Raw genomic sequence first — 72,089 nt, 5'->3', positions numbered from 1 at the left:
GTCTGCAGTACCAATATGTATGAGTTTAGTGAGGAAAAACAAAGGGAAATGTGGATGCATTGATGTTTCCCTCTGGCTTTTTCTCCCATTTTCTTTGAAAATAATATCTTTCAGTACCAGAGCTGTGAACTGCGAAGGGGTCAAAAGGACTGGGGGAGTATCAGCCATGACAGCAAAGGATAAAGAAATAAAAATGAACCGCAGTGATTGAAAAAGTAATCGAATTTATTTAATTTTAAACCACTCAGCCCTGATGCTGTAACATGAAAGGCCCAACAGAAAAACAGAAGCAAGAGCAATGTGCAGAGCACAGCGCGAGGAATTAGCCAAGGCATTGGGCCATGTTAGAGGGAGGAGTCTGTGTAAATCTGGATTTGGTGTTCCTGCCTAGGCTGTGGTCCCTTGGATTCACCACTGATAGCTGCTGGGAGTGGAGGAGACTTGTGCTCTGTTCCTCTGGAACACCTGTCATGAGCCATTTGGATATCTCATACAGGACACTATGCTATGGACATAAAAGTTTATTTTATGATCTCATTCAAAGATCTAACAAGACAAGAGTTCAAAATGCAAATCTTGCATAAACGTGTCTAGCAGTGACTCCACACAGAGCTGTTGTTGTGATGATCCCTGTTTGCTTTAAGCAGCAACACATAATGAATTCAGACATAGAAAAATGACTGTATTAATGCACTAGGAACAAATTTAGATACTTCATGTGAAATTAGTGGAAAATGGAGATGTATTCCCATCATACTGCCTTTATCAAATTCCTTTGTAAATAACCTCTATTTTTTTTTTTTTAGATTCAGGTGATGTTGAACATGATCCAATTTAACTACATTGTTTTTTCTCTTTTGTGATAGAAGCCTGGAGATTTGATAGTATTTTCCTCTCACTCTAAAATAGTGTCATAATTTTGTATGATTGTGTACTGTAAATTGGTCTATATTCCTCAGAAATGGCTGCAGATACTCAGCACTTGGTAAGTCTGATAAATAGGATATGAAAGCACTGGATGATTCCTGGAGGTAAGGAATGTGTTTGTTTTATGGGACAGTGATGTCTGTCAGCTCCAGCCTGTTGCAAGACTCTAATTCTGTGTTGCTACTTTCAAGCTCAGGTGAAAGTTTTCTGTACTTTGAAGTTGATTAATACCTAATTTTCATAGACTGTGAATTCATAGTAATTTCATTTTGTAATAGGCTTCATGCAAGTTGAAGGAGACTGATTTCTTTTTTAAATTTGTTTTCCTTTGCATTTGTGCAAAATGCAAAGAATTCTGAAAAGCAGAGATAATCACTATGCATTTGTATGTTAATGCTACCAGGTAATCATCTTGAAAGACTGGATATGATTAACACCTTGAATCATAAACTGGGGAAAATGCACACTTGACAGGGAGGGACACGTCTGATACAATGTGAAAACATCTGGCCAGGAAATTGTTTTCCAAACACTGAAAATTATAAGTAATTATCAAGTGTTTTGCCTGACTAGACTCATAACTCTCTTTTAGTGACACTTGAACTGATATTATGCTGCATTTCTCAGCAGTCTGATTTTTGGATAATCACCCTAGATCTGTGTTTTGCACTCTTCCATCTTCCTGCTTGATGTGCACAGCAAGTGCTTCCCTGGTGCACTTGAAGGGGCAATCAAGGCTGCAGATGAAATAAGGCACTTGTGACAATTGAGGGGAATAGCTTAATTTGGCAATTCTCATGAGCCAGGGGTCTGACAGGATACCCAGGTGTCCCTAAATCAGCTTGAGCTCAACTTCCAGGGAAGGGAGCCTGCCTGTGCCAGTTTTCTTAGCATGAGCTGATGTTTCTGTCAAGAACTTTCCTCAGGGTGAATGGATAGACTTTGGGGTGTGAGAAATTGCCAGAATGTGGTGGCAGAATATTGTACTGGCTTATAATAATAATTAAAGAGGACACTTGTCTATGATACCCAGCTGCAAACCCTACGTGAAAAGAAAGGGCAGCTCCAGTCCTTCTATACCCATTTATGCATTTTATTTTTATTGCAAGTTTTCCCAGAAGAAAATATGGTAGAGTGCTAGGGACAGAGCCAAAGGATGCTGGGTTTCCTTTCACTCCAAGAACATTTACAGCTCATAAATCCAGATTCTGTTTCTGGCTTTGGAATATGGTTGTGAATCATTGGTGATTTTTATTGTGCTAATAACCCTTTTCCTGTAGCTGGCCTCGGACACTCAGTAGAAAACTGCCTTTTCATCTCAGAAAAGGAGCTTCCTGTCTCAAATCATTCCACAATACACCATAAAACTGACATCCCTGGTGGTTGTTTCCTCATCTCAGAGATTAAAGTTGCAGTAAGAAAAAATGGCACTCAGTCCCTCAGGGAGCAGGTTCAGAGTAGGTCAGGTCTTGACATTCTTACACAGCTCCAGGAAAAAAAAAAAAGGATGTAAATCAGGTTGCTTTGTTAATGAAATGAGGTGAAATTTCACCTCAGGTGGTGATAGTGCTTCATGGGTGTAGCAGAATTTCTAAGAGAAAGAGGGCATGATTTATATTTAGAGGGTTGAGCTACCCCAGCCTAGGTCTCAGATGCAGGCCTTGGTGCGGCCTTGAAGCTTATGACGAAGTTGGAAATTCAGTCTGTGGCACAGTTAGAAATTATGTTAAGGTAATCACAGTGTAATTGAGCTTTCTGGGTGCGAATTAGTATAGGTCTGCAGTGTGAAACTTTAACCACCTTAAGACAAAGACAAACAATGTTTGCTTGCCAATGAAATTGTACTCACTATTGTAAACTATATTGAAGTGTATATAAACTGCCATCTTACAAACAATAAATGGAGAACATACGTTTCACCACATTGGTGCAGATCTGCATTTGTCCTGTCCAGCCTCACGGATTTTATGAGTCCCTGATTCACACTGGCACCTGCCCTTAAGCTGTGTAAGGTCAACTCTGCCCTGTGGTAGAGTTCCTCACAGGATTTTATCAAGCACTGCTTTTTGGGTGAACCTCCTAACCTGACACAATGTGAGGGGCCATTAGGTACTGAAGATCACACGTGAACACAAAATGTTATTGGCTTTTATTTGAACTTCGGGTACCATGACCTCATAGGAGGGCTATACCTTCCTAGTCTGATGCTTTCATCATGCTAGAAAACCGTGTAGGTTTTGGTTTGAAATTGTTTCTACACTGTTTCTTTGAGTTTTAGCAGGTTGAGGGAATATTCTTGCTTCTTCCCCTGTGATAATTTTATTTCATGAGCTGGAAAAATAACAGGGTATTTTCAAGCAATTTAGTGGTTTCATTCTGAAGAACAGTGAAAAATCAAAGTCTCAAAATATTTTAAGGAAAGGCTGAAATAATCAAATGAACTTTGGAAAACATTCTTTTTCACTGGAATTGAATAATTCATATCAATGCATACAGGAGGATTAAAGATAAATGGAACAAGGGAATTTGAAATGAGAAAAAGGAAAGCTTAAGATGAGATAAAACCAGTCTGAGTTCTGCATTTTGAATTTCCTATTTTTAAAAAAATAAATTAGTTTCAATCAGTACATTCTGGTATTCTGGTACTAATATAACAACATTTTCTGCAGATGACCTGCTGGGAATTTTTTTTTTTTTGCAACTATATGAAATATTTGAAATACACAGATTTCTGCTGGGATTCTGTCATATTGTTTGGCAGTGAATTTCAGACCTTATTTTCCTTAGATGATCCCTATTTGTTCTGGGGCTTGCTTCTTTTAAATTGTCTCAGGAGTTCCAAGATCTCTGAGCCATAGGTAAATTTATTTTAGACTCCCTTGTGTCACTTGGGGTGGCAACTGGGGGAGAGAAAGTGCAACATGATGGGAAATGGACTTGATGAGTATTGGAACCCTAAAGATCATCCAGTTCCAACCACCCTGATGCAGTTGTTAAATTGATAGAGGAGGCTATAACCAGGCTAATTAATTAAGAGTTCGGTGTCCAAAGGAAAAAATAGTGCTATTCTAATTAAAAATTTGCAAATGAGAAGTCTGGTATTAAATTCAAGTAGCAGTGAAAACTGCATGCTCTGAGGACTTGGCCTGCCTATGGCTAAAGTGACATTTCCAGTCAAATTTGAGAGGGTCAAGGTAAGCACAGGGAACTGGAAAGGGGGTGTGCTTCTGAATAATCAAAACAAGAAGAAAACTGGAGGAATAAAGAGTGTTGGTTTAAATGAAATCAAATGTTTTCAAGAGATGTTTAAGAGTATGCATCATTGTGCCTTGTTCAATTACAAACTTAATTTCTTCAGCTGAGTCTGTGCCTAACTGTGAGCACAAAAATTCACCTGCCATTTTTCCACCTCTAGGAGGTTAAAATTACTGCTTCATATTGCATGTTGAAAATGTTTTAGGTATTCCATTTAATTCACATGCTCCATTTAATCTGAAAGTTACATGAGTCAGAGCTGACTCCTTTAATCTCTAAAGCCACAGACACACCTGAGGTACATCTGGTGTATGGAAAAGATTGCAAGTGGAGCAGCCCATCAGACCTCTGGACATCTGATTTTGTTTTTGTCTGCCACTGACTGGGTGGGTCTGGAGAAGCCACATTGCTCTGCGACATCCTTGGTTTGCCTCTCAGGAAGGAAAAGATAGTATCACTAACCTTTAGAAAGCACTTGAGAGCTAATTATTTATAGGTTAGGGAGCATTACAGGACAGGTTTGTGGTTTTTTCAGTGTAAAAATTTGCTTGTTTTTTTGACTGGGAACAGAGCTTTTTTCTTCTCAATTATTTATAGATGAACTCACAACTCAATGGTCAGTCCAAAGCAAGTGGTGTTTTGAAGAGGAGGCTGAAGGCAAAAGATGACTCAGGCCATTGGAAGAGTACATTTCATTTGCAATAGGGTTAAACACCATTACATTTATTAAATGTAATGATCTAGTAATCAAGGAAAGATAAAAATCTCTAGTAGCTTTTCATTGAATGACATTGTTAAAAGTAGCTCCAAAGGCTCTTCATAGCAATTTGATCTGAGTTAATCTCTTCTACTCGCATTCTACCTTGTCAAATACTTAAATATGGAGATTTTGGGGGTTTTGACATATTTTTAGTACTGAGCACTCTGAAGAGATGAGTGGGTTATGCAATTTCTCTTTTTTAGTAAGTCACAGTAAGCAGCCTCTGTATTTTTGTACAGCACAGCCCTATTGCTCTTTTAAACAGTGTGCTGACAAAACAATTTCACTATAATTCACTATAAATTCACTATAATTTCACTATAATAGACTAGGTTATAAACAGCAAAATACTCAATATCTGAGTTTTCTTAGTTCTTCTTGGTGTGAACTTTGTGTTGCACAGTGAATATTGATACAGACTAAAGAAATCTGCAGAACTCTGCAGCACTGACTTTATTGATAATCTTTGGCCAGAACATTTGTACTAATTGAGCCTCTCCAGTCCTCTGCCTGCTGTGTTGGTTGTAAACTGGAGAACATTGCTGCATAAAAACAGAAACCCAAATATTTGGGTGTATCCAGCCAAACAAGGAATGTCTCTAGGTTAGCAGTCTAGCTGGTTCAACAATGGAAATTATGAAAAGCAAATATGCAGCAACAGAGAATAATTCTGGGTATTTTCTTGTACTACTGAAGTTATCTACAGTTCAATCATTCCATGTGGATAAAGCCTGGCAGAGAAACCAACTTGGTCTGAGTGGGCTTCTTTGTGCTGAGTATTTGCACAGGAAACATGCTTAGGAAATCTTGTCTGTGTGTTCATCTAAAGCATTTACCTTGCTGAAACCTGCATGTGAGTGCTTACTTACCTAACTCACTTTGGAAAAATACAGACAACTTACTGAAATTTCCTAAAAGTCACTGCCTCAAATATGTGAATGTGAAGAACTGGATTTAAAATGAAAAGCAAAAATGGAACAATTAAAAAAAAAAACCATGCCAAAACCCAGCAACCCCCCCAAAGGGAAAAAAACCAACCATCAACCCAAGCCCAAGCACTGTAGGAATTATATTTCACCTGCAGACTTTGAGTAATTGTCTTCCTGATGCTTGAGCAGAGATCAGAGCCTGCCGTAATCCTGTTGTCATCCAGTGATAAAACTGGAGGAAAATAAAAAGGGGAAAGGATGCTTCCAGCTGAGATGGGAACAAAATCTGGTGAGGAAGAATTTATGGATGTTCTTAGGAACAAAACAGGCTAAATATTGTGATGTGCTTTGTGGTTTTTTAAAACTGTGACACTGGGAAATACTCAAAGGGAATATTATTCCTGTGACTTGGGTAGTTTGTGCCTGTGTGGTGTCATGCCTTGGTAGAAGGAGGGTGTGTGTGTTTCTGGTGCTTCTGCAAAGCAGTGATGTAAGTGTCTTTTAGATATTTGGAAGTAGGCTTGAGCAGAGCATTCTCCTGGCTTCAAGCTTTGCCTAAAATCATCACAAATCTTCAAGGTTAAAACCCAAGAAAGTTCTGATTTACAGGCGAGGTTTGTGCAATGGTTTCAGAGTACAGGAAATTAAAGAACAAACCAGATCATCATAATCAACTCTGTGGTTATCAGGATGGTTTGAGCTCTTGAAAATACATCGTTGATACTCTTGAACTTGCTGAGTGAAGGGCATTTTTGCTGGTTCGGCATCCATGTGGAAACACAGCTTCTGAGGTCAACAGAAACCATCAAAACTTGTGCAAAATTTAATCTTTCAGGTGAAACTGCTGCAGTCTGCAGAATGCTTGGTATTCACTGAATTTGAACAAGAAAAAAGACCTGGTGCTATTGTGGGCTGTAGCTCTGGGGAATGTATGTTATGCAGAGGGCCTAGGAATTGGATGTCCATGTCCTTCCTTGCTTGGTGCAGTTGTAGCAGAGAGGTGGATTAGGTGGATGAGCCATCTGAAAAGCAAATGCAGAACTCAGATCATTTCAGTGTCTCAAAGTAAGATCTTTGGTAGGCAGGTGTTGCTGCCTATGAGTGGAGTTGGAATCGCAGCCGTGGGAAAACCTTGCTGTGAGCATGTGCACATAATTTCCTTCATGTGAGCACCCCTTGGATACAGCTCTCTTTCAGAATTGTGTTCTCTCTGAGCTCACATCTCAATCTGTCTACCCCACTGCCTTTTAATCCCTCTGCCATTAAATCCAGCTCAGGATGAGTAGGACAGGTTGCTGTGTCTCTGACCTTTCCTCTAAGAGACACTGGCACAGGTTTCCTTCTCTGGTGCTCTGTGATTCCATGATCAGGTGTTCTTGGGTTGCTTTACCTCAGTCTTTTCAGGAGCTTCTAACCATTACAGATTCCTTCTCCAAAGCATTTTTAAGATGTTGCTTTGCTCTATTGCTCCCTGAACAGACTTTCAAAACTTAATGTCCCAATTTTTGTAACAAATTAATGTGTGGTTGGAGAATACTGCCAAAAGATTGTGTACTGCTGGTGGTTCTGATAATTTTTAAATTGGCTTTTTATTCTTCTGCAGGCTCACAATTTTCTTTAGCATCAAACGTTTTAACCCGACCTTCAGAGGACCTTGCTTCTGCTTCCCATTCCCTCACTGTCATTTACCCATAGGTTGGATTCTGCCTGGGTCCGTTTTCCTCAAATACACCTCTGTGTGCTTTTTCAGCATCTTGTCCCCACATTACATGTGACAAAGTTTCTAAAAACATCTGTACTTCATCCTTTCAAACACCTTTTTTAAACTGTACTAATCCTGACAGTGACTCTCTTGTGTATGTGTCAGCTGTCCATTGTGATGATCCATGTCCCTCTTTATTTCCAGTGCCACTCCAGCTTGTCCCTGTTCATCAGTTCTGTCTGGTTCTGCTTTTACCTGCTGGCTGTTCTGCAGTGAGTCTGTAACCTGTGCTTGGCTGGCCAAGGGCTGCTGCAGTGACATTCTGGGCAATGCTGTTTGCTGTGTGGAACGGGGTTTGGTTTCTGTTCCTACTGGGAGCCCTTCACTTTAAAAGCTGACTGCTCAAAGTGACAAATCTGTTCTCTACCTTCATCCAAGGCAGCACAGGGGCAATTCACAAAAAAATCCCTCTCCAGGATGGCATTGAGCTAACAGCTCGTGGTGGTTCATTTTCCATCAGCATTTGTTTGGAATTATTTGGTGTTTTGAGAACAGGATTTTGCCCATATAGTTGAACATAGTTGAACTTGGCTGATGTTTCAGTATTTATGATTTATGTTCAATTTTTTTGTACCTCATCTCATTTTACACCATGAGAGCTTAGACAAGGATGTGATGTTTCCTTGACACTTCTAGCATTAATATAAAAGGAAAATTGTTAATATGGCATTAGACAAATTGATCACACCCTGCACACTCTGAGGGGTCAAACTACTGTGTCACATAGATGTTTTTCCATTTTGGCCAATGGATGGAAAAATTTTCCTGGAAATTTAAATGTTAAAAAAGAAGTTTTTGCTCTGCTCTTTTGATGGGCATTCTTAAAAAATGTCTCACTGGATTGCTAAAAATTAAACATATAATCCACAGAAGATGTTAAGCACTGATTCACTTCCAATGGTTTGAAACTGAATTTCAGAGTACATTGCTTCAGTATTATATCTAATTTTTAGTGCTTATTTGTATTAAAATACAAGTCCTCCGGGCTTCACCCGGGTGCCCAGCCTGTCCGGGGGAAAACCCTCAGAGGACTGGTCCGCGGGGAGGATGTGGCGAGACCCGGATAGCTCCACCGTAAGGACGAGAGAGCTCCGGAGTGGCTTTATTCCTAGAGGCTTTATTTCAGGAGCGTCGCAGGAACAGGAGGGTGAAACGAGGAACACGAACTCTCCAGAAGGGAGCGAACTCCGGAAGCCCCGAGGAAAGGCGGGGCTGGGTATTAAGGGCAAAGAAGTGGGTGTGGTTAGGGTACAAAATAGCCAACGGGCAACGGGTAAAGGGGGGAGACAGAGTGGGGTGACATACAGAGAACTAATCGGGGTACAGAGGAGGAGTGGTATTCTAACAGGAGCCAATGGGGGTAACAGAATAACTGAACTTTCTGGAACTGGGGAGTATGCTAAACATTGATGGACAGCTCTTCTGGGGTGGAGAGCAGCAGCTGATTTCTAAACTGTTGCTGCCTCCCAAGGGAGAGCAGGAACCCCTCTCACACTTATTTTCCTGTTTGTTTTTTTTAAGTGCTTTCCCACAGCTGGATTTTGTGTCCTTTAACAAATGGTATAGACTCTAAACAATGACAACGTTCTCTCAATTTTTTATTCCTATTCTTCAATTCTAGCCCTAATTAATTTAGCTGCTGTATTTCAGTGGATTAAGTGGTTCTTATGCATGAAGTCAGACAAACGTTCTAAGCTCTTTTGGGATGAAAATTGAAGGTGATACATATTGTAGTTGGACTAGATGATTATTGTGGGTCCCTTCCAACTGAAATATTTTCTTCTCTGAAATATTTTGTATTATTGCCAAGTTTTGTGGACAAGTTTTACCTGTTTTGACACATTTCAGATTAGCAAACAGTTTATGTTTGGTCAGTGCCATTAATATCTTTTTTATGGCCTGTTTGGATGCAAATGTTCCTTTCCTTGCAGCATCATCTTTAATGAAGCCTAACTGCGGGGATTGCTGGACTCCAGGACGGTTTGGGTGGGTGGTAACGCAGGATCTCTGAGGCCCGGTCTTTAGAGCATATGGTTTATTGTAAAGGATGAAGGGCCCTGCTTAGAGTTGCTAGCCGCAACTTGTGGCAGGCCCAGGGAGAGCGGGGGGGAGAGAGAGGGAGAGAGAGAGATGGTGCCAGGTGGGTGTCCCAGCAGGAAGGTCCAAGAGAGAGAGCGTCCGGTCCCTCGGCCACACCTTATCAGGGGGCTTCAAGGTGGGCTGGGACAGGACTTGGGCCAATGGGGTTACAGACATCGGATACTTCAGGGGAGGGTTACAGGTATGGGATGAACCATACATTGGGGGGTGAGACATTCCATTTGACCTTAGGATCTATCAGAAAGGGGGGATTGCATTATTGTTTTCGGGATGCTCAGTAATGAAGGTTTGGTATTTCAAACCTCGTTTTCATCTCAGTATCTGTATTCTCTGATTCTTTTGCCAGGCCCTCATATTTATAGGGCCTTGCTATTTCATCTTCCCCAACACTAACCTGATCAAAGTATTTTTTTTGAAATCCGTGTTTAACAGTCAGGTCCTAAATTCTTCCAGTATTCTGTGGTAGAAGGATAAATTTAACTGTTTCTGGTAACCCGAGACAACATAAGCCAGAAAAGAGTTGACATCATGTATCAACAATGTAAATTCAAATAAGTAACTTATTTTTGTACTGCAGAAAAGTTGAAGGCAAACTAAAACTGGAGCTTTCCAAAATATTTTAATGACCCTTACAGTATGCTGGTGGGGTATAAGAAATGCTACTTTTTAATTTAAAATAAATCCAACTTCTGCCTAATGTGTCTGGTGGGCAATTTGCAATTATGATCTTCATTATGAGAGTCCTCCATGAGATGAGAGGTGTATTATAATTTAAATAGAGCTGTAGATCTGGTTGATTTTAATTTGTGACCTAGGGATCAGTAGTGACTGGGTGTAATAACTCTTCAAGGCACATTTGTATAATGATAAATCATAGCTAGTTATAGGAAACATGATGATTTTTTTGCCTTTCCAATTCCAGAATGCTGCTCTAGGAGTCTTCATTTCATATGCTTGAAACTCCAGTTAGCATGGGGTTTTTCTTGCTATAAAAACCTCTGAAGCTGTTGGCAGCTTCTGATTTACAGGGGTTTACACATTTCTGTTGTTTCAGCATGCAGCCACAGTTCATTGTTTGCTCTGTCCTGGAAATTCAGTCTCTCCTGCTCTCCTGTCAGTGGTGTTGCCAGTAGTTGAGATTTTTGTGTCCTTTAGCTTTTTGCCACTGTTCCCCATTGCTGTGATTTGGGTGACTAGTGCATGGCAGTTTTATTACCTGAGATGAAAGGATAGAATTTATGTGTGTGTTTTTAACTACCAAGAGATAAAGAGCTAGCTGGTGTCTTCTCCTAAGCATTTAAATATGTCTTGTGTTAAGAAATCAGAAGTGACTTCATTTTTTTCTGTGGAGTGCTCCTGCATCTGTCAGGGGTAAGAGGGATAACAGCACTGCCTTCGTGTCCTTGCAGGTGTCACAGGAGTGCTGTTGTCTCCAGTTCAGCAGTGATAACTCTGCAAGGCTTTGCCAAGTGTGACCCTGGACTGAATCCAGTGTGTGCACGTTGCCTTTCAGAGCAGATTTCTTCAGACCTGGAGAAGGAGGGAATACCCTGCTCACACTGCTGTGCTTTGACAGATCAGCTCGATGAAATAAGCAGTACCTGTTGGAAAATTAATGAGCCTGCTTCATTAGAGTTAATAGAGGAGACAGAAATTATTATCAAATGAAATTTTAGAATTACAAGATGCTTCATAGATGACATGCAGCTGGTGTCTTGAGAATGCTAAGTTCAAAGTAGGCAAAGGATGTGTTTAGCCAGGCTTTCTGCAGTATGTCTTTATGAAGAAATATTCATGGGGTAAGCTCTGATAGTGGTGTTGGTTCTCATTTTACCTCAGTTTGTCACTTGGACACCTCACTCGGGCACATCAGGAATTTGTCTCTACCTCCTCCCCACTGAGCATCCCCCCTTCTCACCTGGGCAGTCCTGAGTGCCTTGCTCTGCTATCTGACAGTCCGTAGGAACTGGTTCCAGTTTGAAAGGGCAGCCGAGTGCAGAAGCAAGCCCAGCCTACTTTTGTGCTATGTGTGCAGAGAGTGAGCAGTGAGCTGAAATTCCCTCAAGGAAGAGCAGTACAAAGCTCACTTGGATAGGATGGATCGTTTTTCCATGTGCTGTTGGACTGGATGCAGAGAGGAATGGGGAATGGTGGCAGAGGAAAAACAAAACCTCCCTCACTTTTAATTAATAATGGCTTAATTAACGTGTCTGGAGGCCATGGACGGGCAGAGAGGGAGTGTGAAAGCAAAATAATCCTGGATTTAGAGCACAACTGCAGAAATCAGAGAGGCCTGAGTAAACCTTGGGAGTTCACTGAAAACCCCTGATGTGCTGAAGAACTTCAAGAAACTGACTGGGGAGAGACAAGCCTTGAAGGTCTAATTTTTGAACTTGGGCACCTCTGGGAAGAGCTAAATGGCAATAAATAGTTCTGCTTTTACCTCTTGTCTCTCATTCTAATTCCAGAGAGTTCTCTGCACTGACATGACAGCATTTGTAGCATTCTTAGAAATGGAATACAGCATTGCAAGTGTCCATTCTCAGCATGTGCAGACCAGAAATGTAATGTCTGAGTTCACCAGGCCAGGTTTTATATCTGGCTTCTTTGTCTGCATTTTCCTTACAGTAACAGGCACCTTGTTTTCCCGTTTAAGAGGACTTTTAAAGGAGTTCTTGGGTTGTCCATGAGTAAAAAGCAATAGTAGAAGCAGTGTGCATTTCCTGGGATTATTATATTTTTATTAGAAAGATATATAAATACTCATTTATATTTGACAAACTGTTGCCAACCTGCTCTGTATTGACACTTAAAACCTTTTTCTTTACCCTTCTTTTCTTCACAAATTTGTCTAGGTAATGCAATAAAAGCAGAATTTTTATATATAGGAAAGCCTTCACAATGAAGTTTCTGGATTCATTTACTTCTTACTGTGTTAGAAGGTATTTATATGCATTTCCCGTAATTCAAGTTGTGAGCTAAATCTCTTGATTTAATACAGATGGCACTGAGGTGGAGCTTTTTCAGACCCAAGTCAGTGGTGGAAGGGGCTTGGGAATTCCTCAGGAGAATGACTAATAATGCAGACTTGTCAATTCAGAGTAGCAAAGGGAGTCATTTGGAGGGGCTGCTTTAAATAACAGATATTTGAAATGTTTTGTTGCATTGTACACCTGTAAAAGGCACAGGGTTGAAGAGTCTGTAGGAGTCACTCTGGGACCAGCTGCTTGATCTGCTTCATTCAGTGTTGGTTCCAGCTGTCTCTGGATCACGTAAATGTCACTCTCAAAGGCATTTTCCAGTCCCACTTTGCCATGATGACACTGGCTAAATGACATTATGTAACCCCATTTAGAATATCTATAACCACTGCCTGAAGTCAGTGACTGCTTTCAGTCCCTCAAACTGCTCAGCCTCCCTCTCCTTGGCAGTAGCTCCTTGCAGGTGTTTCTTGTCTCTGCTCAGAGGGGTGTGCTCTGGGAGTCCTGTTCTATCCAGTGCTTCTCTGAGAGCCCTTCTTAGCACATCTTGGAGCCTCCCACCTGGCAACAGCAGCAGCTCTTTGCTGCTCCTCCTTCTGCTTCCAGCTCTCACTGAGTGTGATCCATCCTCCTGCTGGGCACCACCAGGCACTGGCACCAGAGACCCACGATATTGTCACTCTGAAGAAGGGACAGAGTCCTAAAATACCTTGGATTTGTCTTATCCTTAACAAATTTCACACCTTGGCTCCTGTGAGCATGGTTGCTCTGATTTTTCTGGTAAATGCAGAATCAGCAGCTTAAAAAAGCTGTTCTTTGCTAAGGCTACTCACTCATTTCAGTGCTAAATACAGATCTTATTATGCCATTATTTGTTTAATGTTTTGAAACCTCATTTCCAGCCATTTAATCTGCTTGGTTACTCTCTGTTAATACAAGCATCTTTCCAGTTAAATGTATCAAAGGTCACTATATCTTTCTTCACGACTCATTTCTTTTAGAAGTCCCACACCTACAATAACCTGAAAGGTTATCCTATGTTGCTCATGACAAACTTCTCCAGCAAACAATGGGAAATATGTATTTATTGTCCTTGAAAATGTGAGCTCTAAATTATATTGATGTAGCTGCATTTTTCTGGGATGCATTCAGTCTCCTGATGCATTTTGGGACTGAGAGTTCTCCTTTGCATTGATTCAGGGTTGGAATGCTACAAAATTTGTTCACTTTAGAAAAGTGAAGGAAGAAAAAACCCATATGCTTCCTTGAACAAGAAAAACAATGACATGATCCAAATGGATTTCCCCCACGATTTATTTAATTGTAAACATGCAAACTCTGCATTCTGCAGTCCCTCAAGAGCCCTTCTGGGAGAGTGAGGCTGCAGACAGGGACACATTCCTGCAGCTGAGCTGGTCAGGAGAGTCTCCTTTACCAAGGGAACATTGGAATGTGTCCTAAGATAAATGGACCTTTTGCTTCCATGGAATTAAAGCTGAGGAAGTTAGTTAAAACTTTCTTAAAATGCAATGATGAGGAAATTACACCTCTAAAAAAAAGTACTTTTTAAGAAATAATATATTATTCCTTGATTAAGAGAAGAAAGCCTAAGCAAAGGATCTTAAATTAGATATCTATTATGCCCCAGGCAAGCAGGCTTTCTAAGCAGAAGGAAGTATTGATCCCAAGTCTGGCTTTGTAGCACATGAGCAGGGAGTGCAATCCATTATCCAGTGAAATCAAAGCTATTAGCCTCCTGGAACATTCTATTGGACTATTACTTTATCTGCCTTAATTGATGCTGCTAATAGGATCATATTTAATTGTTTCATAGAGGTGGAAAACAGGCTTGTTGGTGAGCCTGGGCTCATTCATAGGGTGACATCTAAGCAATAGCAGCAGAGCCTGGGGGTGGGTTCCTGATCAGCTGTGGCCTCTCCCCTCAGACTTTCTCTTGGGATGGTCTGAAGGGGTTTGTGTTCATTTCAGGTGGATTCAGTGCAGGGCACTCTGAGTTTGCTTCCAAAGAATGTCCCTTGAATTGTGTGAATTATTCAGGAAGTGGCTGCTAGTGCTGTTTTCTCATGTCCCACTCTCTCTTCTCAACTCTTTTGATAATAATTTATTATAGCTATTGATCCAGTGAAATCGTTCTGCTTAGAACTTCATAATAGACATGCATGTGTCTATGTGTAATAATATATTAAAAATATGTTATGCATATATGCAAACATATATGTGCATTTGTGCATATGTAATATATAAATATACACATGTATCTATATATTTGTATCATGGCTAGGGGGAGATCTGTGGCTTGGATCCCATTTGCAATTAAATATCTTCTTTCAAAACTGTCTCACACTTGTGCAAGGATGTATCTAACAAATTGAAACTGTCTGTGGTAACAGACACCTACTGAAATTTGATTGGCCTAAAAGAAGACAATGGAGGCCCATGACAAAAAAAGCAATGCACACGACAGCAATTGCAAACTCTTTTAGCCATTCTTTGTAAACATTTGATTCATCTCTACTGGCAGCCTGCTCTTCTTCTCCATAAATATTTGCACATCTTTCTTCCTTGAATCCTGTTCTGAGATTTTGCCTAGGGACTTTACATTTTCCTTTCTGCTGAAGAAAAGAAGCTGTACTAGAATGTCTAGATTGCTTATGATGTTATACCATATATGCCTCATCTTTCTAGATTTTAAAAAGTGTATTTGTGTTTTCTTCTTACTGGAAGCTCCTTTGAAAACTGGTGAAGGCTTTGTCAGCTTCAGAGTTCAGGTTCATTTCTTGAGTAGCTGTTCCATGGAAGCTTCACAGCACAGCTCAGGTCTGGGTTACTTAACAGGCCCTTACTGTTCCAAAAACTTCTTACTGGTGTAAGAAGTTTCTGACATGAAAGGCTGGCTTGTGCTGTGCTTTGGTTGTGGGTGTGAGAGCTTTGCCCTTTTTGGCTGCAGTGATGGAAATGCCATGGAGAATAACTGCCAGTTGCTCCCTGCCTCTGGAGGAGTGCAGCACCCGCTGATCACATCCATCTGATTGGGTGTGAATGGGCCCAGGAATGGACACCAAAATGTATTGCATTAACCTAATGTACAATGCACATTTCAGCTGGGAATGGCTGAGGAATTGGGTGGGCAGTCAAAGCCCAGAATACTTGAAATGGTGTTTTCCTAGTGCCAGGGTGCCACAAGTTCTCACATTCCAGCAATCTGCATTTGGGTCTCTGGGAAGGTAATGTGGTTAGGTTAAACTCCTACTGGAAATGAGAACAGCTCACGTTTTAAATTTTATTTATGTTTTCCCACATTTTTAATTGGCTGGATAGCTTGTGAGAGATGATGTTTCTTCTGGTTATAGGACTGCATGTCTCCACAACGTATAGGACAGTAATTATTTAAAATGAACCTGATAAAATTACAGTGTAGAATTTTACAGGTTTTTTTATTAAAACAAACAAGCCGAAAAACTTCACACTAAAGCCCCCCCCCCCCCCCCAAAAAAAAAAGCCCCAAGCCCCAAAAAAATCATCTTAGCCTTTGTTAGCTTTTTTGGAAAGTTAAAAATAAAGAATATGACATGATCCTTGTTAAAATGACTTGCTGCTGATGTTGAGAGAGCATCAGCTGTCCTTGGTGAGCATTCTTGGTGAGAATGAAACAAAAGAATTGATATATTTTTGTGAAATGGAACTGTTGAAATGTCTGTTAGCAGTCTGAAACATCAAGTTTTCAATTTGAGTCTCTCAGTGAGGAGTAACCAGGGAATGTTCACCTTGGACAGCTTCACGTTGGAAGCTTTGTCAAAACTGATACATTTCTGAGGGTTCAGCTTATGAAACAAAACTTTTCAGCTAAGGTGGATCTTGCACTGCCTGGAGATGTGTTTTGCTGTGTCTATTTATCCATAATGAATACAATGGATAAAATGTAAAACTATTTATGATATATTAATCTTTTTTCCACAGATGATTCTGACTACATCAGTGATACACAGTGTAGGCTTTGTGCTTATTTACAATTAAGTAAATGAAAATTAAGTCACAAATTTCCTTTATGTGTAGAATTGTTTTAACATGTGGACTTTTTTTATTTTTGTGTGCATGCTATTTCTTTCTCCACTTAAACCAATACCATTTTTACTAGTACACAAACACATGTAAATATATAAACATACTGGTTTGTGACATAAAAGGCAGTTACAAGAAAATACTACAATAAAATGCATGAAGTTAATAATTTACATTTAAAAAAATGTCAAAACAACTTTATTTCAGAGGCCCACATTTTATCAAATATAACTGTCAATTTGTCCTGCTGAAAACTTGTGAACAGTCAACTGCTTTTTACTGACTAGAAGTTTTAAAGTAGGATTATGTTACTCAACTGGAAAATAAGTGAAGAACAAATTGGAAAAGTCTCTTTATTTTCCAACTCAATAAGATCTTTAACTGTTACATAAATGCTAAACTATACAGCATGTAATATTTGAAAAGCACTTTTGACTTGAGCACAAGATAAGTGGTTTTGTTCTTATATTGCATCAGTTTTGAAAGTCTAAAGGACATTTAAAATAATCAAATGGCAGCACTAAACCATGAGAATGTAATTTTCATTCTACAGCTATTCTTAGCTTCACTCTGAACACTTTGATAATTGAATAAGTCTTCTAACAATTTAAAGGCAGATTCACAGTCTGCATCACTGTGTAATGGCCTTTATAATTTCTTTCTCTGAGTTATTTTGTTTAGCATCTGGGCTTCCCCCCACCAGTCTTCTTTCAAACCAATAAAAATCCCCAAAGCAATCCTCCAGTGATTGATTTAATTCAGTTGCATTGCTGATTTTTTCACATCGTTATTAGTGCTAGGTGAACTAGCATTGCAACAACTTGTAACAACATAATATTTGAATAACAGAACAGGAATTCTGTGCTTGGATAAATGGCTTCTATTGCACTGCCATAAAACCCTCGCAGAAGAGAAGTGCTCTTATCAAATGTCACGGTAGTGATGAAGTCTGGTTTAGACCTGAATAATGGCACAGAGGTTTCTGTTAATACTGCAGGCAGTTCAGAAGAAATGTAACAAGCTTTCCATTGCCACGAGAACTGGTTGTTGGCAGGTTGTTCCTGTCTCTGGCTGTTCTGGTGAGAGGAGGTCGGGTGAAGAGGCCCCTCTGGCAGTGCTGTGAGTGCCCGTCCTGGCTGGGGGTGTCTGGTGGCTCTGTGTTCCGGCTGCCTCTGCAGGCAGGCAGAGGTGCTGCTGTGGTTACTTGCAGAACATCTTTCAGCTGTAGGGAAGGAATTGGTCTTTAACCTAGGAATTGCTATCGTAGCTAAAGCACCCAAAACAGCAGAATCCCACAGAAATCTAATACCCCTCCTGTCAACTTCCCTGAAGACAGAGGATTTATCTACTCTTCCCAAGTGTTACCACGTGTGTCTCTAGGGAGAAACTATTTACTCCTGGAAATAAAAAGGAGAGGAAAAGGTGTATTCAGCCTGCCTTCTGCCTTAAATCTCTTATGTAGGGAGAGGTTAGGCTTTGAGTTTTCTGTAGCTTTTTTTATGCCTTCATGGTTGTTCTGCAACCCTTGCACTTGTTCTCCAAGTGATGGTGAGAATAATTAGGGCTTTCTTCAGGCTGGGCTCTGGAGGTGTGACAATAATTTTGCAAGTAGTGCTCTCCACAGTCTGTGTCCTAACAGAAGTGAGCACAGGTGGTAATTAGGTACTACCTAGTTTACACCTGTGTGAAGGGCACAATGCCACCTAACAAATAGAAAAGCTATTGCTGCAGGCATGGAGAACTCTTCTATTTTGTCAATGATCCATCATGTGTATCTTGTGTTTGTAGTTGTTAATTTTTACATATGCAGTTACAGATAGTTCTTTTTTAATTAACTGACACTTTTATCAGTTTAGGATTTATTGACAGTGGCTTTGCTTGACTAAAACAATATCAAAAAGTGAATAATGACTGATGTGTGCAGATCAAGTTGATTTGGAATATTTCAGCTCTGTGTATTAAATATTGTTTTCTAAGATATTTAATGTAAGGTTTCCACATAAAAATATTGAGAGAGTTTTCACCTGTAGCAACATGTAATGACTGTTTCCTCTTGAAACTTCAGCATTTTTTTCTGTTCACTCTGGCTACTTGTCCCATCTGTACCTTTCCAGCTCTCTTCAGTGGTGTTGATCCTGTCTGAAGCATTTTCATAGATTAACTGTTTCCAGGCTTTTCTAGTTTTCCTTTTCAACATCACCTCTCCTGACTTTCTTGGAAAGAAAAGGCATGATGTTGGTCACCTAGGCAACCCTGTACACACCTTGTTAAGTCATGTTAATGTTAATCTGAGTAGCATTTGGATGGAAGTGTTCCACCACCCTCTTCTTTCTCTCCCTTTCCCTGTCACCATTCCCAGCTGCTTTCACTAACTACACCCTAATTTACATCACCAGTTGTTATTTGTCAGGAGCAAATGTGTAATCCCTGTCTGTATCAGCCATAATAAAGTACATGCCACTCTCTAACACCGGAAGTAGCAGTGTAGAATGGATTTTATGAAAATCATTATATAAAAAAATCTTTCTGTTCCATTCCTTGGATTTCTGACAGATTGCAGTAGGCAAGAACTTAGAAAGTAACAAATGAAATTCTACCTTTCTCTTTAGTAGTTAAACTGCCCTCAACTTCCACTTGTGCAGTGATTTGCACCAAAATATAATGAACATTGTGCTAAATATTTTGAAAACCTCATCCTCTGTGTATGTGGTTTGTAATATGGTTCTCAGTTTGGTTTAACAATATTGAAATATTTGAGACAGTTTGTCTCTTCTGCTGGCCAGCTGTGGCCATGGGATACAGTCTAAATCCCTGTTTTCCAAAGCACTTAATGAAATGTTTTCCTGGCTGTGTGTGTTTGTGAGGTATGTGTTTAGCAGTGGTAAGAAGTTTAATCAGTAAATGCCATCTTTCCTTGTTCCAGTATCAGATTCCCTGTAGTCCCTGCATTTTTTCCTGAAAGCACTCCTTTGCCCTGTCCTGCTGAAGGTGCAAAGTCTGATAAAAGTGTGTCCTGGTGTGGCTCACATGTGTGACAGCTCCTGTTCTTGCACTCCCTGCAGTGCAGCCCTCCTTGGAAGTGCAAAGCAATTCTCTTATCAGCATCATAACAAAGCATGAAATCCTAAAGAGTGGCCTGGAGTCAGGTCCTTGATCAGTTCAGTCCAGAATGTGTCTGGCCTTGTTCTGGCTGCCTTGCTCTTGAAAGAGAGGGGGACAAAGCAACTTCAGCCTGCACAGGGAAGCCTTTGGCATCCAGGCACTCACTGCACCCTGATTTCTGACAGATTGCTGAGTGACTGCTGGGAGGGATGTGAATAGACGTGCTAAATAAAATAACAGTTCAGCAGCCTGTTATTTCTGGTAATGACTTTTTAATGTTTTTTTTTGACATGCAAGAAAAGCATGGAGGCAATGTTTTCTGTGTTAGACATGTACCTTGCTAGGCAGTAACAAAAGGTGATGGGAAGTTCAAGCCTGGGGTCTCTTGGCAGAAGGGAGGTTTGGGGGTGATGTGGGAAAGCTGGAGTTCCCAAAGGGAGAGGGATTCTGGCCCCTCCTCTTCCATGGCTGAAGAGATGCTGGGCAGGCAAGGGAGTAATTTTCAGTGTCAGCAGTAACTGAACAAAGGGTGTCAGGGTAAAGGGAGGAAGAAAGGAGGGCATGGCTGTAAAATTATCCCCAGTTTGTTTTAAGGAAAGATTTGAATCTGCTATACCTGTCAGCAGAGCTATAAAAGAAAAGATGAACCACCTTATTACAGATTATATAGCTGTCTGAGTTTTTTTGATTTCACTGACAGCCAAACACCAAATTAAGGGTTTTTTTCCTCTCCTCCAATGTACAGGAGATGGTTTATAGTCCAGCCTTCTTTCCCTCCCTTATGCTTTTATCTCTCCATACTCGTTATGTCCTCCCCAAAGCTCTCCCTTTTCCCTCTCTGCTTCCATGTAAATGAGTCAGCAACATTTTCTGCTAAATATTTGAATTTACCTACTCTCTCTTTTTAAAAAAAAAAAAAACAAGAAATATGGTGCTCTTTTGAAGTAGGTGTATGTAGGCTGGTGAGAGGTTTGAGCCGTGGAACAGCTCTACCTGCCACCACAGCTTGTATAAAAGCTTTCTTTTTTTGCTGCCACTGATCATGGGGCTTCATCTGTGTACTCTCCTTATGGATGAATTCTTTGGTAATACATATATCACTTTGACAAGGTCATCTCACCCTAACAGGGACATTTTGCAGTTTCCCAGCAAAGGGATAAAGGAGGGAAGGGACTGTGCCTGTCAGAGCTTTGCATCCTGCTGCCTTTCTGTACTGAGACTCCCCAGCCTTAACTCATAATTTCCACATGCATTTAGAACTTCCATTAGCCTTTCTTCCATGTAGATCTTGGTGGTGATTGGGGGTAAATCACTTTATCCAAGACAACTTCTGTCCTCTCTGGCAGGAAAACACACCCTCAGATCCCAGAGGTGATTCTGGGAGGCTCCCAGCTGTCTGTGGCAGTCCTGCCCCTTCCATCCATGCTTCACCTCCTCACAAGGGGATGCTGATTGTCCCATGGCATAAGTGGGAGCAGAGGATCCTCAGCCGTGCTGTGGCATTGGCAGCTGGCCACTTGGAGACATCTATCCTGGAGCAGTGACAGAAATTGCCCATGATTTGACCCCCCATCTGTGCCACTGATTGTGAGCTCTAGAAATGCCACTTGAAGTTCAGGGCCAGCTGCTGAGCTCTGCTGCTGACCCTTGCTGAGGATGTTGTGCTGCCATGGGCAGGAATACTTCCCTTTTGGTGACAGATAGGCACTGTCTAAAAGAAAAATAACTATTAAAAAAAAAAAAAGTGCTGAATAGTAGAATATTAGGAAGTTGTTATAGCAAGGCTACCTGTCAAGTGGTTTACTACAAGTCAGTACATAAATACTAATGGATTGAAACCTGGGGCTTGTGTGCCTGAAGTCTGAGAATCTCTGAGTTGCCTGAAGCAAAACTCTTCAAATTTACTTGGAGCAGGAGAGTTAGTGCTTTTTAAAAAATGTACCTGTATGCTCTTATCATATGGTGACTCAGCATGGGAGCCTAATTTCTATATCTTCAAAATCAGAATATTAGTATGTTATAAACTCAAACAACTTGGAGGTATTTAAGTAATTTTTTAAAAAAGCTATGGAATATATTGAGAAATAGCATTGAAACTGCTTCCAGCCTGCTGTGTGGGGTATCCAGATAGAGATGTGCTTCAGGGACATGGGTGAATATTGCACTCTGATTTATGTCAGCAGATAGAATTATCTTTGTGCAGATTTTGATACCAATCACTTTCAGAAATGTACATTGAAAGCTTTTTCATCAGTGTTTACATCTTAGAGATTTTAATTTGCTTCTTGCTTTCCTCTGATTGCTGCTTCAGCTCCCTTCTCTCCTTTAATACATCAGCAGCAGTCAGGCTGCTGAGCTCACAATTAATATAAAGAATTCCAGCATTTGTCTTTTCTTTTGGTCCAACACAGGATGGCTGTGACAGACTCAACCAGCTGGTGGAGATGATAAAATAGCAGGTTACAATTTCATAAATAAAGTTTAAAAAATATATATATGGTATGTTATGTATGTTGTATTCTGACAGATAAACTGCCCCCGTTTGCAGTAGCTGTCCATCTCCTTTCCTGGGTGGAAAAGCTGACGGATCCATTCTCAAGCCTCTGTTTTAGTGACTGCCATCACTGCAAAACAAATGCAGCTGCTTGTGTTTGGGGGAGAGAATAAGGTGTGCTGCAGTGTGTGGGCTGGAAAATACCTCTGGGTTTGTTCAAGGAGGTCATGGTTAAAGAGCACTTCCCAAAATTGGCATCCTGGCCACTCAGCTCCTCAGCAGGCCATGCTCTCAGGCCTTGGCTGCCCCTGGGGTTGCTCCAGGACCCCTCCCAACGCCAGGGGTACCCTTCAGGGTTCAGCCATTGCCAAAGGCAGCCTTGGCCACCACAGCCAGGCACTTCCTTCTGGATTGTCACTGATGGTGGTGCCGTCTCTGGCTGAAGTGCAGCCTGCCTAGAAAAGGGGGAAAGAACACATCCAATTAAAACCTGTGGAGTTTGTGTGTTTGGTTTTGTTTTTCCTGTGTGAACTGCTCAAATAATCAGTCTGCAGCTTAATTGAGCTTTCCATTTGGGACAGAGTGACCAAGACCAAGCATATTTTTTCTCATTTTTTTTATCTTTTCTTCTTTCTGTTTCTTTGTTGTGATGCTGTGGGTGCCCTTGAAACATAAACTTTAAGAGATTTAGAGATTTTAGAGGAGCTAAGATTTTAGTTAGAGATAAGCCTTACTAGAGTTAATTATAATAAAAGGACTCTGTAAGTAGGCCTTGATGAAGTTAAGAGTTAGTAGTTAACTAATAATTGATTGCTTGTCAACACAATGTTCAGTTAGCTGGGTTTATAATGAAGAATATAGAAACTGACAAATAGCTTTTAGGAACATAAGACAATTGTGGGCCTCCTCTGTTCTGAAACCGATTGAAGACAAGGAATGGGAGTTCTACAAAGGTTCATTTGTCATATTTGCATTGAAAAGGTAGAAAGGTCAAAATGAGGAAGACTTAATTTACTTCCTCATTTTGGGACCTCTCCTCATGAAAGGGACCACCGACCCATTTCAAGGAACAAACTACGCATGCTTAATAGCTTTTGAAATGATTAGCATATGAAGCGAGGAATGGGATGTACCAAAATGATGAATATATATTTGTATTTTGGGTATTCAATTCTTGTGTGGATAAAAGGACTCTGTAATCATTTGAAAGGTGTGGTATGTATTTGGGAGCTATCCCACACGCTGCCCGGCGTCACAATAAACATACACTTTCTAACTTTAAACTGTTAGAGAGGTTTTGTCCGTCACAGTTGGATATCGGTGCTAGATCAATATCCATATCTCTTTAATAAATCACCCTGTCATTAGAAGGGAGTGGAAGAAACTTCAACACTGCAGCAGGAGAGTTGAGTACCATCATAGCAAAGAATACTTAGTGACAAATAATGCATCAGTTGCATCTTACTTTCACTCCATCTATATCTAGGATTATGTGCTGTTCAAGAGAGTTGTGTTTGCAAACTAGAATTGTTTGTTCATTTTACTAATGAAGTGCTAATTAAATGAACAAAAATGGCCTTGGGACCAAACTGCCTTTTGATCATGGGAAGGATCAGGGCTATTAAGAGTAACCTTAGTGGGTTTTTTCTAAAGAAACATGCATTAAGCATTCAAATGAACGTGTCTTAACTGCTAAGTAATCAGGATAGGTAGCTGCAATGTTCTCTATGAACCTGCAGTGGTTAGAATTAATGCCTGTTCTGTATCAGACTGCAAACCTTTCTGTTGTACTTATCAAAACATCTGTCTCACTTCTCTGTTTCCAAAACTCCCTGTACAGCAGCTACAGCAGCTCCAGGTCCATCAAGTCATCTCCTGCACAGCAGTCAGGCATTTCATTTGCCTTTTTCTGCTTTTTGTTCTATCCTTCTCTGTGTAGTTGAACCAGCCTCCTGCTCCTGGCACCTGGGCTCAGAGGGGCTCTGTGACCCTGTGTGTGAAACCATTCCAGCTCGGGGTTACCTCTGCCCTCTTACCCTCATTTCCCTCTGGTGATATCCCTGTTCCTGAGCACTGAGCTCCTCGGGGGGTTTCTCTGATCTTCACTGTAGCCTCACCACCTCTGGCAGGGCTGCTTTGCTGGGGAATCCTGGAAATCCAGCATGAGCTTTATGGGAAGGGAAGCACCTGCAATGTGCAGCACTTAAAACAGAAGGGGAAATGATGTTTGGAACCATAAAAATAAAACTTCCTGTGTTTATTTGAATAATTAAATGGTGCATTTAGCAGCAAGGAGCATGTTCTCCTGGCTGCCTGAGACCTGCCATAGCCTCCTTAGCCTTTGCCTCTTGGCAAAAGATACTTAGTGCTTGTTGTGGTCGTGGCTTTTTACAGCTTGGGTTCTGGCCAGCTGGTAATGTCCTAAGCCCACCAATCCATTGCACTAAGGCCCGTGGACATCCATCAAATGCTAACAATGTGTGCTGCAGGCTCTCCTTTGTTCCTTTCAGTTGCTGTTTGTGGAGATGTTTGGATAGGGAAGGGCATGGACCTGGGCAGGCTCTATGTAACATAAACAATCTAATATATATATATATATTTAAAATATTTTTATATATTACAGCTATAACCTCTCCCTCAGGCAGAGTGTTTGTGAGACAGGAGAGTTGAATTGCCAAGAGTATTCATGCATATCAGAATCCTCAGTAAATGCTTGGTATGTGGTTTATTGAAAGTAACTTATTTCTGAGTAGTCAGGAGGTACAGGTACCTGCTGGTAGGAAAGGAATTAGTGATAACCTTATTATGTGTAATAAGCATAATTCGTGCCTATAAAGTAATATATAGATAGGAGTTTTTTTATGACAAAAATATAAACTCAAAGCAAGAGAGCCAGAGCAGAAAGAGGGGGAGGCTGTCTCATGTATGTCGAAACCATTGCCAGTAAGGCTTCATTTACAAGTTAATACATGTGGCAAGCTTGTCGAGATGATCTAGGAACTCCCAAGCGATGATCATCCCGACAACTACCCCAGATTAAGATCACTGGAACCACCAAAAGATACATCTCAATGCCGTTCCTGAAACTCCATCATCAATGTACATGCTTCCCGGACCTCGGATTGTTCAACCCGGTGCAGAGAAAAGAGACTTTATGAATATGTGGGACTTGGAATCGAAAGAAAAGGCTGATTGCCGGCATCCTGGCCTTGAGCAAAATAAACTGTATAAAAACTGCTCGCGCAGGACTGGTGGTGTGAAGCACAGGAGAGACCCTCTGCTAGAGCGGTTGAACCTGTGTCTCACCCAGCGCCGATCCCGGGCTCGGCTCAGTCCTTTTCTTTGTGGCTGGCTCAGACAGAATTTGACCCTTACAATAAAATTTATTGTATTGTGTGTCTCTGCAGGCCCTTACAAATGGGAATTCAGTGGCAGAAACTCCTGGGGAAGGAGTTGTCATGTCCATGACTCTCTTTTTAAAAACAAGTTGAAAGAATTTCACTCTTGTACTGACTCTTTTTAAAAAATGTGAAAATATAAATTTTTCTTGTTGGGGATAAATTGCTTAAATTGTTTCAAAATTTTTAAGCTGAGACTGAGAACAATAGGGGAAAATGTGATGGAGTGGGAGATTCAGGGAGTTTTAATCAACCCAATAAAGACACTTTATAATGACAGTACAATCCCAGCAAAAACTGTCACTATAATTCACCTGTAATGACTCTCCACAGAGAGAGCTGTCAATACCAATCAGTTTAATATCAGCCTCCTACCAAATGAGAGATGTTTGTACTGAGGGTGTTTTATAGAGCCGGTGAATGGTTTTGTAATGCTTTGTGTAAATCTATGTATTTCCATTATTAGCTTGGATTGTTCTTGAGGCCAGTGTCTCTCTCCAACTCGGGACTTTAAAGTTACAAATGAATTGGCCTTTAAATTATTTCAGATGAGGGTTTTGTTTCTCCTGTGCTACCATGTCTTTGTACAAAAGCTGGGAGGCCACTCATTATCAGAGTAGCAGAAATTTTACTGTGCCACAGGTATTTGTTATTAAATTACTTCTCCAAGATAGAACTCTTTTAAACTCTATTCAATTTCTTTTAAGCCTGGGTGAAATATATCCAAAGGTAGCTGGAACTGATATAATTTAATCCAAAAAACAGCTGTTGTTTTGCAATAAACTTTCTAAGTGATATCTCGATGTTTTGATTTATTACAAGATACATAAATTAAATAATAAACACATGTATTATAGATACACAAAATTTTGTGTATAATTTTTCATTTTCCTTGTATATGTATTTGGGGCTCAAATGATGTGCCTGAGCACCTCCTAATTACTGTAGTTAACAAACCCCTTTTAGGTAACTCTTCTCTTCCTCCTCCTCCTCTTTCAGAAGTTTATCTACTGTTGTAGAAAAGGGAAAAATAAAAAACTATTTCCAGCAATCCTCTGCTGATCTGACATAGGGAATATTTATTTTGTAAGTGGCAAATGGAACACTTCAGACTTGGTCAGGGCTGAAATTGCACCCAGTGTACAAAAAAGGGTGAGAGCTGCCTTATTCAGTGCTAGCAGGAAATGAAATGTAGTTCTGCATTTTATGGTAATAAATGGTATTTGGTGGTACCCATTTTTATTATCATTTGTAATAAATTCCATATTTACCCTAAGATATTGTGGAATTTTGCTCGCTTAAAGATCCTAAAAGCACTCCTTGACAAACCCAAAAGTACAGAATGGTTTGTAATTTCAAGAACCCCACAATGTTTCACTGCAGTTCTGAGTTTAGGAGTCATTTGCTGTTTTGCATGTAGAAAATCAAATCTGGCAGCAGCAAAATGTCCTAACTCCTGTTCACTGTTGGCCTATGCTTAAAGTAATCATTGGAACATTTCCAGAAAGTAATTTTAGGTTGCCAATTAATTCCAATGAAATTTTAGGTAGAAGTATTAGGCTGTAGTTCTCAGTTGACTCTGCCCACAAGTTTCTATTTCTAAACCCCAAGTTACAAATCAAACACCAGAACACCTGGTAGGACTTGAGGAGAGGAGCATGAAGTGTTTGTGGAGTAAGTCTGGATCAGGATTTGGACAGAGCTAAAGAGCTTTGTGCCCATTTATCACTGCTGATATCAGCTGTGCCCTTGTCTCAGGCTATTGACAAATGGCACTTTGGCAATCCTTCAAATGCACTGAAGCACTGCCTTCTTCAGTGTAATGAGAAATACGTCTACATTTCATCCTGAGGAGGACAGCTAGCTGAGAGCTGTGTCAGTGTAGCATAAGGCTGCTCAAGTATTTTAAAAATTGTGGAAACCCAGGGCACTGGGAATATTTCTCTGTCTGCTCTGGGGTGTCCTGACCCCCAGGGGAGCACTGACTTTGACCCTCATTCATGGAGAAAACTTCCAAAGCCTCAAGGTAAACTAGAAACCACGAAAGTGTGAAATAGATTGTAGATAGTAGCGTAGTATGTCACGTGGGTGAGAAATTTAGGTTTTAGGATTTTTAGTATGTTCTAGATGGGTTCAAGATGTAGGATATAGGGTATTGTTTTGAGTTCCTTTCTTCTTTCTTCTTTCTCTTTCTTCTTGAGTTTAGGTGGTATCTTGTAATTGAGTAGAAAAATTCAAATTGTAGGTCTTTAGGGGTCAGTTATTGGGTTAGAAAGGAAAATAATTTAGGTGTCACTTTTTAATTAGGTAGCTTAGTTTTTGATTAGACTTAAAAGCCTTGTAACAAGAGATTGTTAGCCATTTTTGTGCTGTTTTTCCTGCACGCAGAGTCTGGTGCAGACAGTGTATTAAAGTTTTGATAAGATAACAATAAACAGAAGCTGAAGACTGAAGAAGTCCAATGCGTCTCTTGTTCCTGACACAGAACTTCTCCAGGAGGGTCTCCCCTGCCAGGGGAGCCCCCAGGGGGTTGCCCAACTTGCACAAACTCACAAAAAATCTCAGCATATGCAGGAAGTTACTTGTTCAAGCTGAAAATATAATTCAGTGCTTGTCCTAATGAATTTCAGCTGTTGTAGCCAAATGTACCTTTGGTACTGATAATCTGAAAACGTGTCCTTGCTATATTATGGCAGAAACACATTTTCAATTTTTCTTTTTAAGGGAAGTGACTCTTTGAATAACTTCTCAAGAGCATTTTAATAGGATTGAGAAGTCTTGTTAATAAAAGTAAATATTTAACCTGTTCTCAAGCACCTTGAGTAGTAAAAATTGGAGAAGGTGCATTTCAGACAAATAACCTTTGTTTTGAAGAGCTGGGGCCAGCTGGATTTGGCAGCACACGTAAAGTGAACATAGTCTTTGAAGTAAAATGATGGAACTGAACTGAAGGCCTTTGACAATTAGGGAACAAACCCAGTGCTTGAAGTGAAGTGAGTCTTACACTGACATCAGTGGAGGTGACTTAAGGCTGAAGAGAATAAGAAAAGCTTAACCAGATAGAGAGTGTCTGTCCTAGCTGTACTTCAGACTGCATGGGAACCTGTGTAATAAACAAGAATAATTGATAAAGGAAAACCAGACGAAGCAAGGTCTAAGCCTTTCACTACTTCATGTATCAGATTAATGACCTCAGTCAGGAACACAACATCCTTTTAAGTTGAGTCTTTACACTGGGTTTAGAAGGTTAGAGAAACACTGCCAGTTTAGGAACAAAGACCAGTATTTTCTGTTTCAGGGCTGAGGCAGGAATCTCAGAAATCTCAGGCAAACTGCTTCTGCTATTAAGAAAAAGACAGAATATCTTGCAAGGAACCTCAGAAATGGCTCCTATTTCAGAAAAAATGTGCAGTGCCTCATAAGTTACATAACATTTCCAAGCAGTGACTCTAACTTTGATAAAGCAGCCCAAAGAGCTTTTAGATGGAAGTGAATTCAGCAGCTTGAATCATAAGTGGTAAAGTTATAAAATCTGGGTTTGTGCTGCAGGACTTCAAAGTAGACTGTAATGTCAAGTGGGCATTACTAGAACCACACCATTAGAAAGACAAAAATCCCATACATTCGTATTTATTGTCCAGATTTATATCTCATCAAATTTGTCAAACATTATTTTTTGACCAAGAAGTATACAAACTTCTGTTCTTTTACTTCATTTGTAAGTACAGCCTTTTTACAATGCAGCATTTCAAAAAATCCCAAATCAGTGGAATAGTTGTGACATTTTTGCAAAATAAGCACAACTTTTGTGCCTCCTCATCATGGCAATACTTGTGAAAAGATGAGCCCCATCATTCCTCAAGGCTCTATAAATTCAACAGGCACTGCTCAGGCTGGAAATGATCAGTGATATTGGGAAGTCGTGCTTACTTGGAAACCAGAACAGAATTTGGGCAGAAGTATCTCTAAGGTCCTGATTCTTAACTCTCCTCTCAGCAATTTGGAAACTCAGAGGGAACATGCCTTTCTTTTGCTTTCTTTTTGCATTTTTTTCTCCTTTTTGTACATGTTTTTCTCTTACCCTTTGTCTCATGGTGGTGTAGATCATCCTGGTAGATCCCAGCCGGTGCCCTGCTGGCTGTCAGGCCCCACAGAAATGAGCAAATAATTCATTGACTGAGCAAATAATTCTCTGTGATGGGGGTTTTCATTCTGAACTCCCAGTTCTCAGAATTTATTGCAAGGTTTTACACATTTAAGTACCTTTTTCCTAGCTACAAAATTAAATGAAAGAAATGGGACTATTATTACAGTTCTGTACAGGAGTGCTAATAATATCAAATAGATAGTTCTTAGGGGGAAAATACAAGTATAGAAGGTGATTAGAGTGGTATTACTCACTGGCAGAGGAGGAGTCACTGTAAGCTGAACAGCAGGATGTAAGGATATTGTGGTGAATTATAAAAACATTTGGCACGTTGCTGGAGTTCCTCTCTATGGTGTTGTGTTATCTCATTTCAAATGTTGTAATTAAAATTGAGCACACTTTGAATTAATGTAGCTGAGACTTATCTTCCCAAATGCACTCTTAAAATTTTCCTCTGTCCTTGTTTTGCATAGGAGAGGTTGGGAATGGAGAGTTGTCCTAAGGTCCTGGAATCTCTGCAGGCTGAGCTCAGAATCAATGCTACTGTATCGCGGCCTGGGGTCCCGGGGTCTATCCAGCCCCCCGGGCAGCTGCCGCTGTAGGTGTCCCAGATAGCACTGTGCTTAATCAGCTCAGCCTGTCTGGGCCCTCGGGCTAGCTCCCAGCCACAGGCTACTTTAGTGAGCAATTCTGAGTGATTTCAGCTCCTTGCTCGCTATGTGCCTCAGCAGACGCAGGGATGGAGAGAGAAGTCTGTATGGATTTCTGCAGCACTGTCTTTATCAGCAGCTCCTGCAAAGGGTTCCAGTGACAGATCTTCTGCCGAACTGGGCAGAGATGAGGGTTTAAGTAGGCTACTGGGGTGTTGGAAATCATCCAATGGCCAGGGTTGAGGAGAACACAACCTATAGCCTTACAGAGAGATAACAAGGGTCCAAGGGCGGAAGAGGGGCTGCTTTGGTCCATTCATCACGACTCTGCATTTCTTAGGCGAGTGATCACCATGGAGGCCTTGCAGGGTCTCTGCCTGCTACACTACTGCTCAGGCCTTTGTCAAATGTTTGCCACACATAGTGAGGCTGGGAAAGAGATTGTGGGTATGGTAATTTTGAATATTTCTAAATAGATGAAAAATACACTTGATGTGGAAACCTAGGGGGAGAACTGCAAAGAAGCTGCATGCATACTTTATACTTTTTCTGTAAAAGAAGCAGAACAATGTTTGTAATACAGTTTGATCAGCAGGTGCAGCTGTTTGAAACCTTGGGTAAGGTGAAATAAGAAGGAATTGCTGGCACCTGCTTGTTCAGGCTGTTGCTGCTATGGAAGGCTTAGCTGAGGAAGTCCAGTTTGTCACTCTGGGAGGTGGTGAAGGAATGCTGTTCACATAAGGAGTCTCCAAAATAAGCATCTGGAAATCCAAACCAGCATGACATTGCTTGGAAAGCTTCTCTTCCAATTTTATTCAAGTTTTTTCTTGCTGTGCAGGACCTGCAAAGCCAGGCATGAATCTGGTTCTCTCTGCAGTGCTCTCCATCCAGCTTATCTCCTGTTTATTTATTAAATGTACCTCTTGAGTAGGTGCTGCTGAAGGCCTGGGCCCTTGGGAGTAGTCACCAGTGGGTAACTGAGCCTCCCTGGCACTGGGAAGGGCAGGTGATGATTTCAGCTTCTCCATGATCAAATGGAGTTCCCAAACTGTCCAGCATGGACTGACAAAAAGCTGATTTCCCCAAGGCTGCTCTGACTGAATTGATGGCACAGCTCTGACAGAGGAGAGTTTGTATTTGTGTTTAATTTATGTTTGTGTTAGTTTCCTCCATTGCCTTGGGACCAACCAAAACAGTTTTGTTAAACAGGGCCTGTGGAGGTTTTCCCCGTCCGCTGCTTTTTTAATGTCTATTATTGATCCTCTCAAGGAAGCACAAAATCTTGAGTGAACATAGGCAGGAGGTGGCACTGCTAAGCATTCAATTTTGCGGATCCTTTTTCAACACTGAATGTTATTTCTCACATTTAGATTATTCAGTTGTATCATATGTTTAAAGCATATGATTTCATTTCAAAAAACAAGCATCCTTTAGATTAGCTGAAGATAATTACAGGATCTCTACAAATTCATTGATGTCTAGGGGTAGTCTGGTACTAATATAGTGCTATTTGAATTGTTTAACACTTAGAAGCATATTGATACACTAGACAGCAAAAAAGGAGAACAAAGACATCTCTTGTTCACTTCTGCCACAAACAATTTTGTATCAAAGCTTTGTGCCTATTCCAGGTTGTGTCTTTATAGCCTGAGATCAGCTTTTCCCACAGAATATTGGTTTCTTCATTCCTGGTAAATAATTTTGGCTAGCCTAAGATGTTCAAGTGTTTCCTGGGTTTCATGTAGAATTTTAGAAAGCAGATGGTTCTGTTTTATACTGAAATTCAAACTGTGAAGTATTTTCAGAAGAGGTTGTTGAGATTTGAGTGGATTACATATAAGCATTTTCTTGTTACCTGTTTCTAACAGCTTTTCCTGTGGTACTTCCCTTTTATTTATTTATTTTTTTTTAGGATGAAATATCCCTACCCTGGATAACTCAACCTACAGACAATAGTGGAGCAAACATTCATACATTCTCTGTTGATTACATTTTAACAGCCCCCTTGTCTTTGCTGTTTATTCAGGTTAGAACTGGAGTTGTGGCCTCTCCTGACAGAGCTCTCAGGTTGTGCCATTGTATGAGAACTGGGAGTGTCTCATGTCATGTGGCAGCTTGTGCTCAGTCATAAAAGGAACAAGAATTTTGGGTTTAAGGCATGAACTAATATGACAAACTCCTGGTGAGTCCTCAGTGGCTGTTGAATGGGATGCTAGTGCCTTCCTGATGGCTGCTTGTTGTTCCTTTCCCTGCTAAGCCCTCAGGTGTCACCTCCCCACATAATCCCGGAGCTCCAGAGGGACCCCCCGCTGTTCCCTTGGCTCATGCTGGGGCCCTGAGCCCAGAGTGTGCCGTGGCAGCCCCTGATTTCTGGTTCAGCCCTGATTTATAGTTCAGGTGCCCTCAGTGCCCTGCACTCTGCCCTGGATTCACATAGGAATTGCTCCCAACTCCAGCTGCATTTTGATGGCAATGCAGGTGTTTGGTTATTGCTTCCACAAGAGCCACATCATTACAGATATTTTCTAGAGGACACAAGGAGAGATGAAAGAACAACCTCACTTAATCAGCTCCCACAAAGGTTAGACTGGAGAGGCTGCTGTGGCTGGAGCTTGCTGCCAAGTGCCCCCTGAGGGCTGCATCTCTCTGCAGCCATGTGCCAGCAGGGCACACAAGAGAGCCCAGCCCTTCCACAGCTCATCTCCTTCCAGGAGTCCTCCCATAGGCAGGAGCAGAATTCCTGTTTGTGGTGGATCTGCCTTCTTCAGGAGCAGGGTTTCCTCCACTGGGCTAGTGGTGATTCCCCTTCTGTGTTTGTGAAGGTCTGATCTGCACCAATAAATGGGTGCTCATTAACAGCTTGTGAGGTCAAGCACAAGGATCATAAAAACACCAAGCCTCTGAGTGGACAGCAAGGCTGAGATGGTCAGTTCCCATCTCCTTTATCCTAAAGGTACTGGCAAGAGATCTAATTAGGAAATCTGAACTGCTATCCCATTATCTACCCTTGGTGTTTCCAATTAATCATCTGGCCTTTCCATTCTTACTCTGTCTGGAACACCTTGGAGGCTGCTGTGATAATAATGTTCAGCACTGGGAATCTGTATTAGTGTTTTGGGTTAGGAGTGAGCTGAAAACACAGATAATGCAGACCTACCAGCACTTGAAAATATAGCACCTAATTTCATCATTTGAAATGGAGCTGCAAGTGTTGCTCAACATCTGATCTCACAAAAAGGGCTTTTTTTTAGAGACAAGATCATCCCTAAGGTGTGCGGAATTGATTCCCCTTCCAGCAGCTCAGTGGTGGGCACAGTGCCCAGACCAAATGAGCTTTTAAGGCCCCTCACACAGAGTGAGACATTTTTTCTTTTTTAATACTTGATTTATTTGATTATATTTATCAAATTAACAGAAATTGATCAGAAGTCCTCAATTTCAGGGAACTGACAGAAAGTAGCTGTATTAGTGGGGAGGAAAAACTCTTAGTTGTCTAGTCAGAAAGGGATAAGTAACTTTGTGATTGCCAAGAGAGCAAGGGGAAAGTCTGAACTTGTTCCTTTTTAGATTGGTGTATGTGCTGAACTTGCTGAACTCCTAAACTGCTCCATTAGTCAAATTTAGCCAGGGACAAATTGGTTCAGCCTCTGCAAGTACTCAGAACTATTAAAGAAAACTCATTTTAGGCTGGTGCAGGGAGAGGACTGTTGCCCCTGAGAACAGGCAGCCAATTTAGGGAGGGAAGCTGCTGAATGCCAGGCATCCACCCTCAAAGGGAGCAGAGGAGCAGGGCTGTGTGCAGGTAAAAGTGGGAGTGCAGCTCTCCCAGAGCACTTTCTGCTCAGGCAGAGCTCCCTGGTTTCCAGGAGCTTGGTCCAGTCTGCAGTGCTGGGACCCCTGTCCTGCTCATGGGGTGAAGTGAATAATGAGGGCATGAACAGCAGCAAGATGGGTAAAATCCTGTGTAAGGAGTGTAATGGAAGTAGGTATCCATTTCCAGATATCCTCCAGAGAGTGTTGCAGCCCAAAAACCTGGAGAATGCAATTTTCCTGTCCTTGCTGGAAAAGGACACAGTAATAGGAAAAAGAGAATTGTATGCAGGACAGGCCAGTTTTCACTCTTGAAACAGATTTTTCTCCCATATTTCTCAAATAGATTTTGGGTGTCTGCATTCAAAGACAGAAACATGAAAACAATGAAGTCATTAATTGGAATAACTGCCAGTGCACTGAGTATATAAAGCCATGTAGTAGTTACCTGGCCATGCTGTTATTCACGAGCTCTCTCTGGGCTGGGTTTCTTATAAAAAAAAATCTAATTTAGATAATTGTGAACATCTTCCATCTTTAAGTCCTGCATAGCCTGTGGCTGCTTTAGGCCTCTTGCACAGCTGAGCTGTTTGGCTGCTGCACTTCATAGCTCTCACTCTGTCACTTTGTGACTCTCACCTGGTTCTCTCTGGCACCTTTTGGTAACTCTGCACTCCTCCATGGCTGGGATGTGTTGGCATCAGTCTTCTCCAGTGGAGTAAAATACTGCATTAAGTCAAGCCTGTGAAAATTGGCACAGTACTCCTAATGTGCTTTATTCTTACTTGGAGACATATGTGATAAAGCATATTTAAACTGCTGGATTTAGCAGAAAATCGGCAAATAAAGCTAGAATAGAAGAGGAAAAAAGCCATAAGAAGTTGCCTGTCATGCAAAGATAGCCATCATAATTTGCTGCAAATAATTTCCTTTATTTAGTGTCTAATCTTTTCTTTATTAGAGTTTTCTCCACTTACAGAGGACAAGGCAAAAAAAGTTGATTGTAAATTTTCAGAAAATTTATAAAGCAATCTGTTGGGATATTAGAACTCTTTTGGTTTTTTTACTTTAGTTATTTCTTTGCTACCAACAGAAATTATGTATTTAAACTCTAGATAAACCTACAAGTAGGTCATACTTTTTTCTGCAATTCTGTAAAAATAGCTGACAATTCAGATAAATGGTATTGGAGGAGCATAGCAGTAAGCACTTTAATGGAAAAGAGTGATTCACTAAGAATTTATTGCATTTAATTTTTTAAAATTGTATTTCCCGGTCAATAATGTGCTTATTGATTATTATTGTCATAATGAACATTTGACCCTCATTTTTATTGATCTGTCTTTTCTAAATATGGGTGGCTGGGGTGGGAAAGAGCACCAAGAGTTGGAGCCAGGTGAGACAGGGCAGTTACAGAGTTCTTGTTCTGTACTTCCCTCATTCCCCAGAACTATGGTTTTCCCCCACTGCTCCTGAGTGGCCACTGATGGCACAGATGGATGGTTTTGGGGGTGGTTCTGAAAGCAGGATCTAGTTTTTGGTGTGTGAAGGTTCTGTAGCTCTGGGGAGTAAAAGCAGGATTTTCTCCTCTCTGTGATGCACACATGGCTGCTTCCCTCCTGGAGGTGTGTGGGATGCAGGAGGAGAAGTGAGGGGAGGTTCCAGGGCTGGAAGGTTCTCTGGGAGGCAGTGCAGGGGCCCTGCTGTGTGCTCAGCACGTGGGGATCCCTCAGACACGAGCCCTTCCTGTTCCCTCTCCCTCCCCAGGACTCAGCACCTGGGACTGCTGCTACCTACTGCAGGGGAGCAGAGCCTGGCTCCTTGGGCTAAACTTTGTTTTAAATGCTTTGAGAAGCAGAAGAACATTCAGGTTTTTCATATGGTAAAAAGGCAGGAAATATGATAAAAGTATTTCATCTAGATAGTTGCAATCCTAAGGGCATCTTTCTAATGAAATGTGTGACAAAACTTAGAGAACTCTGGAAAATATATCTTTTTTTTTGTTGTTGTTGTTGTAAATGTGCTGTAGCTGAAGATCTGGACTGTGATTTCCCCTCCTCCTTTACAATAGACTTGTAATCCAAATGCTTTAGAGTGGAATTACTATCAATCTAATGATTTTTTTTTTTTCACACACCTAACATGATCTTGAATTAATTTTGATGTAAATGGCAGGCCTGAGTCCAGGTACTGCCAATAACCTGCAGTTATTTATGTATCCCTGGAATGGTACTGTGTGAGTCGAACTGTCTGAGCCAGTGCAATTCACATCAGCAGAGGGGCTGTGGGAAGCAACCAAAATCAGCATAAAAAAATGGAAACAACTGAGGCTGCAATTACCCTGACATCAGGACCGGGAGACATTGCCATTGATGTTGGAATGGCTCAGATGGCAGCGGAATGAGTCAGTGAAACAACTTCAAATCAATGAATAAAGGATTTTAATGGCACCATATTGCTTGGCTCCAGAATGATAATGTTTTAGGGGTGCTGAATGCACAGTTAGCCATTAGAAATGCTCTAAAGCAAGGCTGCAGTGCAGGGCTGCTGCTTCTCTGGGGGTTGGACGTTCTCAGCTTTTTCTTTTCAGAATATTAACAAAGGAAAATTATTTTAAGGATGGACACGTAGTAAGTTATCTATTTCTAATTCAAGTTCTTAACTCTGAAATGTTCTGACCCAGTGAAACTGAGAGTATAATAACAGATATTACCAGAATAATCTCATCCACCAACTTGGATCTTCCCAAAATGTACTGAGTCAGAGAAAGTCACACCTATCCCAAAGAACAGTCCCACCCAGCCTGTTGTAGATGCCGCCGATCCCAGTGGGAAGAATGATGATGTCTAACTCAATTCAGAAGGCTGAATGATTTCTTTATTATAATTATGCTATAATACATTAATATACTATATAAAAGAGGATACTAAAAACTACATGCTACTTTCTCTAGCTATCATATCTAACTACTAACAACTCGTGATCCTGTTCTCCAGAGTCCAGACACAGGTGGATCTGATTGACCATCAGGCCCAAACAATCCACCATGATCCAACCAAGTGATCAGTCTAGGTAAACAATTCTCCAAACACATTCCACAAGAGAAAAACAAGGAGCAGAAATAGAAATTGTTTTCTCTTTCATTTCTCTCTGTATACCTTTATGAAAAATCTCGAGAGAGAGAAATGTGCTTGCCTGTGTTTGGCAGTGAGAGTGCCAGGAACAGGACTTTGGGAGGAAGATGGACAATTCTGGTGTGACACCAGTGCACTCACTATTGTCCAGTGGCTGCCAGCACAGTGGTGTCAGAAAGGGCTGTCTTTGCCAACCTCCAGGCCTGCTGTAGGGAGAGGAAAAAGATCAATAAAAAAGGGAAGACAGAGGCATCCCAAGGATTGTGTGCAAATGCATTCAAAAAGTAGCAGCATGTACTTGCATTTCATCAAGGTGCTGCTGAACTTCCCACCCCAAAGAAGCTGTGTTTCATATTTTCCGATTTAATGGAATTCATCTCAGATTTCTAAGAAGCTGAGGGAAGTCTCCATTTTTAATTTGGAAGTCTCCAAATTTTAATGTGAGTTGTAACAAAGTAAAAGCTTAGAAACTCCAGAAATAAGAGAGTAAGTAGAACAAAACCGGCTACTTATACATTGGTTATGCTGCATTTATTCTTGACAGAAGAGTAAAAAGCCTCATGAGGAGATGCATACAAAAAGACCTTAGGATAGCAGTGTAATCAATAACAGGAAATCTCTGGAATGATTCTGTACTTGCTTAATAAAGTTACCCGCATGAAATAATAGAATTAAATTTCATGAAGGTACCTTCAGGATCAGATGGCATTTCACTAATAAAAAGGTACAAAACAAAGCAACTAAAGCTTATGTTAAATAAATGAAGAATAAGCAGTTTGTCAGACTTGATTAAGTGCAAGTCAGTGGTGAAACATTCCTGAGTTCCAAAGGGAGAGAGATGATAACTAGTGCTGCTCATCATCCATCTCCAGGTCCATTGTGTCATCTCAGATAACATAAAGGGCTGGAGGCCAGAGCTGCAGAGCACAGGGAGGTGTCTGGGAAGGCAGACTGTCTCTGGAGGAGATCTGGAACAGCCCCTGGGAATGGCACCCCCAAGTCACAGCTGGGGAGCAGCTGGGAAAGGGGGGCCTTTGATCACTGTCCCTGCGACTGCTGATGTTCATGTGGCAGTGCTCTGCTCCTGCCTGCAGGAGGCCACTTTTAAAGTGTCTCATGAAATCCCAGAGACAGAGCAGAAAGAAAGGCCTCAGACTCAGCAATCTGATCTCCTTAACTGCCAAATTAGTAAATGAGGGTTGGCTGCCTTGGAGTGTAAAGGAGAAATAATGGCAGGCAGTAGGTAACTCTTTAGCTGATACTACTTAAGGATCAATATTTGGGACTTGGAGCACACCTGCTCCAGATGGAGAAACACAATTTGTTAAGACCAGTGGTTAATGCCTGAAATTGGGAGGGAGGGGGGAAAACTTCCTGATAAAGCAGAAGTGTTCTGCCTTTGCTGTCTTGACAAGTCTTGGGTTCCTTTCTGAGGCATTAATTATTTTAAGAGGAGGTATTTGTTTTAATTATATTTTCTTGTGATATTTTGGATGCTGTGATCTGTAGGCGACCAGACAGCAAATAATCCAAAAATGCTGCCAGCTCTGGAAGTGTCTGAAGCTGTGAAAGTATTGGTGGTTATTGCACTCTCTCAGTCACCTGTAGATGAATTTCAGGTGTATTTAGGTATGGAGGTATGGACACTGCTTGATCTATTGGAAAAAGGGAGAAAACACTGGCATGTGATCACTGTTGTGATTCTTGCCTCTTTTTTTTTTTTTTTTTTTTTTCCAAACCTGAGCTGAGTAGTTGGAATGTGCCCATTCTTTCTTTTGCTCTGTTCTCTTTATCCAGGATGTGTAAGTGTCACATTGAGGGGAATACTCTTCTGTCAGAAAGCTGAGCACAGCACCTACTGCTTGCTTGGGTCAAGGCATGATTTTTGTCCAAAAGGAAACAATTTGTGTTTATTTCTTAGTCTTTGTGTGCAAGTTCTTAGACATCTTAGATTTTTGGAAATCCACAGGAGGTGAGTGTCTGAGTGAGCCTGACAAATATGCCTGATTCAGACATTTGCTCAGCCATCCTCACCCTTCCCTGCCTCAGAGCTTACCTAATTCCCAGCAAAGCCCAGGGAATGCCCTGATGTAATGCCCAGGGATTCTGTCCATGCTGCTGCACTTGGATCTGTTCAGCACAGCTCAGTGCTGCTGATTCCCAGCCAAACAGCTGAGCCATCCTTTCACAAAAACCAGCAGCACCACAGGGTCACAAGTCTTACATTTTCTCCTAACTCCGGGCTTCTGCCTAAACCTCAAGCCAAAATGTTTGTCTTGACACAAATATCATGCAAACTTGGAAGTCCTTTGGCTTTCTAAGAAAATCCTGATTGTTCAGCTTAGTGAAAAGGCCAAATAATGCACATGAAAGGAAAAAGTTTTGCTTTTGGAAACTGAACAGAATATTCTAAAGAATTTATTTGAATGACACTGAATTGATCAACATCATTATAATTTCAACCATTCTATTTTGAAACTCTTTGCTCATTTGCAATTCTGTACTTGCTTTGCAATTATAATGGTTTGCAATTCTGAGCTTTTAGTGACAAGCTTTAAACTGTGCATATAACATAACCATAAAATTATGGCCCAGTGATGTTTTAATACTCTAATATCAAATGGATGGATTTAAAAAAATTTTCTCCATGCCAACACATTATTGAGAGCAAACTGAGAAAAACCAAATGAAGTAGAAATTTATTGTAATGAGAGCAGAGTGTTCATATTTAAGTAATGAAAAAATGCACAAAAAGCATTGGCTTAAAATGTTAATGGCATCTACAGCCAAGGCACAGTAAATATTTAACCCTCCTCAGTTCATGATCCTGCTGCTCCCCAGTCTGTGGCACAGCCTCTCTGAGTTTCCAAAGTGGAATGGGCTCAGAGTATCAGCGCCTCATCTTGTAATGAGGCTGCACTCCTGGGCTTCTCTGATGTGTGAGATCAAAGCCAAGGGGTTAACACTGAGCTTATCCATGTCCAGCTTCAATTCTTCTCAGTCCTGTTAATTCCATTTTCACATGGAACCACCTCCATTGCATTTCTCTTGCAGAGAACAAGTATTGAGACATTGTAGGAAGCCACCTCTGCCTCCTCTGGTCCTCTTTTTCTTTAGGAGGCAAGCATCGGAGGCAAGCATCAGAGGCAAGGAGAAGGGAAGTGCTAACCACGTATTAGTTTGGCCAATACATGGAGAAAGGATCTGTAACTTCACATATTGACCAGAAATCCCACTCCTATGGGCATTGCAGGAGCCCTTGAATCCTTGTGCCTTTGCCCCTGTGTGCTGCAGCTCATTGATTGGCAAGTGAGGCAGGAGAGGCTTTAATCAAACTCCTGTGATGCCTGTGGCTTGAATTAGTGCCAAATGGCTGGGCTCAAGGTGCTGTGTACATTCCTTAAGCATGTCTAAATCTCTTCCTCAGGCCAAACCAAGGGCAGAGAAATGTAGCAGTCAGAGGCCCTGCAAGGCCTCCATGGTGGTCACTATCCTAAGATAAGAAATGCAGAGTCATGATGAGTGGAACAGAGCTACCCCTCTTCTGCACATCAGACCCCTGTTATCTCTCTGTAAGGCTATAGGTCGTATGCTCCTCGACCTCAGCCACAGGACAAATCCTGATCCCTCAATAGCCTATATAAACCCATACCATTGTCCAGTTCAGATGGAAGAGTTGTCACTGGAACCCTTTGCAGAAGCTGCCAATAAAGACATCTCTGCAGAACTCCACACAGCCTTCACCTCTCTCCTTCCCTGCGTCTGCTGAGGCACTTTGCAAGCACAGAGCTGAAATCACGAAGAGCTGAAATCACTAAGAGCTGAAATCACTCCACAAGTGCTCGCAAGGTAGCCAGCGGCTCGGAGCTAGCCGGAGGAGCCTGACAGGCTGCGCCTCACCAGCACAATGCTATCCGGGACACCTACGGCAGCTGCTGCCCCGGGGGCCAGACGGACCCCCGGGGACCACCAAGCCGTAATAGAGAAACATCAATCTCAGTAAATATCGTACACACCTTTTACAAATGGCCACTGCTGAGGAAGTCAGATATTCTCAGCACAGGCTCTCTCTCATTGTCTGTCAGGGTGAGGATGTCTTACTCTGCAGGAGGTGAGTGTGTGCCAGGTTCACTTCTGCTTGGAAAATCACAAAGTCTGGGAACATATTCTGATCTTTCCTTCTCTCCTTATGGGAATGACCAGACAGCAATTTCACCCCTCCAGAGTCGCATTCAATTGGATGTGGTCTGAGCTCAGATTTTGAACCCACTGCTGCCAATGGCTCTGCCAGCCTTTCTAAGTAAATTCTGCTTGGTCTGACCTTCTTTTCCTTTCTAATTTGTTTTGCACTGAACATAAGAATACAGTTTTCATTTGCTGCAAATTGAAGCAGAGTCAAGTGCAAGAGCAGAAATAATTTGTCCAATATAGAAACTATAGCTCAAATGGGATTAAACTATTCCAGTTATTAGACAATATTACTGTCTTGAGTGTGCTGTATACTCTTAAAAAAAAAATCAAACAAACTCCCCTCACTATGGATCCTTGACTAGTGAAGTTTTCCAAGGATAGGAGAAAAACCCAACTAAACTCTAGAGAGCCTTGTATAGAAGAATGGTTTTTTAAACAAGCAAAATTTAAAATTTGGAAACAGGAATTCTACAGTTGAAAAATACTTCTGCTATTAGAATTTGAAAATACAAATTAAAGTTGCATTCTGAAATAACTGCTGGAAGGGAGACATACATTTTAATCTCCCAGCTTTTGGTCATAATAAATTCTGTAGTGTTGAATAGTTTCCTTATGAGTATTTCAGAAAACAAAGTGCAGAATTTGTATTCTGAAAATAAAGATTTTTTTTTTGTTTTTCCCCCATAAAACATGTGAGCATTTACAGACTTTTTTCAGTATTTGGTTAATCTCGAAACATCTTTCCTTTGTAAATAACTTGTTCCCACCATATGTTTAATAATTTTTGTATTGAAAGGCTTTGATTCTTCCCCTTTGGCTTCATCCTGAAAGAAAAAGGAGAACTGGGATAGTTAGAACTACTGAGTGATATTCATTTTAGCAGTCAGGTTCAGAGGTCTTCTCCTGTCCCTGCATGGCCCTTTGTATTGGTGGTACTGCTGCAGAGTAAAAGCAGTGCAGGGAACAGGGCAGCTGCACATCCCCCCAGGAGAGGGGATCAAGGGCTCAGGGCAGGATTACCTGAGAAAAAGAGTAAGTCCAGGCTGTCAAGGAACAGGCAAAACACCAGGCAAGAGATGAAATGAGGAATCCTACAGTGGATGAGTTTCAGTTTTTGATATGACATGGTGCTAACATCAGGGAAAAGATTAATTCAAAGTCCCTCTGGTGTAACTGTTCTGAGTTGTTTGGTGTCATTGGTAGAGGCTGTTGGAAAACAGAGATGAAAATGTATTTAAGTAGTTTTATGTAGCAAATGAACTTTCCCCCTTCTTTTTCTGACAGTTGAGCATGAAAGTTTTGGTTTGGATATTTCATAGAACAAAATAATAATTTTAAACTATGGAGTGGAATGGACAGAACCAAAGCTTCATTTTTTTTCCCCCTTAATTTTAAAATGCATTTGCTTATCTATTTAGCTGTCTGTCTGGTGTGGGTCTTCAGCAAATATTTTTCAAAGGACCACAAAAAGAAGACAAATTCCCTGCATGAGGAACAGATGTCTCCAGAAGCCTTACTGCTGTTATGGTTGTTTTCATTGTTTGCTCCTTTGGGTGTGACTTTACACACGTCACACAAATCAGCATCAAGCCCCTCTAGATGTTCTGGATTAACAGCAATAACCTGAATTTTACAGAACCTCCTCCTCCATTCTGCATTGGCCTGTGTCTCTCTGTACAGAGATCTCATTACAGAGCACTTGCCACAGGGATCAGCTTGGTGCTCAGCTGATTGCATTATACTAATTTCTGATAATGTTGTTGTATTTTGATTCTGCCTCTCTAATCAAGGAAGCAGGTTTTTATTGAAAAAAACTGCTGATCTATACTAGAATTTACCCAAAACTCTGAAATAGAGGGGATTGGAAAATTTTGACAGGCATTTTCTTTTGGGAGATGCAAATGTTATGAAAACTGGAACATTTAATGAAGATATTTTCTCTTGAAATATGTGAATATATTTCTTCTATTCAAGCTGTTTTAATTCAGCAATTCAGAGGACTGATAGAATTTTTTGGTTAGGAATTAAGTTCAGAGTCAAGTTTTTTCAACATCTCTTGAAATGAGATTCCAGTTCAGCAGGGCTCAGATGAGCCTTTTCTTTCCATGCATGCCATGTACTGGAGTGTTGGTTTATAGTAAATTTGGGATTTATTGCAGCATCGGAAAGAATTAACCTATGGCAAATTGTCCTGGCTGATTCAGTTGTTAATGCATTGAAAGGAACTGACCTCAACCATGAGCTCCACTGTCAGAACCAAGGGTGGGGGCTGATTTAAAGAGGCTGATCTTGCAAATGTTCCAAGTCAAAACTGACATGATTTGTCTTTTGGCCACTGGGTGTAGTTTGTCATCATTCCCACCATGCAGCTCCCTGGTATCCCCCCTCAAAGAAAAGGTCTGTTTTGCTAAAACTGTGGAGATGCACTTTCACATCCAGAAAAACAGTTCTGGCCACAGCACCATGGGGAATTCCTGACTTTGAATGTTTCAGAAGCTGACCAAACCCTGGTGGCTTTATTTCCTTGGTGCAGTCACCAGTCTGTACTGAGGCAGGGGTGCTTTAGCTGCAATTAACAGCCTGAGTGCTCTTAGTTGATATTTCCAGGCTCCCTGTATGACATTTCTTTCCAAATGCAGTCATTTTTTCCTGCAGCAGTCCTATTTGCTGGTACCCCCAGGTGAGGTGAGGATTTTTTTGGTGCTCAGCACTGCATCAGCACAGTTTGAAAGATGTGACTCTGCTGGAGTCCATGTAAGATATTTTCCATGGAATTCCATGGAATTTAGACTCTATCAATAGTGAGACACAGTGATGCAAAGCACTTGGGATCTGAAAGGACAGGGTTGCAGAGAAAGAGGATGAGCTGATGGGCACAGAACAGGAGCACACCAGTGACAGCCAGGGCTTGTGAGCCAGTTCTTTCAGATTTGGAGCCAGGCCCCTCACTGCTGGGCCTTCCAAGGCTGCCAAAATGTGCACAAGGGAAGGGACACTGAGTGCTTTGGACAGCTGCCTTTGAGTGACGCTGCAGTTCTGCTCTCTCAGCCTTCACTGTCACTTCTGGCCACAAGTGAACAGGGCTGTGATTCCTGACTGCAGCAGAGAGGATGCAGGAAATGCTGCTGCTGCTGCTGGAAGTGACAGCACATATTAAGGGATTCTGCTGCTGAGGACATCAAAGGGCCAACATCTTGTTCTCAGTGCAAATAGACAGAGAAAATTGAACAAAGTGGATGATAATAATGGCTAGAGCACAGTGAGTCCATTTATTTTGTATTGCATAATATTCAATATGAAAAGGCCCTTGGGAATCATTCTTACACAACTTTCTAGTTCAGCTTTGTGCCTTGATAATTACAGTTAGTCAAACTAGATGAAGCTTTTCACAATTCATAAATTTATCATCATCCATCTGACACTACTGTTGATAAAATTTGATATTATGTTGGAAGCACAGGTCTACTGCAGCTGCTGGAACTTTGGAGGATGTGGTGGGGTGAAGCTGGGGAGAAAGCTCTGCACACCCATGCTTGAACAGCTCCAACTTTCAACAGCCTTTCATTTCAACCTGCTTCACATCCAAATTTGGGTTGTGGCCTCTTTGTAGTCACTGCTCTGGCACGGCTCAGACACTGAAAATCTGTTCTCACTTGTGACCTCTCCAGTTTTCTATAAAATTTCACATCACGTTGTGGGAAATCTTGTTGTGAGGGTATCTGAGTACCTTTGTGAATGCTGTTTTTGTTAGTTCTTCCTCAGCAGGACAGTGATAAAAGACTGAACTGGGTCCCTGGGTTCACTGACAGGAGAGGGCATCTTGATTGATGAATTTTGCAGCAAAAGTCAATCAGCCAGTTCATTTTGGAATTTTTTTTTCCTTGCAAGAGAGAACAAATGTCTACAAAGAAATGCACTATATGAAAGAAGTGATATGAAAAATCGGTTGAAAATGGAATTAATTTTTAATTGAACCAAAATATGCAAATTTTAGCAAAGCATCCATTTTTTCGGAGTTGTTTTGGTATTTTTTTTTGGTCTCTGAATGCTTTTGAGCTAGAAGAAATTAAAATTGGCAGCTATAATTATCTGGAAAACCAGAAGCATCTTTGAATTAAGATTTGTACTTTCTTCCTGGGTTTTTAATGGCTTTCTGAACTGGCTTTTGATGGCAATGTTCTTTTTTCTGCTATTGTAACTCCAAAATAATTTCCTAAAATATTTGAATGACTGCAAGAAGCATTCTTTTTAATAACAGAAAGGAAGAAAAATAGCTCATGTATCTTATTAGTCTTTTTCATGATAGTTGTGGACAGCATCCAAGTTTGGTGTAGATGACAGCTGGAAACAGAATTGCCACCAAATTGCCACTTAGCCAAATTTGCTAAGGCTGGTGAACACTGAAAGCAACAAATTCCATTTAGTTAAGATTTACTACACCACAAACAGGAATAAATGTGAGGAAAATTCCAAGTGAAATCAGGGTGTGTGGGATGGGATCTTAAGTACCATTATTCCTACAGCTGTTTGTGACTAACAGCAGCATATTCATGTATTACTGTGTGTACTGGTGGTGGTGAATATTGTAAGAATTCTCTGGTGCCTGAAATGGAATTAGTGGTTCTGCAGTACCACAGAATGTCATCTGCTTTTCTGTAAGCCACTGTCTTTTTCAGAGGACTTGATAAATTGGATTAATTTCTCAGGGGCTTTAGTGGAGCTGTCATCTTAGAGGTTCCTACCCTAAGTAAAAAGGTTCAGAGGTTCTCGAGACAATATTTAACAAGTATGTGATCTAGTCAGGTTTAATTTTTACTGGGTTTGGGAGGGAAAAAGGGAGATGTCTTCCTGTCTGCTACCTTCTATCTGCTAAATCCCTCTGTAAACTTGAAATTATTAAAGTGTGTTGGCTGATACTGAATTAGATTCTAGGAATTGTAAATGTAACATATTTCAAGACTGGGCTTCTATTCCTTAAAAGCCTTTAGTTTATTTCAATTCTTTCCTTAAGTACTTAGAAATTATTGCACAGAGATCTACCATACAAAACAGCTGCATGAGTCTTGTATATTCTTGTTGAGCAAAAACTCCTGCTTCCCATTAGTTTTAACTGATTACTTTTTAAACCTGGAATGCTTTAGTTTTCATCTCCCTTGTTAACCTTACTTGAACCATTTTTCATGAGACAGCTTTAGTGTAACCATAAATACAATTTTAAATGGTCAGATTTTGATTTCCACAGTCAGAGCCACCCAGGCTTTTAGGGAACACTTAAGGAGTGGATGAGCAGGGGTCATAGTTGTGTTTTTATTTACTCCAAGTGAGGTACAAACGTGTGGAGATGAGTATCCTCGCTGATCTTGGCCTTGCTCTGTGGGTCTCAGCCGAGTCCTTGCTGCCACCTTCTGGTGCTGGCTCCTTGCTGGGCACAGGCTAGGGGGAAGGGGGATGCCAAGGGATGTGTGCCTGACTGTGCCTGAAGCATTCCCAGGCACAGCAGCTCCGAGGTGAAGGAGGGGATCAGGTCCCGACTCAGTAAGTGATTACCAAAATGAAATTAACCCAACAGTCTTTGTTACCTTATAGAGAGGAGAGGGTCCTCTTGGAGCTGCAGCCAAAACCACATAGACAGTAATAAAATTATACCAGATACTGTTATTGATTGGGATTTTCCAGTGCCTTTTTATAGCTTTTCCGTATCTTGCATGGAAGTACATAATGCCGAAACCCTTTTTTATTTCAGCAGTTTGTCTGTTTGATCCCTAAACACCATCCTGCCCATTCCAATAGCCGGTTTGTTTCTCAGTAGGTTTGTGGGGTATTTTTTGTGGGTTTATTTGGGGGTTTTGTTACTGGGTTGGTTTTTTTAATCTTTCCAGACACAAACAAAATGTTCTAAGATGAAATCTGCATCCACTGAAGTAATCAGCAAGCTGCCGTTGCCTTGGGGTAGGGTGGTGATGCTTTAGCTGCAGCTTTTGCATAGGCAGGAATTCTCTTCTCTTGCCCTGTATTTTGTGATGAACAATGAAATGGGAAGGTATCAGGCAGCAGATACCCTGGGGGATGATCCATTCCCTTGTCAGGAGTGGGGATGGAAGGCTTGGCTGGCCCAGCTGGGCTGGGCACTCCAAGCTCTGCTGGGCAAACACAGGCGCAGCACCGAGCACCAGCCCCAGCTCATTCCCTGAGAACAGATGGGCCCTCACCCTGCCTTGGTTACCCTCTTCATCACTGTCTGAAGCACCAGGTTGCAATTTCTGGACCTGCTTTAGTTGGACAGGGAACTTTGAACTCCCTCCAAAGGTGCAACACACATTTTGAGTTAAGCGAGACAGCAGGAGGGCTCAGAGGCCGATGGAACATGAGGAACTGTCACTGAAACCTGCATTACTTTATACCCACAGAAAAAAACTACCTAGGATTAGGCCAGACTGAGTCAGGATTTGACTCCCTGCTGGTATTAGGGTGATTCTTTTCAGGCATTAAAGTTTTCATAATTCACACTTGTGCCAAGCCAGAGGATTGAGGAGCAGGGATCTCTGAAGGCATCAGTTCTTACCAGCAGGACTTTAAATATGAACTTCAGCAAATACCTGTGCAGAGCAAGCTTTTTGAGGAAAGAAAAATGGAGTGTAAATTTCAGGTGTGTATCTGCCATCCCACCTTACTCCTTTATAGCCAAGGATTTGCTGCTTTGTCAGGGGTTGGCTCAAGTGTAGAAGCATAAATGGATGTTTTGGTAGTCAGGTGCTTCAGTAACTGAATATGAGTTTGTCATTAGGAGTAGAAATCAAATGTTCTGATATTATGATGTTGGAAACATCCAGTGCTGGGTCAAAGATGAGTCTTAAAGGGCACATGAAATGAGTTGGTGGCACCTGTTCCTTGTATCTGACCTTCTCAGATGAGCAAGGGGAGGGCTGTGAAGAGGTGCAGACTCTGCACTTGGGGTTTAGAGCACCCTGGGAGAAGGACAGGGTGGATTGATGTATTAGAACAGTATGCAAAGGCATTCTCTGGCATAGAAGCAAATGGTTTCTCTGCTTTTCCTCGGGACCTCTCAACAACAAGAAGGATGGTTAGGAGGTGATTCCAAAGTTCTTTGGCTCCTGCTTCCCAAAATTCAGCTTCTGATGCTTTGCAGAGGAGTGTGGTTTCCTCACACGTAGCCAGAAGTTCTCTGAGTGCTTTTGTCTTGTGGAGAACTTGCAGTGTGTTTGGGATTTCTTGGGCGTGACCTTGTCTGGCTGAACAGGTAAACCTTCTGATGTCATGTCTCTGTTTTTCTTTGTCACCCGTTATGTGACAAATAGAAAAAATAAGATTTATCTTGTTCCTACATCATGATTCCTGAATTAATCTATTTCAACTGTGTTTATATGACTCTTAATGAAACAGGATCTCTTCTTGCATTATCTCGATGATTAATGGTTGTTGTTGAAAAAAACAGATGTGACTTAATGTTGGAAGTGCAAATGATTTCCAGACCGCACTTATGGTGAATTAGTTTAATCGTTAATATCTTCCAAATTGAATTATGCTGTGTATGAGGTCACTGGTAGTGGCTGCCACTAATACCTGGCCATATGTGTCTGTTGTTTTAACCTACTCAGTGTTGTATTCAAAGACATAATTGCTGTTGCCAAATGGGGTTTGTTCCGCTTCATTAAATCTCATTAATTACTGGGATCATGGAACTCCTGACTGCTCCATCCCAGTGAGTGCAGTGCTCAGGAAACCCTCAAAGGCTGGGGGCAGCCAGCAGTTCAGATCCAGGCATTGGCTCTTTCCTTCATGGTCATAAATCCTAGGCTTTCTGTCCTAAAATTGGTCATTTCTTTGAACACACCTTCGAATCTTAGTATGTGATGCCAGCAAATACAAACATATCCATAGCAGGGAAGTAAATTCCCTTGATTCACTTGATCTCCATTTTTATTTTATTTTATTATATTTTTATTTTATTTTTATTTTATTATATTTTATTGCTGCTAAATATGAAGCATTTCAGGCAGGAAATTCCATGTAGTTGAACGTAATGGCTTATTTGAACCAGGTAGGTATATTCTACTGAAAATATTCTGCTCTCTAGATGAAATGTGTTCATTAAAAGAAATATGCAATTTGTTACAATTGGTAGCATTTCATACTCTGAAATTTAAGCAATTTTGTAATGGTGGTGATAATGGTATTAGCTTATAAAATTTCTGGTTTGTAGAAGAGCTTAAGGTAATTTTAGAAAGTAAAGGTTCCATCTTGACTATCACACTGAAAATTGCAGCAGGCATACATTTAAACTTGGTGGATTTTAATATTTTAGCATTTAGTATGGGAATATATTGGTGTAAACAGAGCTGTGTCATAGAGCTGTGCACCCCACAGGAACAATTTATGAAATTGTATCTCTAGGCCTGGCTTTTGTCCTTCTTTAAGATGGAAAGTAGTAAGTAGCTTTGCCCCCCCCTCCCCCCATATAACTGGTTTTGTATTTTTAAAGCAAAACTGTTATACTGTTTTCATTAACATTTGTGCTAATGAAAACAATTGGGAAAAGCAAAATCTGCGTTACCTAGAGCAGCTCCAAGTTGTGTAAAGTGTACAAAGGGCTGTGAGTAAACACACACCAATAAAGGCCTTGCCAGGGTGCTGCAATAATGTGTTTGGAAGAAAGACAGCAGCTAAGATTTTGTCTAAAATTTGCTTAAATACTTCAATAAGCATAATCAGAAAGGTGGTATTTGCACAAGTAATTCTACCTTCCAAAACATCCCCACTGATTTAATGAATCTGCTTGGGGTGAACAAGGTTTGTCTGACCAACTCCTAAAGGAAACTTTCACCATTGGATAGTAAAAAAATAAAAGAAGAAACATAGTGCAATTTAAACACAGAACTGACTGTTTTAGAAACATTCTCTCTTTAATTTCCACTGTGTGCTTTTTCTATTTTATTTTATTGCTTTGAAAGGCATGGACTTATTACTTTTATCCTTCCTAAAATATTTCAGGTCAGCAAGCCAGCATAAAAGATATCTTCCTGCTTATGTGTGCACTCAGTCTTCAGGTCCACATCAGTACAGTTGCTAAAGTAATAATAAATTACCGAGTTATCTGATAGTAATTAGTGCTACTCACAGAGAGCCCTGTGAATTGCAGTCTGTGGGATGGTTTATTTACAGGTAGTGTGGAGTATTTTCCTTAGGATGTTTTCAAATATTGTTTGGCTGTTGCAACTTAAACATCAGTGAAATTAAGTAAAGGATTGCCTGTAGTGTCTAGAAGGCATTTTTCTAAGATCCATTTTTGAAAATTAGATATAACTTAGCTTTGGGATGCAGGTTCCTAGCCTGCAAATTTAATGAATAATCAAGAGGAATTATTGTTTCATGCCTAATGTTCATGCTAGGAAGGTATTTACAGCTCAATTTTTATTTTGAATGGCTGTGCATGTCAAGAGAAAACAATGACTTCATTGTTACCTAGAGCATGACTCACTCAGGTTTTAAAGGAAAAGTCATCCAGAGGTAAATATAAGTAGAAACTCCCACTTGGTTCTCTTGCTGCTAATCTGGGGATCTGAAAATGTGATTTCTGGCCTCCAAAGTGTTTGTGCACAGACTTCAAAGGCCTTTTGTCACTGTCCCCATGGAAAGGAGCTGGAAAGGAGTAGGCCTAGTTCAGAGCATGGCAGTGCCAGTAGAGATGAAGGAGCAAAGGACTGCCCAGAAGGTGATGGCAAAGAGCATCCAGGGCCTGGTGGGAACGAGGGTGTTGGTGACTTGGCAGGACCTGGGATGTCAGCAGAGTTCAGGAACCTGTGCTGATAGAAATGGGCCAGGAGACCAGCTCCTTTTTAAAGGCCTTTATTAAGTGATCAGCTCTGGGTGGGGGCCTGAGGGGTCGCGCACACCGCCGCTGCTCCCTTCAGCGACACAGAGGAGGAGGTAATCAGTTTTGCTTTGCAGCAGAACTGGGACTCCCGTCCTCACGGGCGTGCCTAGGAAGACGTCTCCCGGCTCGTTGACTAGGGTCCTCATTTCAGTCTGGTTACCTTTAGGTGGTGGTGATTTCCAAAACCTGGTTGATAGTATAGGGGGACTCTTCCCCAACAAGTCTAGTCACTTGATTTTCCAAATTTCCAGGTTGGCTCGTTGTTTCCAGGGCCTTTTGTTGGATTTCCTTCTGCCTTGCTTAATTTGCATATTACCAGAGCTGTTTCTGGCCGCCATTTTGGGAGCAGCAGAGGCAATACCCGAGGGACTCAATTAGGGTACAAGTAACAGTGGGGAAAGTAACGGTGGGGGTAATACAACAAGGGTACAACCGGGGTGAATATGGGGTATTAACACAAGGGGGGGTACAACGAGGGTATTTAATAACAATTGTAAGTATTTCAACAACTGTAACTTTACTGAACTTGTTCATAACATGTGCCCTTGATCTGTGGATGTGCTCTGTGGAAGAGATGAGAGTCTGAGAGAGTGGGTTTGCCTTTAAATAAATGTCCTATTCCTGGATAGGGAAATAGAGCTGAGCCTGGCTGGGAAGGCAAAATCTGATTCCAATAGAAGCTCACACCACAGTGGGAGTCAGGAGATCTGTTTCCTGCTCAGTTGCATGTCTCCCATAGCCCTGGGTAAAGCCCTTGATGACACTGGTGATGCACTGATCCAGCCAGGAAACAGATGTTTCACTGCCCCACTTGACAGAGCATTATGTAGATGGAACCATCTGATCAGTCAGGGATGGTGTGGTGACAAGGGTGACATCAATTCTGGAGATGAAGATGTGTGGGATAAGAATCCAAAATGCTGGAACCAGAGCAGATTGCTCATTGGTTTCATGTGCTGGTTGTTGCGGCATTCTGGTGTTTTTCCTGGGTCTGGAGCAGCCGCTGTGCCCGGCGGGGCACCGTGGCTCCTCCGGTCCCGGTCCCGCCACTGCTCCCGGGCTCCGTGGCTCCGGGAAGGTGGGTCGGCCACTTCTACCGCTGTGCATGAGGAACCTTGATAAAGGGGGAGAAGGAAGGAGCTGAGAGCATTTTATTGATGTGCTCCCAATTCCTGAGTTGGACAATATGGCCTCCCGGCCCCGGCCTCGTGGGAGTTTTATGAAGGGAGGAGCGGGGGGTGTCACGTGGTATGCGGAAGCCAATAGGGACGAAGTAGGGGATGGCACCAGGACCCGGGCAGTCCTGAGGTGGTCCTGGCCACGGGGGAACCAATAGGGGCACGCAGGGGCGGTGCTGGGGCCCTGGGCACTCCCGGGGCTGCGGGGGTGTGGTGTGGAAGGCAGGAGCCAATGGGGAAGTGGCAGGGGCGGCGCCGGGGGCCCGGGGTGGCCCCGGCCACGGGGGAGGGGTAACAGCAGGAAAGGACCCACAGGAAGAGACAGGAGGGACGGGAGCCAGGCCACATGGTCAGGCAGCTCGGGAACCGGGTACTGCAAGGGAAGGAAAACCGGGGGATACATGGGTGTACACAGGATTTGCTAAGACACATCAGAACCCCGACCTAAACCCAAAGTCCTGGATGCAACAGGTTGTGGCATGCAGACATCTGCAGACTGTTTGAAGATGAAATAGTGAAGAAATGGCTATGAGGAAATGAGCGGTTTTGTGTTCTAAAATACCACTAGTCCTGAGGGAGATCTCATTAAAAGCACAGAGGGTGTGTGGTGCACAGTGCCCTGAAGAGTCAGTGCCTCAGGGATGGAGCTGTTCTAGGTTTGCTGAAGCACCACGCACAAAGGCAGAGCCAGAAGTGCTTCCAGCTCTGCTGCTGGAATGCAAACCCCATCATCTCCCAGTCCTCCAGCATGGATTCTCTGAGCACAGGATGAATTTGCTGTTGCAGCACAACATATGGCTGTAGCTGGCACCATTTCCTCCAAAACATCCTATATGCCTGCAGTCTGGAAGTTGTTTGCAAAGAGCTTTACTGACTCATCTCAAGTATGTAATCAGCTGGGAATAATAATAAAGTAGTGATCTAAATTTATTACAGGTTAGGTTTTTATTTCTGTGGGCTGAATTTCATCAGATCAAAGTATCATTTTTCTAACAGAGGAGGAAGCAGGTGTGCTGAGTACCTGGGTGTCACAGCCAGGCAAGTCACAAAATTGATTATCTGTCACATTTTACTTCAGAAATGGTGATATTTGTTGGTAGAAAGTATTAAGCAGATGCAGACGTTTTTTGCACATTGAAAGGCATTTAGCAGGCATGATTCAGTTTTTTGAACCTTCCTGATGGACATGTGTTGGTGTTTTCCATCCCTAAGGAAGGGAGATTCAGGAGCAATGAGTTCTCATTTCAGCAGTCAGTGCTAGAATCTGTTGGTGGTAACCTCAGCTTTCTCAAACACTTGTTTCTACATTCTGGAAATTAATTTTAAAATAAATTACTGGGCCTGTACAACCTTTTAGGAGTCCAGGGGTGAGACCTTAACACAAAGGCTCTTGTCTTTTCACAGGCATACCAAATTATTTTGATCTCTTGAGACTGCAGTGGAATTCTAGTCAGGATCTATGGTGGAATTTTGTAAGGGAATGCTCTCAGGAATTCTGTGTTGTGGGGGTGAATAGATCCAATATGCAGACCAGCTGCAGGCAATCTGTAGGGTTTTACTCTGTGTCTGTGAACACACTGTGCATTAGGGTGACAAATAACAAAGGATTTGGAAATTCTGGCTCAGGCTGCAGTATTTCACTATAGCTTAAAAAGCACATCTTTTATAAAGCAAGCTTGCTCCTAAAGCTTCCCTTCCTTCCCATTAATTTGCAGTCCTGGGGATGAGAAAGCCTTTTCCAGCACAGGAGCTGGCAGGCAGGATTTGGGATGCTGCTAGAGCAGCCTTTGGCCCCAGGAGCAGGATGGGGGTGCCTGAGAGCTCCTCAGGAAGGCTCCAGCACTCGCTGCCATCCCACAGCACCGGAAGTTTGGTCCCCACTCGCTGGAGCTCAGGCACTCTGCCCTGATGGACAGACATGAATTCAATTGCATGAGCAGTTTGGGAGCCTATTGGAGGCTGCTGCTTCTCTGCTATCACAATGAGGGAGGGTTTTTGCTGGGAATATGGCACTTTACAGGTGGCATTTGTGAGAAGAGCAAAATCCCAGCAAAGACTCTGCAGTAAAGGTGCAGCTACGTAATGCTGAGGGGTGCAAGGGCAAGCAGCAAAGGTTTCCATCAAAACCAAACCAACCTGAGTTGTCCAGGATTTTCTCTCTCTCACATGAGTTTAGTGAAGCACAGACTGTGAATCCAAGCTAAACCTGCGGTGTTTCAAGTGGCCCTTCAAAAGGGACCATATTCAATGCCCAGCAGTGTAAAGATCCTAACAACATGTTCATGGCAGAAAATGATGAGCACACAAGAAGGAAATCTTTAATTCCTCAGCTCAGGGGCAGGAATGTGCATTGCTGGTCTGGCACTGGAGAAAGTCCTCATGTTTTCCAGAGCTGCAGTTGATATCAGTGTATTACATGCTGGCACCTATCTCCATATGCATGACTTTAAATACAGAAAAACACATGTTCATTGCCATAGGCTTGTTCTTTTTAGGGGCTTCAACCTGCAGTTTTTCTTGCAGTGGAACCTGACCATCTGTCTGCTTCTGCAGTGATGTGGGAGTGGATTCTGGCTCTACAGTGAAGAGAAAGGAATAAAGAACTCCTGCTAAGGAAGTTCAAAGAGCTCATGAGAAGGCACTTGGAATTGGAAAAGCAAATTGAGTGATTCAGAGCAAGTTATTAGAAATGGGCAAATGTATGACCATGGATAATGTGGATGTGTTTGAGTAAAGATCTCTTTGGAGTAAAAACCTCCTTTGTGGAAGGCAGCAAGGAGTCCCAGCTGTCCTCGTGGTGTTCTTGCACTGCAGTTCCCTTGGAGGCCAAGAGCAGGGTGTATCTGCATAACATGATGAGAATTGTGCTCACAAAATGTGGCATCTGACCTTACAGAAAAAAATCAATGCAGAACAAGCCCTGATGAGATTTTTTTTGCCAACATTGCACTTTTTAAACTCCCATGGATGTGCAAGGTGAAGCACAGTGTGTGAGCTACGGGCTTATGGTTTTGCCCTGAGAGGATGAATAAAGAATTTGAAATTTATTTTATCTTGTAAAGTCACATTTTATCTCCCCTCATGTAAATAGATTGTATTCATTTTGTTAGTGCTTGTAAGAGCATTTTGGCAAGTTGAATGCCTAGAAGAAAGGTTAAGATCCACATTTTGAGAAGTGCATGGATGAGGCAGTAAGTTTTATTCTATTCCAAGGAAGAGCAGAGTTCACCCTTTCCTCTTTATGTACAGAGGTGCTGCTCTGCCTTTTGGAAGCAGAATGTGAATGACTTGTTACTGAACCACATTTAGTTTACTTGTTTTCCTGTCTAAAACAACAAGTAAATAATTTAGTTGCAAATGTTCATTCAGTTTGTTTTAAAGAACATGTTTTTTTCCACAAAGGACATAAGTGATGCACATATTAAAAATTCAGAACTTCTCAGAAAAGTTGTTGCTGGTATCTCAGACCTGCTTAATGCACTTAAACACTTGGGGGGTTTTGCTAATTAAGCCTGTAGATAACTAGTTATGCTTCTGGGGGCTGCTCAGGACCATTTTGATTTGAAGTAGTTTCTTTTACTTGACTGAGATCCAAAACTCCGTGGTTCCTGTTTAGCTGCTCCATGAGCCGCTCTTGTGGCACATTCCAGCCCTGCAGGTGTCACATGGAACACGTGAAGTTGTGCTCAGGGAACCAGCAGCAAGGAGGCAGTGAAGAAATGGCATTAAAACTCTAATGGCATTATTGCAGAGTGAGGAAATGCTGGAGCTGGCCAGCTGAGCCAGTCAGTGCCTACAGCCAGGATTGTTTCCTACAGCATGATTTGTAATTCCCTATTTGACAGATGTGCAACCTACTCGAGTCCACAGGGTACTTAAAATAGTTGTAATAATAGTTAAAATCAGGACAGAAGTTACAGCCTGGTGCATTTGACTCCTCTAAGAGCTTCACATGCCTGTGAAGATGTGCAAGACTGACAAAAGTGAAAAGTGAAATGCGGCTATTTGGTGGAAGCAATGAAGTTCCACAAAAAGTTCCTTTCAGCTTTTCAGGATGCTGGTGGTGAATGATGGCTTTACTCCTTCATCTAGAAATGAGAAAGAAAATGTGTAAACCCATCCATTCCCTGCCTGTAATTGATATTCTGTGACCATGTAGTGTAAATAAGTCTTATCTTTGCAGGAGTACTAATCAGTATCAATCAGTAATACCAATCAGAAATATCTTTCCATAAATCTCCCCAGGAGCAATTGGAACACTCCAGCTTGGGACCTGCTATAAAAAATTGCCTGGGGTATCTAATCTCTGTGCTAGACAGAGCTGAAAATCCTGGCTCAAATTAGTTTGTGATGGAGGCAGATAGCTCCATTTTGACATGCCTGAACTTGAAAAGATCTCCTTGAGCAGAAAACTGGGTAAGAGCTTAGTATGTCTTAATCCTTAATTTGAGATTTCATTTAAAAGTTTATAAGGACGACTTCTATATTTATGTTTAATTTTATCTAAAGCTGCAGGAGCTCTATCATTGCTGAGCTGAGCTTTTCTCTCCCCATATTATTCTGCTAAGGAGCACCTCAAACTTGACCAAAAAAACAAAGTCCAGGCTGGGCAATTCCCATTTCTCTGCTGTGCTGGTTTTTGTGGTGCCTGAGGACCCTGCAAAGCCGGGGCTCCATCAGTCACATGCTCTGTGTCCATCTGTGCCACTGGTGTTCTTCCAGCTGGATGTGCTGTCTTCAGGCCCTTGTAAAGTGACAAAACTTCCCCTTTTTCCTCTGTGAAACTCATCTATGCAGTTTTTCCTGATCTTGTGCTTACATTTTTCTTTAGCCTGCTGTTAGGCCATTGCTCTGGCATACAGCCCTTGTTTCCCTTGGCACTTGGTCTCGTTCTTCTCCTTATGTGGTTCCAATCTACCTGAGCAGCATCATTATTTTCACTCTTTATGGCCTTTATCCTCTGTGGGAGTCATCAGCTCCAAAGTAGTGTTTGGTTTTTGTCTTGTTTGAATCTTTCTAAACCAGATGATCTCTTTCTGGAGCTGAGATGTTGACAAGAGCATGTGGGGGGAAAATCTACCTATTAGTGGCTCTGATATGAAATTGGGAGCCTGTGCACAACCATCAACATTTAAAAGTCATGCAGCATTTTGACTATTGATTTTGGGGTTTCACTATTAATTTTGGTTCTTCAAACTGCTTTTAAAGCATCTCCCTTTAAGCTCATGCATGGCTGGGTTTCCCTATAATATTTGAGTGCATGGCTTCTCAGGGATGTTCCTCATACTCAGTTATCTCTGAAATGAACAGGGCTAATGCCTTTATTAATGTTCAGCTCTTTATCAAAAAGATCAGCTGGGCAGGGGGCCCAACACAGAGCTCGCCCCCGCTGTTGTAGTTTTCCCAGGTAGCCAAAAGGGAAGGAGGTGTGCAGAGTCTGTTGCTGAAGTCCAGAGCAGTAGCTGTCCCCTCTCCTTTCCTTGTAGCACACTGGTAGCCGAAGGGTGAGGAGGCGTGCAGTTTCTGTTGCTGAAGTCCAGAACAACAGCTGTCCCCTCTCCTTTCCTTGTGGCAACACCAGGAAATTCCCTCTCTTTGTTTCTGCTTCCCACAGTCCACTCTAGTCTAGTCTTTTGTAGGTGATGGTGACAGGGCAAAAGTCAATCAGGGGATGTATTTCCCTCTTCTTCAGCTAGGGCATTTGTCTAGCCCCCTCTACTGTGTTTAGTTCTTTATTTATGGGTGTCTATCCCCTAAAAAAATGCTCCCATGGTCCCAAGAGGTTTTTATTTGCATTTTAGTCGTAGAATGGCAGCGTGGGTGGGGGGAGGCAGGTTATCTCCAGGTAGTTCTCTAGAAAACAAACAGAGCAATTAGCTGATTAACATTTCAATATTGGTACTCAGCTAGAGCCAGCAGCTGTTCCACTGTTGCCATGGGAACTAGGAAGGCCCTGCCCGTGACCCTGGGAACACCAGGAACTTTGTTCATTACAATCTCCAGCTAGTGTAGTATGACTATCACTGTGCTTATAACATCTGGTTTATAGTTCCTGTATAAAATATCTCGCTGCTCCTTGGCCTCTCTCTGTAAGGATCAAACTCTTGGTGTGGTGGTTTGTGGTTTTGTAAGTGTTTTTTGTTAATCAGTTTGTAATGGTTTGTTCCATGTAACCCGTTCTGTTCCCCTAATGGTTTAGCCCTAAGTTGTTTACTTCAATATTTTCCCGCCAAGTGCCTGTCAATCCCCATGTCATTCTCCCCAGTCCCTCCTTTGTACCCCCCTTGCTTCCTTATTAGTCCCTGTCAATCCCCAGTTCACTGCCCCCTACCCTTGCCTATCAAGTTAGACACACCCTGTTTGTTCTGGAAAGTTCCTTGTGTGTTACCCCTTGCACAATTTCCCATTGGACTGTTAAGCCTGCTCCCTCCCCTGTGCTGCCTCTATTGGATTACCTCAGTTGTGTTCTCCTCCCCTAATGTCTCCCCATTGGATGTGAGTTGTTTCCACCCCTCGTACCCTCCCCTCTTTAAAATGTGATGCCCCCCTCATTCCTGCACTTACTTGTCCCTGAACCTTCCTTGGGAATAAAATACCTTGGAATTCATACAAACGGCCCCTTCCTATTTCTTCGCCTCAGTCCTTTGTTCCTGCTTCGGAGCTGTGCTACCCACGCCACAGCCAGCCATAGGGAGCAGCAACTCCCTGTTAGCACTGCCACCCTAGAGGTCTCAGAAGAGATCTGGAGGCAGCCCTTCCTATTGCGCCCTCCGGCCATAGGGCGCGTGCTAGCCAGGAGACCTCCATACTGTAGCTGCAACCGGACAGCAACATCTTGGAGGCTGCCTAATGTTGCTCTGGTACCTGATCTGTCCTTTCTAGAACTGATTCTTTTATTTTCCCTGAGCTGTTTCAAGGAGGTGTTTATTCCCCAGAAACAAATCTTCTGGATTTTGACTTTACTGGGACATTTTGTTTGTTACTCCTTTATGTTAATTTTGTTTTGTAACTTGTTCTCTATCACCCTCATAGTTCCATCCAGGCCATCTCTGAATATTCATTTGTGGTTTTAGCACAGGGTTTTTAAATCCCTTCCTCTGGAGAGGAGCTTGAATCTGTATTGTTTTACCTACAGCAGTAAAGAAAATGTAGAAGTCACTTTGTTGTCCTGTGGTTTAGGTATCAAAAAAGACTTTTCTGTATTCCTTGCCTGCTTCTCCATAAATTTTCTACCAAAATAAGCTTCAGCTACTGGCACCTGTATAATAGAGCACTTGTGTTACTGTTTCTTTTTTCTCAGTCAGGGCTGTTTACTGGGCTCACATGTCAGTGGTTTCCAGTCTCACAGAAGTGATGTTTCCCTTGTCTCGGACAAGCCATGACAAGCATCCGGACGTCTGTAAGTCTTTGCTTCTTATTGTCTTGTAATTGTCCTAACTCTAAAATTTTATACTCTAATTGTATTACTATTTTTATAACTATTTTATTATTATTAAACTTTTAAAATTTTAAAAACCAACTGATTGGCGTTTTTCACAATTATGGTAGCAGAGGATGGTTTTTAACACCTCTCTGTCAATGACTTAGGAGAGTCAGAGTGAGGGAGATGCATCCTGCCCTGATTAGGCAGTCTCACTGTGCTCCCCTGGTGTGACTGACAGACGCAGGTTTCGATCTGATGGACAAAAGGAGGCAATAAAACAAAGAAAAGGGAAAGGATTCCCTAAAACTGTGGTAATTAGCCCCTAAGACTAAAGTGTACACGAAGAACAAAGACCCAAGGACAAAGGATAGGTAAGTATTTGTTGGCACAGGGTGGATAAGGGGGGGATGAATGTGTGCAAATGAGAGGCAGACTGGTTACCCCAGACCTGCTAAGTGAGAGCGGGGTCTCCCATGCTGCGTTTCCATCTTTTTCACGAGAAAAGCGGCCAGTAAAGAGACGAAGCGAGTGATAAAAAGAGTAAGAGAATCTTCCCCCTGAGAAACTGGGACTGGGTCTCAGAGAAAGAGTGGGACCCCTTGGTAGGGGGAAATAAAATGTGAAAAGAGGGTTTTTCTTGGCATAATTCATTGGAAAAAAAAGTAAAAAGAGGGTTAATTCACAGGAAAAAAAGAAAAAAAATCCACTGGATTGAGAGGCATCCAGGATTAAATTTGCTGGGTTGAGGGATTAACGTTCTAAGAGCACTCAGGGTTGCCGGATTGAGGATATGCCCAAGAGAATCTGGGGTTGGACAGCACAGCTAGACTGTGAGATAAAAATGTCCAAGGGGATCTGGGGTTGAAAAACACAGTTGGATTGAGGGATATCCAAGAACACTGGGACTGGGCAGTAACACCTAAAATTCTGGTGGATTGAGAGACTTCCAGGATTAAACCTGCTGGGTTGACGGATTAACATTCCAAGAGCACTTAGGGTAAATGTAGATGTGAGAGTGAGTGAAAATTAAAAGTGAGTGAGTGTGGACAGATGAAAGTATATGTAACAGTATTGTGAAGTCCAGAAGTATGAATGAACAGGCTTGAGGGTGTGAATGTGTGTGAGAGTGAATGAGAGATAAAGGTGAATAAATGGAAATGAGTGGAAGATATGTAATGTAGATTGTTTATTTTGAGCTTTACTTTATTTCCTTGGAGGGAGGTATATTGTGTCAAATGGTATTGTGAGAGAAAGGATTTTTTGTGTGGGTAGTTGAAAGAAGGTAGTATTCAGTTTGTTAGAGAAAGTGAGAAACAAATGTGTGGAATGAATAGATAAGATTTTGAAAAATGGGACCAAAAACCAATAAAAAAGAAGACAAAGAGAAAGAAAAGGGAGGGGAACAAGAGGGAAAAAGAGAAAAGGAAAGGAGTGGGATCCTTCACTGGTTTTGCCCCCTCCATTCCCATTCACGCCCACACCACTCGTGGCCGAGCCGCTTGTCTCGGGCTCAGGCTTGCCACTTGCTTCAGCTTCGCCTGTTCCAGTCACGGCTCTTGTCCCAGGTCCCAGCAAGCCACTCGCTTCGGCTCCACCTGCCTCAGTGCCGGCGCCTGTCCCGGGTCCCGGGTCCTCTTTTGCCGCCTGCAGCCTCTGTACCAGTCCCCGTCTCGCTGCTACCCAACTGGCCCCCGCCCCCATCCTGCCCAGCTGGTCCATGGCTGCTCAGCCAGCCGCGCCTGGCAGGCTCCTGTTGGTCCCATCTGTCCCATCCTTGACCGCTTCTCCCACAGCTGTTTTCTCTGCCCCATCCCCAGCGACTTTGCCTGTTCCAGCTGCATTGGGCACCGCTGCTCCTGCTTTGCCTCTGCTGGGAACAGCTGACCCAGCCGCCATTAACCATGCTCCCGACAGCTACCCCCTGGAAATGCCCCCTCCTTTGGTGGTTCCAGTAGCAAACCCTGCTCATGCTCCCCTGAGCTCCGTTCCCCTGGTAACCGCAGCTCCAGCTCAAAGAAACTCTCTTTCTCTGGAGGACCCCCCTTATAGGAACACAAGAAGTTCAGTTAGAAGGCAACATTCTCTGGACTCTTCCTCACAACACGGGAGAAAGGCTATAGAAGAAGACTGGGATCCATTTCCACTAAGAGAGGTCCCAGTGGGAGGGGGTGGAACTAAGTTTGTGAATGCCCCTTTGACTTCTTCTGAGGTCAGGAATTTTAAAAAGGAAATAAAAGGGATTTTGAAGGATCCCATAAGCACTGCTGAACAATTAGACCAGTTTTTAGGTTCAAATATTTATACCTGGGAAGAAATACAGTTGATAACAAAGATACTATTTTCTCCAGAAGAAAGGGAAATGATCAGAATTGCAGGCATAAAAGCCTGGAGTAAAGAAAATCCACAGGCCTCCCCGGAGAGGACAAAATGCCGACTGCACCTCCTGAGTGGGGTCAAAATAATGAGGAGGGGAGAAAACATATGAATGAGTATCGTAATTTAATAATCAAGGGAATAAAAGGGGCAGCATCTCGAGGGAAAAATGCTGAAGGGACTTTTGAGGCACAGCAGGGGAAAGAGGAGGCTCCAACTGAATGGTTGGACAGACTTGGGAGAAATATAAGGCAATGTTCCAGAATGGATCCTGACACTGATGTGAGAAAAGCTTTGTTAAGGATAACTTTATTACTGGTGCTTGACCAGATATTAGGAAAAATTGGAAAAAATTGAAGATTGGCATGATAAATCATTAGATGGTTTATTAAAGGAGTCTCAGAAATCTGTGGCCAAAGCCAAACTAAAAGCAAGGATTGTGGCAGTCACCATGCAAGAAAACAATTACAAAAAAAAAAATCAAAACCACACAAGCACTACTCCTAGATATGACGGTAGTAGAGACAGGGGAACAGGAAAGAATAAAAACCCAATACAAACCAAGTCTCAGGAGCATTCCAGGAATGTCTGCTTTTACTGTAAGAGCAAAGGACATTATAGGAGAGATTGTCCTAAGAGGGCAACAGATCTGAAAATCTTCCGAGAGATGAGCACAGTAGAATAGAGATGTTAGAGGCTCTATTTTTTTAGGGGACAAATACCATCTGGAGTCTGTGATAACTTTAAAAGTGGGTCCCCAAGAAAAAGAATTGGAATTTGTGGTAGACACAGGGGTAGAAAGAACCTGTCTGTTAAATATTCCAAAAGGTTATAGTGTAAGCAAAGATACTGTAAAAGTAACAGGAGCAAAAGGAGAGAGTTTCACAGTTCCTGTCATTAAAAATGTGGTAATAGAGGTAGAAACCAGATTTTGGATGGGGGATGTTTTATTGGTCCCAGGGGCGGGTAGCAACTTATTGGGATGAGATTTACAAGTGAAATTAGGAATAGGGTTTATCCCAGAAGATGGGAAGATGACAGCTTGAATTTTAAAATTAAGCTAAGAGGATAAAGAAAAAAACTAACAAGGAAGTTTGGGCTGGGGAAGGAAATAGGGGAGGATGCTTCATACTGCAGATGTCTTCACTGAGCTGTTGATTCAGCTAATTCTTTCCCCTTTGCTATGTACAGGTAGTTTAAATTATTTCTTGCAATTTGCATTGTGATTTTTCATCTTGAAATATGTAACTTGCTGTACTCTAGGATTGAAAAAGTAGTTTACAGCTGTGACATAGCAAAACCTGCTTTTAATTTACTTTGAGTTGATGCAAGGCTGTTCAATCAAGTGGTTCTCAGTGTGTAAAGTTAAACTAAAGGTAACACCAGCTGCTTGGTAGGTCAATGAGAAACATTTTTTCCTTCCAGCCAGTCCTTTTTCATGTACCCTAATGTGTTTTGCTTTCTTGGTTTTTGTTTGGTTTGTTTGTTAGTGTTTCTGGAAGTGCTGAATACTTGCAGTGCACCTAGAACAGCAGCTAGAGCTGTGCATGCATAGCACTTCTGAAAAATAGGGCTAATTTTTTGACCCAGAATTGGAGGTGGCTACATATAAAAAAGGGAACCTACAAAGCTGGATGAAGAAAAGGTTTCAGTATCTTCTAATATAAGCTGTTAATTTGTTATTTTCAGCATCACTGTGGGTGTGTGACACACACACACGAAAAAGAGGGTGTCTCTGCTTGCTGTAGTTTTATTTCTTGAATGAGTTAGAGAGCTATGAGGAAGTTGTGGGTTCTTTGTGTGGTTTATCCAGGCCTGCAGGGAGGGTTTGGCCATGATTCCCTCTGTGCTGTAGGTAGCCCTGCAGCATGGCAGCAGTAGCTTGTCTCTAGTGAGTTTGCAGGCAGGGTGCTTCACTACTGCAGTGCTCAGGTGCTGTTTCCTATTGTGACATTAAAGCTTGAATTCAAGAGTGCCTCTTCCCATCCTATTACTGTTTGTACCACAGGAGCCTCTTTGGACAGTGTTTCCTAGCAGTCAAAGAGAAGGTATTGCAGAGACAAATTCCTTACTTTCTGTCCCCCCCACTGTATTCATTTTTTGTCCATTCCCTCTTCAAAATATGGATTTGTAAAACTCATGCTCTGTGTCCTCAGATGCCCTTCCCAAATCAAACCTTGGCTTCGTTGCAAATTGCATTGCATTAACTAGCATTGTCTTAAATTTTTTTGGTGCAGGCAGGGTCACTTTGGAAGTAAGTTGTTGTTTACCTTGTTCCTACAACCTTTTTGAACTTGTGAATGGAAAAAATTCAAGTTTTTAATTTTGGCACTGTGTCAGCTGTGAGTGCTAGTAGCCTTGGTGGAGGGTGCTGTGAATTGCACGCTTGCAGAACGCACATAACAAAAGTAATTTTATTTGTAAAGAAGTTGAAAAAGGGGGAAGGGGTGATTGGCAGACTCACCTCTCTGAGATGTTGGAATGTGGACTGATATTAGAAGGTGGACTGATGTTGGAATATGGATGTTAAAATGTGAAGAGAGAGAAAGAGAGGGAGAGAGAGAGAAAAAGAGAGAGAGAGAGGCGAAGAACAGAGTTAAACGCAAGGCTGTGAAAAAGAGGAAGAAAGGGACCACTGCTAGAGATAAGATCAAGGCAGAGATAGTTGACTTTCACAAAGTGGTTTATTTTTTAAAGCAAGATTTTTTTTCTTTCTGTTTTTTTGTTGTTAAGAAGAGGAGGCTTTTGTTCTGAAGAATGGGTCTGTAAGACTAAAACAGTTAAATGTTGCCCAAAAAGTAAAAAGCAAGAGATGTGATACATCTTGTGTTAAAATTGGCCTGGTCTTTTTTATTTAACTAATTATAGCTCACAGAAAGAATAATTGGCCTCTGCAGCTATTAACACAGCTGGATATGAGTAGAATAAGCAGCTGTAGAAAAAGCTTTTCGTTAGACCCAGAAAGTTTTGAAGAAAACTAATGGTAGAAGTTAATGCAGTATTGTTTTTCTTTTAACACAGTGTTATTAAGAAGTCCTTTCCAGGTACCACTAAAGCAGCAATCCGAACCACAGAAAGAGGGTGAATTCATGACAGCAAAATCAAAGAACTTGTGAAGAACCTTGAAGAATGGATTATCATATTAAAACCGGGTGATACCAAATTGACTTTCAACTGGGACTGGGTGATAACAGTTTGAGAAGACCCAAATGAACCAAGGAAGGTACAAAGAATAACACCTAACTGAGAAATAAGGCAAAGCTTACATCACTGGTTTTAAGCATTGCCTAAATAAGCCCTGAGACGCCTCCGACACCTCCTTGGGAGAGGAATACTGCCACTTCAGACAAGAGGATCAGGACTATTTTAATCAGAGAGTTCTTATATTCTGGCCTTAGCCTGTGACTTGTACAGGAAAGAAGGGAAATTACCATTCGTATTATACTGTATACTTTATTTGATTCATCCCAATGCTGGATACACTAACTAGGTTATAAGTAAATATTCAAATTATGAGAATAATTGGTATTGTAGCTCACAAAATCTATGTTCTTGTTGCAAGAAGTATCAAGTACTGAATCTATCCCCTATACAGACAGAACTCAAAACAGTTGAAGTAGTAACTTTGTTTTGTGGATGGGAATTATTAGTGCCTGTTGACTTGAGAGATACCTGAGGAACAGTGGGAAACCTCAGTTAAGGAGTGTCGAAAAGGACTTGCTTAAAAAAATTAGTAAAAAGGAGTGACAAGGGAAACAGAGGGTAAGCTTGGGTTGACCACTGTACTCGCCACTGAGAAGATCACACATACCTGCTATGGGAAGCAACTCTATAGGCAGGGGAGGTCGGGGTATAAACCATACCAGACCTCTGTTATTCCTCTTTCTGTCTCTCATTTGTTGTCTTTTACCTTTTGAGATACCGGCAAGATAGTGTCACAAATGCTACAGAAAGTATTACATGGGAAGAAACCAAAGTTCCTTTTTTGTTACACACACCCATGTCAACAGCCACTGTTATAACCTATGGATATTTTCAGTTCAGTCAGAGAGAAAAAGAGAGGGTTTTTTAGTCAGGCAAGAGGCTGGGAAACAGTTGGGAAAGAATGTAAATAATTCACTATCTCTGTCTTGTTGTTCACATTGTTTACAAGATAGGTTCTGCTACCGTGCCGTCATTCACTGCACACCAATGGTGTGAGATGTTTTTACTTTTAAGACCAATAAAATTAGTCTGCACAATGTTCTCTATATATAGAGCAGTGCATTTGAAAGAAATCAGTTTCATTCCTTGCCTTCTAACTTGGAGTGCTTTTGTTCCCGTCCTGCTCAACAGCGATATCAACCCATCCAAATAAACTACCTGCTGGCAAAATGGGGAAAAATATTGGATTACAAGGAACTTAGGAAAAAGTGGTAATAGACGGGGCATTGAATGTCTGAAAGGAGAGAGATGGATTTGTTTTACATTTGATTTCCGAAATGCAGTCCAAGATTCGGCAAAAAGGCAATTAGTAAACAAAAAGGTGAAACCAGCACAGCAATCTAGCTCTGTATTAACCCCAAATTATATACTGAATCGTATTATAAGACTCCAAGCAGTCATAGAGAAGATAACAAACAAAGATGCTCAGGCATTGGAATTAATATCAAATCCGCAAAGCCAAACAAAAACTCTAGTGTAGCAGAATAGGTTGGCTTTAGACTATTTATTGGCTAAAGAAGGGGGTGTTTGTGGAAAGTTTAATATATCAAATTGTTGAAAATAGGTGACAATGGGAAAGTCATCCTGGAAAAAACAAAGAATATCAGAAAGAAATAACCCAGATACCGGTCCAAAAGTGGGAAAACAATGTTAAAAACTAACTGATGAGGTAATGTATTGAGGATGGGATAGTGGAAGAAATTAGGATTCTTCCTTTGATGTGTTACAACTGTTTTGATGTTCTTTCCTTGTTTAATCCCATGTTTTATTTGATTACCAACAGAGTCCAAAGAATGCAAGTGGATAAGAAATATTGCTCAAGCCAAATGATTTATAAAGAAGAGGAGGGATTGTGAAAAATGCATACTTTATGATCGGCTTTTCGCAAATATTACAATGAATATTTTATGTGTAATGTTAGAAAGCTATACTGTATTAATTCTCTTAAATAGTGTGTTAAATATAGTTTTAGGTTACAAGATAATAAATAGAAAATAGAAACTCTGCAATGTAGGATTTTTTTACTAGCTCAAGCAAGAGATGAGATAATCAAGAAACTCTTCGCACAGAGATGGCAGTGACAGGGCCCATAAAGAGTTACTGCCTCCTTATCGGAAAAGACAAACATTCTTCCACGTTCTCTCCGTCTTTATGGAACTACCAGGATTAAGGGGAAGAAGTTGACAAAACCAGAAAAGTTCTTAATTTGCAAGGAATTTATGCATCATGTATAAGATATATGAATATGCAACAGGCGATTGCTTTTAAGGGTTATTCCTTTGTTCACAAGACATGCTTGTCGTGGCTTAAGTGCCCGAAAGCATCCGGACATGTGTAAGTCTTTGCTTTTTATTGTCTTGTAATTGTCCTAACTCTTAATTTTTATTACTCTAATTGTATTACTATTTTTATAACAATTTTATTATTATTAAACTTTTAAAATTTTAAAAACCAAGTGATTGGCGTTTTTCACAAGAACCCAGCCTGTGTAACATGTGGCCTTTGTGGCAGAAGAATTCTGAGTGCCCAGATGTGATTTACATGTAGGTGGTTTGTAGGAAACTGCAGTTACTGAGAGAGGGTTGTTGTGTGGTGATACAAGTGTGGTGTTGCTGCAGGCATTGTCTTCTGAACCTGTAACAGGGGAAAACTGTGGGTGCAGATAAAACCCTGGTTTGGGAAAGCTGACAAGGCTGGAGGCCAGCTTTGGTGTTTGGGGCTCTCCATGTGGTTTAACAGTGAGCAACTAAACAGTGCAGACTAGAAGTAGATAGCATATTTTCAATGATTTATGCTGAACAGAGCACCTGAAAGGTGAAGGTGTTTGGACTCTCTGGATGTGAGTGAGCGAATAGCTCTGAGTGCAGCACAAGGGAGATGGGGTCTGCAGACATTGGAATGGATACACAAGAGTGTGGTTATCAAGGACCATCAATTGTGAAAAAAGATTTTGTGCTTTGTGGAGGATAAGATGTGAAAGTGGCTGATGGTCACCCATTATTGCTGCAGTGCGCTGTCGTGGCGTGCTGGGCAGTGACAGCAGGGGCGCGACCTTCCCCCGTAAGCTCTGCTATTCCCACTTATGGCTTGGTCTGGCGCAGGAACAGATAATGATGATATGGGACTTGGGGTAGAACTGGATGGATTTATTAGGTCCATGACCTGGGACCCCAAGACAAATTTGGGGGGGGGGGGGGGGGGAAGGGGGCTGTAGAGGTTTTTATAGGGGGAGTGGTATAGGGCAACCAACCAATGAGGGCATGGCAGGGGAGGAATCTAGGGTAGAACTAACATTCTATAAACCTATCAGGGAGAGCAGGGGAGGGGGATAATACAAAGTAACAATGGGGTATCTAATACTACAAGATCAACAAGGAACACTCTGGAAAAAGGGGGTAGGGATAGGGAGGATTGACAACTTGGGGGGAGGAAGTTAGGGAAGGGCTTGGGGAGATTGGTAACCCAGGAGGGGAGGAGATTAGGGAGGAGAATAGTGTGCAAACACAAAGCAAAAACCACATCACAGCACATTATATAACATAACAATGCCTTTTAGAGCTATGCAGTGTTTTCTTTTTATAGTTTTCTTCCCCCTGGTAGGTGAAAGGGAATTATCTAAATTTATTTCATGTCTCCTTGCAGCTTCCTTATCTGTCCTATGGACTTGCTTTTGAGTTCTGCTAAATCTCTGAAACTCTGGGATCTTTTTACCTCTGATGAAATGTGCTTTGCTGGCTGTTTAGGGAAGTGGCTTTAGCTGTCCTCCTGCCATTACTCCTGGCACCAAACCCCATCTGCCTCTCTGCTGCCTGAGCACAGGGGCTGCCCTGAGCTGTCATCCAGGAGCTGATCCCGAGAGCAGGAGGGGCAGCACTGAAGGCTGCAGACAGCCAGGGAGCACCCAGTGCCTCCCCCACACCAGAGGGGATGGTCCCCACCCAGAACAGGAGGGGCAAGGCCAGGGTAGTGTCTGAGAGGCAGGAGCTGAAGGCAGCTGCTGTGGGATGTGCCCTGCTACCCTCCAGCCACCAGCAGCTGACTGTGCCCAGCAGAGGTCCCCACCTGTACCCCCCGGCACAGCTGCACTGCTCAGTGCCAGGAAGGTGCTGCTCCCGTTGGCCAGAGCAGTGGGAAGGAGGCTTCTGATTCACAGTTGTAAACTTTGCTGCCCTCCTGTAGTTTCTGGTGTTTGGTTTTTTCCCTCCACCCCCTGCTATGTGTAGTTTCAATGTGGCAAATGCTGTTAGGCAGGAAAAGACTGAACTCTTGTGCCTGCTGAAAAAGCTGAAAGGACTGCCAGCTGTGCACAAGCACAAGTTACCCAAATACAGATGAAAGTGTCCTGCATTGTTGAGATTTGTGCAGAAAGAAACAAGGAATTCCCAGCTGCTGAGGAGTAAATAGGGAAAAATCAGTCATTAACCCTGTTAGCTTTATTGCAGGAGAGAGAAATAACCTTTTGGGTCTAAATACCATTTATAAATACCAGGGTTTTTAGTTGAAATTCAAATAGTTTTTTTGTTGGTTCCCTGCTTGCTGTTAACAGGACTTTACTCTGTGTGTGTGTGATGCAGCTCAATGAGAACAGACTTTCCCTGTCCCTGAGAATGCTGAGGGAACAGTCACAGCAGGAAAAAGTCAGGAGCTGGGACATGTAAAATTGCTGTGTGCCATGGAGCATCCTGCAGTCTGCAAATCATGGTGTGACTAAGTACAGGAAAAGGCTGAGGTGTGAACAGGAGAACAAGCAACATGGATATTATGGCAGCTTCTACACCACAGCGCTCACAACAAATGTTTTTCTGGATAGCTGTGAAAAGTTATCCCGGTGCAAAAAAGGAATATTCAACTCATTGAGAAATAGGCCTCAATAAAACTAAAACATCAATGTGTCTTTTTACACATTTTACTGGGGATGTAATTTTCATTCTGATTCTGAAGCCACAAGATTACCAGACAAAACGTGTTAAAGCATCTTGGCTGCTGTGCCAGTGTGAAGTGGTAGAAATACTGAGAGTTTTTAATAGCCAGTGTGAATGTTGAAGCGTTCAAACTGCACGTGATGGGGTTAAGTAATGTGAATTGACTTAGTGCTGTTCTTCTAAGGGTTCACACATAAATAATTGATTTCTGCTTAAGAATAAACATCCTTTTAAAAAACCAAAGCAGTGGAGAGTTTTTGGTTGAACCAGAATAGGCAGTTGTAAAAGAGTTTGCTTGCAAAACAACACAAAATGGTCCTTCCACACATCTGTCGTCACTTCTTTTAAGAGCTGTGGATTGCAGCAGGGAAGGAAATTTTGCTCAATAAATGAAAAAGGAATTCAGCAAGGTTTCTAAATCTGAAGCTTCAGAGAAAGATGCTGCAGTAGTGGTTTGCAAAACCAGGCAGAAGTTGCAGTGGTGAAACTATGTCTTTTTAACCTTCTGCCAAGGCTGTGTAAAATAAATGAAAGGGTGACAGAAGGGTGCTGCTGGTTCAGGTCCTTGCCAGGGTGCCCTGTTGTGGCTCAGGAGAAAGAAGCAGCTGAGATCCCTCTCCCATATCTCCAAGGGTTACTTAAATCACCAGGCTGTCTGCTCTCTGATGCTATATCTCGTTTCTCTGTGTCCTTTTCCACAGCAACGGCTCCCTGACACGTGAAGAAAAGGTTTCCCTTTTTTATTTTCGGGAATTTCATTGGGGCTGGAGTGTTCCTTGTGAAGATGAGCTGTTCTCTGTGAAGCAGCACCTTGTTCATCGGTTGTTAGCCCAGTCAAATCAGGCACGTGTTGCCAGATAACAGGCTACTCTCCAAATCTGAGGCTGTGCATTTTACAGTTTCCTTTTTATTTGAGTGTTCAGAGAGGCTCAAGAGGAGAAGTTCACCAGGGCAGGGAATTGCAGGCTTTGAGCACTGCTGAACTTGTGAGCATTTGTACACAGCCAGCAGGGATTGTTCCCTTCCAGTCTCTCCCATCACATCAGGTTTAGAAGCTTTAGATGTTGGGGCTGCTCTTTTCTCCCAGGAACCAGTGAAGGATGTGAGTAGTAGCAGAGTTTTTGCTGTTGTTGCTGCATTTACTTAGATCTTATTTCACTTCTGGAGGCATCCTCAGCCGTGGCAAGTAAACCTTAACAAGCAGCATTTTGTCTTTGTTTTTTACCTTCTTATTTTAACAGGGAAAGGGCAACACTGCACAATGAAGAACTGATACAGGGCAGAGTTTTAAGCTACTTTTCAAAAGTAATAATGAAGTAATCTTCCCCCTGTCCAGTCCTGATGAATTCTGTGTCTGTCACCCTGATCCCGCAACCC

At 41.8% G+C, this 72,089-nt stretch overlaps 2 long non-coding RNA genes across 4 annotated transcripts in view; both read left to right on the top strand.

Moving 5' to 3' along the window:
- LOC128787205 (uncharacterized) overlaps positions 1–199 on the top strand; it is a 3,124-nt gene extending 2,925 nt beyond the window's left edge. Inside the window, exon 3 of the long non-coding RNA XR_008430610.1 lies at positions 115–199. This is a non-coding gene — a long non-coding RNA (uncharacterized LOC128787205). The remainder of the gene's footprint in view (positions 1–114) is intronic.
- Positions 200–58,772: 58,573 nt separating this feature from the next.
- LOC128787077 (uncharacterized) lies at positions 58,773–68,235 on the top strand. 3 transcript variants are annotated; one of them, XR_008430565.1, is made up of 6 exons: positions 58,773–58,917; positions 60,091–60,189; positions 60,452–60,584; positions 65,608–65,809; positions 67,355–67,459; positions 67,574–68,235. It is a non-coding gene; the product is annotated as an uncharacterized LOC128787077 (long non-coding RNA). The 3 variants fall into 3 exon arrangements; XR_008430564.1 differs by having other exon boundaries at positions 58,773–58,879; positions 67,355–68,235; XR_008430563.1 differs by having other exon boundaries at positions 67,355–68,235.
- Positions 68,236–72,089: the final 3,854 nt, after the last annotated feature.

Source organism: Vidua chalybeata, chromosome 4 (genome assembly GCF_026979565.1).
Source record: "Vidua chalybeata isolate OUT-0048 chromosome 4, bVidCha1 merged haplotype, whole genome shotgun sequence".
Taxonomy (NCBI): Eukaryota; Metazoa; Chordata; class Aves; order Passeriformes; family Viduidae; genus Vidua; species Vidua chalybeata.
This window is presented reverse-complemented; position numbering and strand designations above follow the sequence as displayed.